The following is a 72,089-nucleotide window of genomic DNA, read 5'->3' as shown; positions in this document are numbered from 1 at the left end:
CTGTGCAAGCAGAGGCAGGGTATATGCAGCAGTTTGGGCCGCCTGGCTCGTTGCGAACTGTGTGGAGACCATTTCTTCCTAACAAAGACCGTAATTAATTTGCCAGAATTTTATGTAATTATGACATAACATTGAAAGTTGTGCAATGTAACAGCAACATTTAGACTGATGGATGCCACCCGTTAGATAAAATACGGAACGGTTCCGTATTTCACTGAAATAATAAACGTCTTGTTTTCGAAATTATAGTTTCCGGATTCGACCATATTAATGACCAAAGGCTCGTATTTCTGTGTGTTATTATGTTATAATTAAGTCTATTATTTGATATTTGATAGAGCAGTCTGACTGAGCGATGGTAGGCAGCAGCAGGCTCGTAAGCATTCATTCAAACATCACTTTCGTGCGTTTGCCAGCAGCTCTTCCTTGTGCTTCAAGCATTGCGTTGTTTATGACTTCAAGCCTATCCTCTCCTGAGATTAGGCTGGTGTAACCGACGTGAAATGGCTAGCTAGTTAGCAGGGTGCGCGCTAATAGCGTTTCAATCGGTGTTGTCACTCACTCTGAGACCTTGAATATGACAATTACAACAATGCTAAGCAGACGCTGGTTGACGCGCGCGGTGTGGTCAGCATGTAAGCCTGGTGATTGGGAGATACATGCTGACTTTACTGTGAACGTCACTTTTCCAAGAAAGTTGAGAAATCTAAAAAGGGACTAGTCATTAGATAAATAAAAAATCAATTCCTGGTAAAACCTCACTATTCCTGCCCTTATGAGTCTGTTGCTTCTGATTCAACACTAAAGTGGACGATAACTCGGAGGTGTGTGTGTGTGTGTGTGTGTGTGTGTGTGTGTGGAGAGGACAGAAGAGAGGAAAAGAGACTCATGAATCTGTGAGGGAAGCTAACTATCAAAATATGCTCTCCCACACTGAACCACTGACTGACGACGATAATGAAGTTAATGATAAATACTTTTTTACAGAAAAGTGGAGAGGCGTCTTACATGAATTTATATTCTATGACGTCTGACAGTCGACCAACAGGAGGGCTAGCAGACTAATAACATGACACAGGAAAGGTATTTTAAGAGGAATTAGTTGCTCTGATTCTGACCGAGACAGCTCCAAGGACACTATAGAGACAGCTGGACACACAAACACATACTCACAGACACACACAATAGGCCAAGATGTGGTATGATTGAACATGAATCTCTTTCACTGTTCCTTAACCATAACCCCCATTGGCACTGCTCTAAAGTAGAGACTGTACCTAGACCCTCCTCCTATTGGCTACACTATACCTAGACCCTCCTCCTATTGGCTACACTATACCTAGACCCTCCTCCTATTGGCTACACTATAACTAGACGATACCTAGACCCTCCTCCTATTGGCTACACTATACCTAGACCCTCCTCTTATTGGCTACACTATACCTAGACTAAACCTAGACTCTCCTCCTATTGGCTACACTATACCTAGACCCTCCTCCTATTGGCTACACTATACCCTCCTCCTGTTGGCTACACTATACCCTCCTCCTATTGGCTACACTATACGTAGACCCTCCTCCTGTTGGCTACACTAAACCTAGACTAAACCTAGACCCTCCTCCTGTTGGCTACACTATACCTAGACCCTCCTCCTATTGGCTACACTATACCTAGACCCTCCTCCTATTGGCTACACTATACCTAGACCCTCCTCCTATTGGCTACACTATACCTAGGCCCTCCTCCTATAGGCTACACAATACCTAGACCCTCTTCTTATTGGCTACACTATATCTAGACTAAACCTAGACCCTCCTCCTATTGGTTACACTATACCCTCCTCCTATTGGCTACACTATACCCTCCTCCTATTGGCTACACTATACCTAGACCCTCCTCCTATTGGCTACACTATACCTAGACCCTCCTCCTATTGGCTACACTATACCTAGACTAAACCTAGACTTTCCTCCTATTGGCTACACTATAACTAGACTATACCCAGACCCTCCTCCTATTGGCTACACTATACCTAGACCCTACTCTTATTGGCTACACTATACCTAGACTAAACCTAGACCCTCCTCCTATTGGCTACACTATACCTAGACTAAACCTAGACCCTCCTCCAATTGGCTACACTATACCTAGAACCTCCTTCTATTGGCTACACTATACCTAGACCCTCCTCCAATTGGCTACCCTATACCTAGAACCTCCTCCTATTGGCTACACTATACCTAGACCCTCCTCCTATTGGCTACACTATACCTAGACCCTCCTCCTATTGGCTACACTATACCTAGACCCTCCTCCTATTGGCTACACTATACCTAGACCCTCCTCCTATTGGCTACACTATACCTAGACCCTCCTCCTATTGGCTACACTATACCTAGACCCTCCTCCTATTGGCTACACTATACCCTCCTCCTATTGGCTACACTATACCTAGACCCTCCTCCTATTGGCTACGCTATACCTAGACCCTCCTCCTATTGGCTACACTATACCTAGACCGTCCAACGTATAGGTCCAGAGTCAGACCCAACCATAGGCCTGTACACCAACCAGGACACAAAACACCCTTACCAGAGGAGAGTGCTGAGCGATCCATCAGATTTCAAAAACAACTCATTGACCAACATCTGTTACTTGAGTTCCATTTAGTTATTGTTTTCTTTCTGAAAGCTCACTGCTCAGTTTCTCTAGAGATACATCAGATCCGGACGGAACTGTGTGATGTAGTAGGGAGTTGTAGTTTCTCTAGAGATAAATCAGATCCAGGCTGAACCTTGTGATGTAGTAGGGAGTTGTAGTTTCTCTAGAGATACATCAGATCCAGACGGAACTGTGTGATGTAGTAGGGAGCTGTAGTTTCCAACATACCAATATTCAACATAGCTTACTACAGAAAATGTGGTAATTACCTACAATGACCATAATTAACTGTACCTACTTCTGGTCAGTGTGTTTCTATAGACCAGCTATGGTAGCATAGTGTGGGGAACACACAGAGAGTAGAGGAAACTGAGGAGGGGAACACACAGAGAGTAGAGGAAACTGAGGAGGGAAACACAGAGAGAGTAGAGGAAACTGAGGAGCAAAACACACAGAGAGTAGATTAAACTGAGGAGGAAACACACAGAGAGTAGAGGAAACTGAGGGAAACACACAGAGAGTAGAGGAAACTGAGGAGGAAACACACAGAGAGTAGAGGAAACTGAGGAGGGAAACACACAGAGCGTAGAGGAAACTAAGGAGGGAAACACACAGAGAGTAGAGGAAACTGAGAAGGAAAACACACAGAGAGTAGAGGAAACTGAAGAGGGAAACAAACAGAGAGTAGAGGAAACTGAGGGAAACACACAGAGAGTAGAGGAAACTGAGGGAAACACACAGAGAGTAGAGGAAACTGAGGGAACACACAGAGAGTAGAGGAAACTGAGGAGGAAAACACAGAGAGTAGAGGAAACTGAGGGAACACACAGAGAGTAGAGGAAACTGAGTAGGAAAAACACACAGAGAGTAGAGGAAACTGAGGGAAACACACAGAGAGTAGAGGAAACTGAGGAGGGAAACACACAGAGAGTAAAGGAAACTGAGGGAAACACACAGAGAGTAGAGGAAACTGAGGGGGAAACACACAGAGAGTAGATATCTAATATCCATGATGACACAATCAGGGGAGGGGACTCTGATTCTCTTCTCATTGGTCAAGATGAGATGACCCTTAATACAATGCAACCTTTAATAAAGTATAAAGGTTTATGAAGGATTAATCTACAAGGCTTTATCCCTTAGAGAAGGGCTTCAGTGGTCATGTGACCTGCTGGGTAAACTTCATTACAGAGGGACAAGGAATCATTTCTGGCGATCTGAAGCGGCTGAGCGAAAGATTACAGAAAATAAAAAATAACAACAACATTGTTGTCGAGTCAAAAGTTGAAGCATCAGAAAGGAACTAAAACAGCCAGGTGGCTGGAAACTACTTTTATGGCTTTCATATCAACAACCATCTCCAGGCACAAAGACGACAACATCATGATCATTCTACCCGCAACAGAATAAATCAAACACAGAGATTATTTACATTTAGTTCTACATGTCTGTTATCTGTCTGAAACAATACCGTCTCCTCCACGTGGAATGGAAAGGTCAGCAACATTAAAATAAACATCCAACATGATGAATACCATAACGGAACTGTCTGTGAGACCGGGGCCATTTAGATCCCACTATCTGGGCCCGTGTTCTCCTCACTACCTCTGTAATCACTGCGATCTGATGACGCACGCGGTCCGGACGGCGTCACGGGTCCTCGGTCCGTAGAGGAGGCTATCCCTATTCCTCCACCGTTACGCTACGTTTTTTCACCGAATGGGAAAAGACGGAATAACCCGCGCGCCGCAACGACAGTCTACGTCCCAAAATGGCACCCTATTCCCTATACAGTGCACTACCCTTAACCAGAGTCTATAGGGAATAGGGTGCACTACTTTTAACCAGAGTCTATAGGGAATAGGGTGCACTACTTTTAACCAGGGTCTATAGGGAATAGGGTGCACTACTTTTAACCAGGGTCTATAGGGAATAGGGTACACTACCTTTAACCAGAGCCTATAGGGAATAGGGTGCACTACCTTTAACCAGAGTCTATAGTGAATAGGGTACACTACTTTTAACCAGAGCCTATAGGGAATAGGGTGCACTACCTTTAACCAGAGTCTATAGGGAATAGGGTGCACTACTTTTAACCAGAGTCTATAGGGAATAGGGTGCACTACTTTTAACCAGGGTCTATAGGGAATAGGGTGCACTACTTTTAACCAGGGTCTATAGGGAATAGGGTACACTACCTTTAACCAGGGTCTATAGGGAATAAGGTACACTACCTTTAACCAGAGTCTATAGGGCATAGGGTGCATTACCTTTAACAAGAGTCTATAGGGAATAGGGTGCACTACCTTTAACCAGAGTCTATAGGGAATAGGGTGCACTACCTTTTAACCAGAGCCTATAGGGAATAGGGTACACTACCTTTAACCAGAGCCTATAGGGAATAGGGTGCACTACCTTTAACCAGAGCCTATAGGGAATAGGGTGCACTACCTTTAACCAGAGCCTATAGGGAATAGGGTACACTACCTTTAACCAGAGCCTATAGGGAATAGGGTACACTACCTTTAACCAGAGCCTATTGGGAATAGGGTGCACTACCTTTAACCAGAGCCTATAGGGAATAGGGTGCACTACCTTTAACCAGAGCCTATAGGGAATAGGGTGCACTACCTTTAACCAGAGTCTATAGGGAATAGGGTGCACTACCTTTAACCAGAGTCTATAGGGAATAGGGTGCACTACCTTTAACCAGAGCCTATAGGGAATAGGGTGCACTACCTTTAACCAGAGCCTATAGGGAATAGGGTGCACTACCTTTAACCAGAGCCTATAGGGAATAGGGTGCACTACCTTTAACCAGAGCCTATAGGGAATAGGGTACACTACCTTTAACCAGAGCCTATAGGGAATAGAGTGCACTACCTTTAACCAGGGTCTATAGGGAATAGGGTGCACTACTTTTGAGACCAGAGCCCATAGGGAATAGGGTGCACTACCTTTAACCAGGGCCTACTGGGAATAGGGTGTCAATTTGGAAGCAGTCCCAGTTTGTATCAGAAGGATCAGTCCCAGTTTGTATCAGAAGGATCAGCCTCAGTTTGTATCAGAAGGAACAACCTCAGTTTGTATCAGAAGGATCAGCCTCAGTTTGGGGGCTGGGGGCTGTGCTTTGGCAAAGTGGGTGGGGTTATATCCTTCCTGTTTGGCCCTGTCCGGGGGTGTCCTTGGATGGGGCCACAGTGTCTCCTGACCCCTCCTGTCTCAGCCTCCAGTATTTATGCTGCAGTAGTTTATGTGTCGGGGGGCTAGGGTCAGTTTGTTATATCTGGAGTACTTCTCCTGTCCTATTCGGTGTCCTGTGTGAATCTAAGTGTGCGTTCTCTAATTCTCTCTCTTTCTCTCTTTCTTTCTCTCTCTCGGAGGACCTGAGCCTTAGGACCATGCCCCAGGACTACCTGACATGATGACTCCTTGCTGTCCCCAGTCCACCTGACCGTGCTGCTGCTCCAGTTTCAACTGTTCTGCCTTATTATTATTTGACCATGCTGGTCATTTATGAACATTTGAACATCTTGGCCATGTTCTGTTATAATCTCCACCCGGCACAGCCAGAAGAGGACTGGCCACCCCACATAGCCTGGTTCCTCTCTAGGTTTCTTCCTAGGTTTTGGCCTTTCTAGGGAGTTTTTCCTAGCCACCGTGCTTCTACACCTGCATTGCTTGCTGTTTGGGGTTTTAGGCTGGGTTTCTGTACAGCACTTTAAGATATCAGCTGATGTACGAAGGGCTTTATAAATACATTTGATTTGATTTGATTTGAGTTTGTATCAGAAGGATCAGCCTCAGTTTGTATCAGAAGGATCAGCCTCAGTTTGTATCAGAAGGATCAGATATGAGCAGGAAATGTCATGGGACTGGAAAGAGCACCTGTAGGACCATTACACAGGATGTTATTCCTGCTGACATAATGTTACGGTCATAACCAAATCACCAGGAGGGATGGAGGGGTGGAGGGATGGAGAGATAGAGGGGTAGAAAACTGGAAACACCGGAGGGAACGCTGGTGGGGGAGGGGGGGGGGGCAGGGGGGCGCTGGAAACACCGGAGGGAACGCTGGTGGGGGGGCGGGGGGGGGGGGGGGGGCGCTGGAAACACCTAAGGGAACGCTGGTGGGGGAGGGGGGGGGGGGGGGCGGGGGAACGCTGGAAACACCGGAGGGAACGCTGGTGGGGGAGGGGGGGGCGGGGCGGGGGAACGCTGGAAACACCGGAGGGAACGCTGGTGGGGGAGGGCGCTGTGGAAGTTCCGGAATGACTCATCAGAATCAGTTGACAGAGGAGACACCAGGATAGGATGACACGACAGTACAACAGTAAAACGCTGTTTCTTCATGACGTCATCGCAGGCGGCTGTAATAGAGATATTAAATACCCAGCCTGCTGCTACTGACAGCTTCAGAGGGAAAACCTTCTGAATTAACATGATCATTTCCCACGTGGATCACAACATTTCTCTTAATCCAACTATATTATATATAATATTATATATTTGATTAATAAATTATGTTTCTGCGTCTGGTCTCGATATGCTTGGGAACCATGAATACTCTCTCTGAGTGCTAGGACTTGACCCATTGATTAAGAGGGGGAAAATAGCAGATGAGAAATGATGCCCATTCGCAGCTACATTAAGCATATCGAAGATTCATTACGACCACTGTGAATTACCAGCTTCACTTAATTAGTACCCCCCCCCCCCCCCCTCCGCCCTCCACCCTCCGTCGACACGGCTCTTACCCTCCACCCTCCGTCGACACGGCTCTTACCCTCCACCCTCCACCCTCCGTCGACACGGCTCTTACCCTCCACCCTCCACCCTCTGTCGACACGGCTCTTACCCTCCACCCTCCACCCTCCGCCGACACGGCTCTTACCCTCCACCCTCCGTCGACACGGCTCTTACCCTCCACTCTCCGTCGACACGGCTCTTACCCTCCACCCTCCACCCTCTGCCGACACGGCTCTTACACTCCACCCTCCGCCCTCTGCCGACACGGCTCTTACCCTCCACCCTCCGCCGACACGGCTCTTACCCTCCACCCTCCGCCGACACGGCTCTTACCCTCCACCCTCCGTCGACACGGCTCTTACCCTCCACCCTCTGCCGACACGGCTCTTACCCTCCACCCTCCGCCGACACGGCTCTTACCCTCCACCCTCCGCCGACACGGCTCTTACCCTCCACCCTCCACCCTCCGCCGACACGGCTCTTACCCTCCACCCTCCACCCTCCGTCGACACGGCTCTTACCCTCCGCCCTCCGCCGACACGGCTCTTACACTCCACCCTCCGTCGACACGGCTCTTACCCTCCACCCTCCGTCGACACGGCTCTTACCCTCCACCCTCCACCCTCCGTCGACACGGCTCTTACCCTCCACCCTCCGCCGACACGGCTCTTACCCTCCACCCTCCGTCGACACGGCTCTTACCCTCCACCCTCCGTCGACACGGCGCTTACCCTCCACCCTCTGCCGACACGGCTCTTACCCTCCACCCTCCGTCGACACGGCTCTTACCCTCCGCCGACACGGCTCTTACCCTCCACCGTCCGTCGACACGGCTCTTACCCTCCACCCTCCGTCGACACGGCTCTTACCCTCCACCCTCCGTCGACACGGCTCTTACCCTCCACCCTCCGTCGACACGGCTCTTACCCTCCACCCTCCACCCTCCGCCGACACAGCTCTTACCCTCCACCCTCCGTCGACACGGCTCTTACCCTCCACCCTCCGTCGACACGGCTCTTACCCTCCACCCTTCGTCGACACGGCTCTTACCCTCCACCCTCCGTCGACACGGCTCTTACCCTCCGTCGACACGGCTCTTACCCTCCACCCTCCGTCGACACGGCTCTTACCCTCCACCCTCTGTCGACACGGCTCTTACCCTCCGCCCTCCGTCGACACGGCTCTTACCCTCCACCCTCCACCCTCCGTCTACACGGCTCTTACCCTCCACCCTCCGTCGACACGGCTCTTACCCTCCACCCTCCGTCGACACGGCTCTTACCCTCCACCCTCCGTCGACACGGCTCTTACCCTCCACCCTCCACCCTCCGTCGACACGGCTCTTACCCTCCACCCTCTGCCGACACGGCTCTTACCCTCCACCCTCCGCCGACGCGGCTCTTACCCTCCACCCTCCGTCGACACGGCTCTTACCCTCCACCCTCCACCCTCCGTCGACACGGCTCTTACCCTCCACCCTCCGCCGACACGGCTCTTACCCTCCACCCTCCGTCGACACGGCTCTTACCCTCCACCCTCCGTCGACACGGCTCTTACCCTCCACCCTCCACCCTCCGTCAACACGGCTCTTACCCTCCGCCGACACGGCTCTTACCCTCCACCGTCCGTCGACACGGCTCTTACCCTCCACCCTCCGTCGACACGGCTCTTACCCTCCACCCTCCGTCGACACGGCTCTTACCCTCCACCCTCCACCCTCCGCCGACACGGCTCTTACCCTCCACCCTCCGTCGACACGGCTCTTACCCTCCACCCTCCGTCGACACGACTCTTACCCTCCACCCTCCGTCGACACGGCTCTTACCCTCCACCCTCCACTCTCCGTCGACACGGCTCTTACCCTCCGTCGACACGGCTCTTACCCTCCACCCTCCGTCGACACGGCTCTTACCCTCCACCCTCTGTCGACACGGCTCTTACCCTCCGCCCTCCGTCGACACGGCTCTTACCCTCCACCCTCCATCGACACGGCTCTTACCCTCCACCCTCCGTCGACACGGCTCTTACCCTCCACCCTCCGTCGACACGGCTCTTACCCTCCACCCTCCGTCGACACGGCTCTTACCCTCCACCCTCCACCCTCCGTCGACACGGCTCTTACCCTCCACCTTCTGCCGACACGGCTCTTACCCTCCACCCTCCGTCGACACGTCGACACGGCTCTTACCCTCCACCCTCTGCCGACACGGCTCTTACCCTCCACCCTCCGCCGACACGGCTCTTACCCTCCACCCTCCGTCGACACGGCTCTTACCCTCCACCCTCTGCCGACACGGCTCTTACCCTCCACCCTCCGCCGACACGGCTCTTACCCTCCACCCTCCGTCGACACGGATTTACAGAACATCACCCCCCCCCCCCTCCCCCTGTCTGAGTCAGGACCTGTGATGCATCTGACCGTCACATTAGAATATGACTGTAGGATTTACAGAACATCACCCCCCCCCCCCCTCCCCCTGTCTGCATCAGTGACCTGTGATGCATCTGACCGTCACGTTAGAATATGACTGTAGGATTTACAGAACATCACCCCCCCCCCCCCCCCCCCCCCCCCCTGTCTGCATCAGTGACCTGTGATGCATCTGACCGTCACGTTAGTGTGTCGTCCATTAAAGGGAACTAAGTGATTCAGTGGGGGTCACTCTCGCTCTCCGTCTCTCTAACCGTCCCCCTCTCCTTCTCCTTCTCTCTCTCTCAATTCAATTCAATTTATTGGCATGGGAGGGAAACACGTGTTAACATTGCCAAAACAAGTGAAGTAGATAATATACAAAAGTGAAATAAACAATACAAATTAACAGTAAACAAATACACTCCAAAATAATAAAGACATTTCAAATGTCAAATGTCATATTAAAAATACTATAAAAATGTGCAAATGGTTAAAGTTGAAAAGGGAAGATTAATAAACATAAATATGGGTTGTTTTTACAATGGTGTTTGTTCTTCACTGGTTGCCCTTTTATCGTGGCAACAGGTCACAAATCTTGCTGCTGTGATGGCACACTGTGGAATTTCACCCAGTAGATATGGGAGTTTATCAAAATTGGGTTTGTTTTCGAATTCTTTGTGGGTCTGTGTAATCTGAGGGAAATATGTCTCTCTAATATGGTCATACATTGGGCAGGAGGTTAGGAAGTGCAGCTCAGTTTCCACCTCATTTTGTGGGAAGTGTGCACATAGCCTGTCTTCTCTTGAGAGCCTTGTCTGCCTACGGCGGCCTTTCTCAATAGCAAGGCTATGCTCACTGAGTCTGTACATAGTCAAAGCTTTCCTTAATTTTGGGTCAGTCACAGTGGTCAGGTATTCTGCCGCTGTGTACTCTCTGTATAGGGCCAAATAGCATTCTAGTTTGCTCTGTTTTTGTGTTAATTATTTCCACTGTGTCAAGTAATGATCTTTTAGTTTTCTCATGATTTGGTTGGATCTAATTGTGCTGCTGTCCTGGGGCTCTGTGGGGTGTGTTTGTGTTTGTGAACAGAGCCCCAGGACCAGCTTGCTTAGGGGACTCTTCTCCAGGTTCTAGAGGAACTAGACTTTAACGGAACACCATTATGTTTGTCTCACTGAGATTTACTGTCAGGGCCCAGGTCTGGATGAATCTGTTCAGAAGATCTAGGCGCTGCTGTAGGCCCTCCTTGGTTGGTGACAGAAGCTCCATATCATCAGCAAACAGTAGACATTTGACTTCAGATTCTAGCAGGGTGAGGCCGGGTGCTGCAGACTGTTCTAGTGCCCGCGCCAATACATTTATATATATGTTGAAGAGGGTGGGGCTTAAGCTGCATCCCTGTCTCACCCCACGGCCCTGTGAGAAGAAATGTGTGTGATTTTTTGCCAATTTTAACTTAACACTCTTGTTGTTTGTGTACATGGATTGTATAATGTTGTATGTTTTACCCCCAACACCACTTTCCATCAGTTTATACAGCAGACCCTCATGCCAAATTGGGTCAAAAGCTTTTTTTAAATCAACAAAGCATGAGAAGACTTTGCCTTTGTTTTGGTTTGTTTGGTTGTCGATTAGGGTGTGCAGGGTGAATACATGGTCTGTCGTACGGTAATTTGGTAAAAAGTCAATTTGACATTTGCTCAGTACGTTGTTTTCTCTGAGGAAATGTACGAGTCTGCTGTTAATGATAATGCAGAGGATTTTCCCAAGGTTGCTGTTGACGCTTATCCCACAGTAGTTATTGGGGTCAAATTTCTCTCCACTTTTGTGGATTGGGGTGATCATTCCCCCTGTCCTCTCTTACCATCCCCCGCTTCTTCTCTCTCTCTTATCATGCCCCATTTGGGACCCAGATTCAGAAACCTAATATAGAAAACACTGATCTTCAGGTAATATAGAATAATTACTGTTCTATAATATCACAGTATTTCTACCACAGCTTGGCCTCCTCTCTATCTCCCCTGTGTCATTGTCTCTCTCTTCCTCCCTATAGCGCCCTCTCCTGGTCTCTCTCTATTCAACGGGCTTTATTGGCATGGGAAACATGTGTTAACATATAACATATTAAATCATATATAACACATGTTGCCAAAGCAAGGGAAATGGATAATAAACTAAAGTGAAACAATCTCCCTGTATCCCCTCTCCTCCTCTCTCTCTCTCTCCCCCCTCTCCCTGTATCCCCTCTCCTCCTCTCTCTCTCTCTCTCCCCCTCTACCCTGTATCCCCTCTCCTCCTCTCTCTCTCTCTCCCTGTATCCCCTCTCCTCCTCTCTCTCTCTCTCTCTCCCCCTCTCCCTGTATCCCCTCTCCTCCTCTTCCACCCTCTATGCTGCTCTAAACCAAGACTGATGGCATCAGACAAACAGGGGAAACACTGGTTACTTTTCTTTAGACACAAACTCTCTCTCTCTCTCTCTGTCTCTCTCTCTCTCTCTCTCTCTGTCTCTCTCTCTCATCTCCCTCTAAAGCAGTATAACCAGGATAACCAGGATAACCAGTATCAGCAGGATAACCAGGATAACCAGTATCAGCAGTATAACCAGGATAACCAGTATAACCAGGATAACCAGTATCAGCAGTATAACCAGGATAACCAGTATCAGCAGTATAACCAGGATAACCAGGATAACCAGTATCAGAAGTATAACCAGGATAACCAGGATAACCAGTATCAGCAGTATAACCAGGAAAAACCGGTATCAGCAGTATAAACAGGATAACCAGTATCAGCAGTATAACCAGGATAACCAGTATCAGTAGTATAACCAGTATCAGCAGTATAACCAGGATAACCTGTATCAGCAGTATAACCAGTATCAGCAGTATAACCAGGATAACCAGTATCAGCAGTATAACCAGGATAACCAGTATCAGCAGTATAACCAGGATAACCAGGATAACCAGTATCAGCAGTATAACCAGGATAACCAGGATAACCAGTATCAGCAGTATAACCAGGATAACCAGGATAACCAGTATCAGCAGTATAACCATGACAACCAGGATAAGCAGTATAACCAGGATAACCAGTATCAGCAGTATAACCAGTATAACCAGTATCAGCAGTATAACCAGGATAACCAGTATCAGCAGGATAACCAGGATAACCAGTGTCAGCAGTATAACCAGGATAACCAGTATCAGCAGTATAACCAGGATAACCAGGATAACCAGTATCAGCAGTATATCCAGGATAACCAGTATCAGCAGTATAACCAGTATCAGCAGTATAACCATGATAACCAGGATAACCAGTATCAGCAGTATAACCAGGATAACTAGTATCATTAGCATAACCAGGATAAGCAGTATAACCAGGATACGCAGGATAAGCAGTATAACCATGATACGCAGGATAAGCAGTATAACCATGATAAGCAGGATAAGCAGGATAAGCAGTATAACCACGATAACCAGGATAAGCAGGATATCCAGGATAAGCAGGATAAGCAGTATAACCATGACAACCAGGATAAGCAGTATAACCATGACAACCAGGATAAGCAGTATAACCACGACAACCAGGATAAGCAGGATAAGCAGTATCAGCAGTATAACCAGGATAAACAGTATCCAGTATCAGTGGTTGTTCGTGTTGCGAGTTAGTTACTTTCAGGGGTTGTTCGTGTTGCGAGTTAGTTACTCACAACTGTAAGGACCAATACTTTACACGCAGTCAGACAGAAGCCAATCTGTAGCCGACCACCTGTATCACTATTCATTACAAAATGGCCGCCCAATCCCCTTCCTTACACAAGCACCATGAATGGTTTCACATTAGGCAGCACTGCCATCTAGTGTTAACATTATTGTTTCTGGGGAACAATTGTTACCACACACGGGGTGACGAGAACATCTCAACAACAATGATTGTTAGATATGTTACTTTTAAAACAATGAACAAATAGGACCCAGAAATACTGAAAAAGGCTTCGACTTCCTGTTTGATTCTCATTAAGATGATCGCTTCAACATGTCAAAAGAGGATTTCCCACTCCTCCCACACTTCCTCCACTCCTCCCACACTTCCTCCACTCCTCCCACACTTCCTCCACTCCTCCCACACTTCCTCCATTCCTCCCACACTTCCTCCACTCCTCCCACACTTCCTCCATTCCTCCCACACTTCCTCCACTCCTCCCACACTTCCTCCACTCCTCCCACACTTCCTCCATTCCTCCCACACTTCCTCCACTCCTCCCACACTTCATCCACTCCTCCCACACTTCCTCCACCCCTCCCACACTTCCTCCACTTCCTCCATTCCTCCCACACTTCCTCCACTCCTCCCACACTTCCTCCACTCCTCCCATTCCTCCCACACTTCCTCCACTCCTCCCACACTTCCTCCACACCTCCCACACTTCCTCCACTCCTCCCATTCCTCCCACACTTCCTCCACTCCTCCCACACTTCCTCCACTCCTCCCACACTTCCTCCACTCCTCCCACTCCTCCCACACTTCCTCCACTCCTCCCACACTTCCTCCACTCCTCCCACACTTCCTCCACTCCTCCCATACTTCCTCCACTCCTCCCACACTTCCTCCACTCAGATAAAAGACGAGAAAATATAAGAGGAACGATAAAAACAGAAAGACCTCCAGAGAGACGGACAGACAGAGACAGGACAGAGAGAGACAGACAGGACAGAGAGACACAGACAGGACAGAGAAACAGACAGGACAGAGACAGGACAGAGAGACAGACAGGACAGAGAGAGACAGTCTGTCTCTCTCTGTCCTGTCTGTCTCTCTCTGTCCTGTCTGTCCTGTCTGTGTCTCTCTCTCTGTCCTGTCTGTCTCTCTGTCTGTCCTGTCTGTCTCTCTGTCCTGTCTCTGTCCTGTCTGTTTCTCTGTCCTGTCTGTCTCTCTCTGTCCTGTCTGTCTCTCTCTGTCCTGTCTATCTACCTGGAAGTGACCAGGGCAGAGGGGCAGCAACATATCCTCTGTGTCTGAACTAAATAAGGTAAGACGGCCTCTCTACCCTCTCTGCATTCCAGCACGGGGAGGGGGACCATTAATCCACAACCTCTGACGCTTTTATGGTGGTTTGGAAATACTGGAGATGACTCTGCTGAAGGAGAGGAGGGAGTTGACAGAGACAGAGAGCAAGGGCCAAGCTTTAATCTGTTTAGAAAAACACCAGCTAACGTCCTGACGATATGAATACCCCGGACCGAAACACATCTGGGGCACAAGGATGAAAAGGAGAATCCTGGTTTTACCCATCAGACACACAGCAACATGGGCCTGAACAGGGACACTACAGTTACACGCTTGCACTTGTTGGAAGTGGAAGAAAATAGCCCCCCCCATAAAAACAACATGAAAGATTCAGCACCATGTTGGACAGTAAGGAGGGTAGCCTAGTGGTTAGAGTGTAGAGGTGGCAGGTAGCCTAGTGGTTAGAGTGTAGAGGAGGTAGGTAGCCTAGTGGTTAGAGTGTAGAGGAGGTAGGTAGCCTAGTGGTTAGAGTGTAGAGGAGGCAGGTAGCCTAGTGGTTAGAGTGTTGGACTAGTAACCGGAAAGTTGCAAGTTCATGACAGACAGACGGGCGGACGGACAGGACAGAGGCTAGGGTCCTACAAATCTGTCGTTCTGCCCCTGAAAAGGCAGTTCCCACTGTTCCTAGACCAGTTAACCCACTGTTCCACTGTTCCTAGACCAGTTAACCCACTGTTCCTAGACCAGTTAACCCACTGTTCCTTGGCCGTCATTGAAAATAAGAATTTGTTCTTAACTGACTTTGGGTTTGGCCTTCGAAGGAACAATGTGACCGACCGCCTTATGTAGCAAAATGGTATTTTAAAGTAGAGACTCCGAGCTAAAAAATGGTAGATCAAACCCTACTGTTGAGGAAACAATGGGCAGTATGCTGCAGTAGTTTATGTGTCGGGGGGCTAGGGTCAGTCTGTTATATCTGGAGTACTTCTCCTGTCTTATCCAGTGTCCTTTGTGAATTTAAGTGTGCTCTCTCTAATTCTCTCTCTCTGTCCCTCTCCCTCCCGGAGGACCTGAGCCCTGGGACCATGCATCAGGACTACCTGGCATGATGACTCCTTGCTGTCCCCAGTCCACCTGGCCGTGCTGCTGCTCCAGTTTCAACTGTTCTGCCTGTGGCTATGGAACCCTGACCTGTTCACCGGACGTGCTACCTGTCCCAGACCTGCTGTTTTCAACTCTCTAGAGACAGCAGGAGCGGTAGAGATACTCTGAATGATCGGATATGAAAAGCCAACTGACATTTACTCCTGAGGTGCTGACCTGTTGCACCCTCTACAACCACTGTGATTATTATTATTTGACCCTGCTGGTCATCTATGAACATTTTAACATCTTGGCCATGTTCTGTTATAATCGCCACCCGGCACAGCCAGAAGAGGACTGGCCACCCCTCATAGCCTGGTTCCTCTCTAGGTTTCTTCCTAGGTTTTGGTCTTTCTAGGGAGTTTTTCCTAGCCACCGTGCTTCTACACCTGCATTGCTTGCTGTTTGGGGGTTTTAGGCTGGGTTTCTGTACAGCACTTTGAGATATCAGCTGATGCACAAAGGGCTTTATAAATACATTAGATTTGATTGATGGAGAGCTCTTCTTTGTCCCATTCAGCATCGTTCACACCCTCTCTATCTCCACCCATTCTCTTTAAGAATTGATCCGAGCGTTCTGTCCTATCAACAGCAGTCAAGCACCCGAGCTAACTGGCTAACAGTCGTCGCAGTGACGTTCTATTGAAATGGACACTTGCATCGTGGAGTCTTTTGTTAAGAGATGTGGCTAGCTAGCTAAACAATGAACCATAATCACAACTCATAACGTTGCCACTCTGAATGAATCTGCAGGTAGCTAAAGCTAACCAACCAATGTTATATAGCTAACATTAGGCTATAGCTAGCTAACTTTAGGCTATAGCTAGCTAACATTAGGCTATAGTTAGCTAACATTAGGATATAACAAGTGGCTCTGAGATATGAATAATATTACTACACAGATCATACACGTAACATTAGCTAGCTAGGTAACAGTACACTTTAACTGGGGCGGCAGGGTAGCCTAGTGGTTAGAGCGTTGGCAAGTTCAAACCCCCGAGCTGTCGTTCTGCCCCCTGAACAAGGCAGTTAACCGTCGTTGTAAATAAGAATTTGTTCTTAACTGACTTGCCTAGTTAAATAAACTTGATAAAAATGGCACTTGTCTTTTCCTAATAACTCTGACTTTGCTTCTTTGAGGTTAAATGTACTGCTGTGGTCTAGTCATCTAAAGATGAATACACTAACTCTTAAATGTACTGCTGTGGTCTAGTCATCTAAAGATGAATACACTAACTCTTAAATGTACTGCTGTGGTCGCCTCATCTAAAGATGACTACACTAACTCTTAAATGTACTGCTGTGGTCGCCTCATCTAAAGATGACTACACTAACTCTTAAATGTACTGCTGTGGTCTAGTCATCTAAAGATGAATACACTAACTCTTAAATGTACTGCTGTGGTCGCCTCATCTAAAGATGACTACACTAACTCTTAAATGTACTGCTGTGGTCTAGTCATCTAAAGATGAATACACTAACTCTTAAATGTACTGCTGTGGTCTAGTCATCTAAAGATGAATACACTAACTCTTAAATGTACTGCTGTGGTCTAGTCATCTAAAGATGACTACACTAACTCTTAAATGTACTGCTGTGGTCTAGTCATCTAAAGATGAATACACTAACTCTTAAATGTACTGCTGTGGTCTAGTCATCTAAAGATGAATACACTAACTCTTAAATGTACTGCTGTGGTCTAGTCATCTAAAGATGACTACACTAACTCTCAAATGTACTGCTGTGGTCTAGTCATCTAAAGATGACTACACTAACTCTTAAATGTACTGCTGTGGTCGCCTAAAGATGACTACACTAACTCTTAAATGTACTGCTGTGGTCGCCTCATCTAAAGATGACTACACTAACTCTTAAATGTACTGCTGTGGTCTAGTCATCTAAAGATGACTACACTAACTCTTAAATGTACTGCTGTGGTCGCCTCATCTAAAGATGACTACACTAACTCTTAAATGTACTGCTGTGGTCGCCTCATCTAAAGATGACTACACTAACTCTTAAATGTACTGCTGTGGTCTAGTCATCTAAAGATGAATACACTAACTCTTAAATGTACTGCTGTGGTCGCCTCATCTAAAGATGACTACACTAACTCTTAAATGTACTGCTGTGGTCTAGTCATCTAAAGATGAATACACTAACTCTTAAATGTACTGCTGTGGTCTAGTCATCTAAAGATGAATACACTAACTCTTAAATGTACTGCTGTGGTCTAGTCATCTAAAGATGAATACACTAACTCTTAAATGTACTGCTGTGGTCGCCTCATCTAAAGATGACTACACTAACTCTTAAATGTACTGCTGTGGTCTAGTCATCTAAAGATGACTACACTAACTCTTAAATGTACTGCTGTGGTCTAGTCATCTAAAGATGAATACACTAACTCTTAAATGTACTGCTGTGGTCTAGTCATCTAAAGATGAATACACTAACTCTTAAATGTACTGCTGTGGTCTAGTCATCTAAAGATGAATACACTAACTCTTAAATGTACTGCTGTGGTCTAGTCATCTAAAGATGAATACACTAACTCTCAAATGTACTGCTGTGGTCTAGTCATCTAAAGATGAATACACTAACTCTTAAATGTACTGCTGTGGTCTAGTCATCTAAAGATGAATACACTAACTCTTAAATGTACTGCTGTGGTCTAGTCATCTAAAGATGACTACACTAACTCTTAACTGTACTGCTGTGGTCTAGTCATCTAAAGATGAATACACTAACTCTTAAATGTACTGCTGTGGTCTAGTCATCTAAAGATGAATACACTAACTCTTAAATGTACTGCTGTGGTCTAGTCATCTAAAGATGAATACACTAACTCTTAAATGTACTGCTGTGGTCGCCTCATCTAAAGATGAATACACTAACTCTTAAATGTACTGCTGTGGTCTAGTCATCTAAAGATGAATACACTAACTCTTAAATGTACTGCTGTGGTCGCCTCATCTAAAGATGAATACACTAACTCTTAAATGTACTGCTGTGGTCTAGTCATCTAAAGATGAATACACTAACTCTTAAATGTACTGCTGTGGTCGCCTCATCTAAAGATGAATACACTAACTCTTAAATGTACTGCTGTGGTCGCCTCATCTAAAGATGAATACACTAACTCTTAAGTCGCTCTGGCATCTGCTAAATGACTCAAATATAATGAATGAAGAAACAAACAAATGGTGTGGCCGTGCGAGGTGGTCAGACTCACCTTTGGTTGAACATGCCTCTGAAGTTATAGTTGGCTCTGTAGTTGGGCATGGGCTTGGGGTCCAGGGGACGGTAGATGGCTGGCTCACCTCTCTTCATAGCCAGACCATTCAGCTCCACCGTAGGGGTGATACTACCTACAGGAGGAGAGAGGGGGGGGGGAGAGGTAGACAGAGAGTCAGAGAGAGAGAGAGAGAGGGAGAGAGAGTTAGAGAGAGAGGTAGAGAGAGAGCGTTAGAGAGGTAGAGAGAGAGGTAGAGAGGTAGAGAGGTAGAGAGAGGTAGAGAGAGAGAGAGGTAGAGAGAGAGGTAGAGAGAGAGGTAGAGAGAGAGAGGTAGAGAGGTAGAGAGAGAGAGAGGTAGAGAGAGAGAGAGGTAGAGAGAGAGAGGTAGAGCGAGAGAGGTAGAGAGAGAGAGGTAGAGCGAGAGGTAGAGAGAGAGAGAGGTAGAGAGAGAGGTAGAGAGAGAGGTAGAGAGAGAGGTAGAGAGAGAGGGAGAGAGAGATGTAGAGAGAGAGAGGTAGAGAGAGAGGCAGAGAGAGAGGTAGAGAGAGAGAGGTAGAGAGAGAGAGAGGTAGAGAGAGAGGTAGAGAGAGAGGTAGAGAGGTAGAGAGCGAGAGAGGTAGAGAGAGAGAGAGGTAGAGAGAGAGAGGTAGAGCAAGAGAGGTAGAGAGAGAGAGAGGTAGAGAGAGAGAGGTAGAGAGAGAGGTAGAGAGAGAGGCAGAGAGAAGGGTAGAGAGAGAGAGGTAGAGAGAGAGGTAGAAAAGATAATTACTTGACACATTGGAAAGAATTAACAAAAAAACAGAGCAAACTAGAATGCTATTTGGCCCTAAACAGAGAGTACACAGCAGCAGAATACCTGACCACTGGGACTGACCCCAAATTAAGGAAAGCTTTGACTATGTACAGACTCAGTGAGCATAGCCTTGCTATTGAGAAAGGCCGCTGTAGGCAGACATGGCTCTCAAGAGAAGACAGGCTATGTGCTCACTGCCCACAAAATGAGGTGGAAACTGAGCTGCACTTCCTAACCTCCTGCCCAATGTATGACCATATTAGAGAGACATATTTCCCTCAGATTACACAGATCCACAAAGAATTTGAAAACAAATCCAATTTTGATAAACTCCTATATCTACTGGGTGAAATACCACAGTGTGCCATCACAGCAGCAAGATGTGTGACCTGTTGCCATGAGAAAAGGGCAACCAGTGAAGAACAAACACCATTGTAAATACAACCCATATTTATTGCTTATTTGTTTTATCTTGTGTCCTTTAACCATTTGTACATTGTTAAAACACTGTATAATATGACATTTGTAAAGTCTACTGTTAATTTGTATTGTTTATTTCACTTTATATATTAACTTTATATATTATCTACCTCACTTGCTACCTCACTTGCTATATTATCTACCTCACTTGCTTTGGTAATGTTAACACATGTTTCCCATGCCAATAAAGCCCTTGAATTGAATTGAATTGAATTTAATTGAGAGAGAGAGAGAGAGAGAGAGCGAGAGGTGGAGAGAGAGAGGTAGAGAGAGAGAGAGGTAGAGAGAGAGGTAGAGAGAGAGAGAGATAGGTAGAGAGAGATAGGTAGAGAGAGAGATAGAGAGAGAGGTAGAGAGAGATAGGTAGAGAGGTGTCCTCCTCTAACCCTGGTACTGTCCCTGGTACTGTCTGGACGGGCTGAGGCCCACGACTGTCCTCCTCTAACCCTGGTACTGTCCCTGGTACTGTCTGGATGGGCCGAGGCCCACGGCTATCCTCTAACCCTGGTACTGACCCTGGTACTGTCAGGACGGGCTGAGGCCCACGACTGTCCTCCTCTAACCCTGGTACTGTCGGGATGGACTGAGGCCTACGACTGTCCTCCTCTGACCCTGGTACAGTCTGGATGGACTGAGGCCTACGACTGTCCTCCTCTGACCCTGGTACTGTCTGGATGGACTGAGGCCTACGACTGTCCTACTCTGACCCTGGTACTGTCTGGATGGGCCGAGGCCTACGACTGTCCTCCTCTGACCCTGGTACTGTCTGGATGGGCCGAGGCCCACGGCTGTCCTCTGACCCTGGTACTGTCCCTGGTACTGTCTGGATGGGCCGAGGCCTACGACTGTCCTCTGACCCTGGTACTGTCTGGATGGACTGAGGCCTACGACTGTCCTCCTCTAACCCTGGTACTGTCTGGATGGACTGAGGCCTACGACTGTCCTCCTCTAACCCTGGTACTGTCTGGATGGACTGAGGCCCACGGCTGTCCTCTGACCCTGGTACTGTCTGGATGGGCCGAGGCCTACGACTGTCCTCCTCTAACTATGGTACTGTCTGGACGGGCTGAGGCCCACGACTGTCCTCTAACCCTGGTACTGTCCCTGGTACTGTCTGGACAGGCCGAGGCCCACGGCCAACCTCCTCTAACCCTGGTACTGTCCCTGGTACTGTCTGGATGGGCCGAGGCCAACGGCTGTCCTCTAACCCTGGTACTGTCCCTGGTACTGTCTGGACAGGCCGAGGCCCACGGCCAACCTCCTCTAACCCTGGTACTGTCCCTGGTACTGTCTGGATGGGCCGAGGCCCACGGCTGTCCTCTAACCCTGGTACTGTCCCTGGTACTGTCCCTGGTACTGTCCCTGGTACTGTCTGGACGGGCCTAGGTCTCGGCAACTCTCTCTGATTATACTGTAAAATGTAGAGAGTGATTGTACTGTAAAATATAGAGAGTGATTGTACTGTAAAATATAGAGAGTGATTGTACTGTAAAATATAGAGAGTGATTGTACTGTAAAATATAGAGAGTGATTGTACTGTAAAATATAGAGTGATTGTACTGTAAAATGTAGAGAGTGATTGTACTGTAAAATATAGAGAGTGATTGTACTGTAAAATATAGAGAGTGATTGTACTGTAAAATATAGAGAGTGATTGTACTGTAAAATATAGAGAGTGATTGTACTGTAAAATATAGAGAGTGAGTGTACTGTAAAATATAGAGAGTGATTGTACTGTAAAATATAGAGAGTGATTGTACTGTAAAATGTTGGTTTTAGTTTTCTCTCTCATGTGTTGCCATTGACCAGGACCCTGGTGTTGAGAGCCTGCAGATCAACTGGAGGTTCAATCTGGTGCAACGCAGAATTTCTCAGTACAACATCCCTATAATAATAAAATCACAAATAAGACATCTAAATGACCTGGGTTGCTGTTGACGTCCATTGTAGGAGAGCGAGGAGCGGGCCTGGGTAGAAGGCTCTCAGTGAGGGCAAGGCAGGCGGTGGAGTGCTGAGCCTTCTTGATGCTGGTGCCCTCCGCCTCCCACACCTGCTCCTCCAGACACAGCTGCACTGTAAAGATCTGTCCACAGCGCCACCCAGTGGACAGGAGGGAAAACACCACAATTAACATTACATCAAGTCATTTAGCTGAGCAGACACTAAGCCAGACATTTAACATTACATCAAGTCATTTAGCTGAGCAGACACTAAGCCAGACATTTAACATTACCTCAAGTCATTTAGCTGAGCAGACACTAAGCCAGACATTTAACATTACCTCAAGTCATTTAGCTGAGCAGACACTAAGCCAGACATTTAACATTACCTCAAGTAATTTAGCTGAGCAGACACTAAGCCAGACATTTAACATTACCTCAAGTAATTTAGCTGAGCAGACACTAAGCCAGACATTTAACATTACATCAAGTCATTTAGCTGAGCAGACACTAAGCCAAACATTTAACATTACCTCAAGTCATTTAGCTGAGCAGACACTAAGCCAGACATTTAACATTACATCAAGTCATTTAGCTGAGCAGACACTAAGCCAGACATTTAACATTACCTCAAGTAATTTAGCTGAGCAGACACTAAGCCAGACATTTAACATTACCTCAAGTAATTTAGCTGAGCAGACACTAAGCCAGACATTTAACATTACATCAAGTCATTTAGCTGAGCAGACACTAAGCCAGACATTTAACATTACATCAAGTCATTTAGCTGAGCAGACACTAAGCCAGACATTTAACATTACATCAAGTCATTTAGCTGAGCAGACACTAAGCCAGACATTTAACATTACATCAAGTCATTTAGCTGAGCAGACACTAAGCCAGACATTTAACATTAAATCAAGTCATTTAGCTGAGCAGACACTAAGCCAGACATTTAACATTACATCAAGTCATTTAGCTGAGCAGACACTAAGCCAGACATTTAACATTACATCAAGTAATTTAGCTGAGCAGACACTAAGCCAGACATTTAACATTACCTCAAGTCATTTAGCTGAGCAGACACTAAGCCAGACATTTAACATTACATCAAGTAATTTAGCTGAGCAGACACTAAGCCAGACATTTAACATTACCTCAAGTAATTTAGCTGAGCAGACACTAAGCCAGACATTTAACATTAAATCAAGTCATTTAGCTGAGCAGACACTAAGCCAGACATTTAACATTACATCAAGTCATTTAGCTGAGCAGACACTAAGCCAGACATTTAACATTACCTCAAGTCATTTAGCTGAGCAGACACTAAGCCAGACATTTAACATTACATCAAGTCATTTAGCTGAGCAGACACTAAGCCAGACATTTAACATTACCTCAAGTAATTTAGCTGAGCAGACACTAAGCCAGACATTTAACATTACATCAAGTAATTTAGCTGAGCAGACACTAAGCCAGACATTTAACATTACCTCAAGTAATTTAGCTGAGCAGACACTAAGCCAGACATTTAACATTACATCAAGTCATTTAGCTGAGCAGACACTAAGCCAGACATTTAACATTACATCAAGTCATTTAGCTGAGCAGACACTAAGCCAGACATTTAACATTACATCAAGTCATTTAGCAGAGTTGGCTGTGTTTTTAGGAGAAGACAGACCAACACAGAGTTGGCTGTGTTTTAGGAGAAGACAGACCAACACAGAGTTGGCTGTGTTTTTAGGAGAAGACAGACTAACACAGAGTTGGCTGTGTCGTTAGGAGAAGACAGACCAACACAGAGTTGGCTGTATCGTTAGAAGAAGACAGACCAACACAGAGTTGGCTGTGTCGTTAGGAGAAGACAGACCAACACAGAGTCGGCTGTGTCGTTAGGAGAAGACAGACCAACACAGAGTCGGCTGTGTCGTTAGGAGAAGACAGACCAACAGAGTTGGCTGTGTCGTTAGGAGAAGACAGACCAACACAGAGTCGGCTGTGTTTTAGGAGAAAACAGACCAACACAGAGTTGGCTGTGTTTTTAGGAGAAGACAGACCAACACAGAGTTAGCTGTGTTTTAGGAGAAGACAGACCAACACAGAGTTGCCTGCGTTTTAGGAGAAGACAGACCAACACAGAGTTGGCTGTGTTTTTAGGAGAAGACAGACCAACACAGAGTTGGCTGTGTTTTAGGAGAAGACAGACCAACACAGAGTTGCCTGCGTTTTAGGAGAAGACAGACCAACACAGAGTCGGCTGTGTCGTTAGGAGAAGACAGACCCACAGCTGTGCGTAGTTGATGTAAATCAGTGATGGTGTAAACCGGTGATGGTGTAAATCAGTGTCAGTGTAAATCAGTGTCAGTGTAAATCAGTGATGGTGTAAACCGGTGATGGTGTAAATCAGTGACTGTGTAAATCAGTGACAGTGTAAATCAGTGATGGTGTAAATCAGTGTCAGTGTAAATCAGTGACGGTGTAAATCAGTGATGGTGTAAATCAGTGTCAGTGTAAACCAGTGATGGTGTAAATCAGTGTCAGTGTAAATCAGTGACGGTGTAAACCAGTGTCAGTGTAAACCAGTGATGGTGTAAATCAGTGTCAGTGTAAATCAGTGACGGTGTTAATCAGTGACGGTGTAAATCAGTGATGGGGTAAATCAGTGATGGTGTAAACCAGTGACAGTGTAAATCAGTGATGGTGTAAATCAGTGATGGTGTAAACCAGTGATGGTGTAAATCAGTGATGGTGTAAATCAGTGTCAGTGTAAATCAGTGATGGTGTAAACCAGTGTCGGTGTAAATCAGTGATGGTGTAAATCAGTGTCAGTGTAAATCAGTGATGGTGTAAATCAGTGATGGTGTACATCAGTGTCAGTATAAATCAGTGTCAGTGTAAATCAGTGTCAGTGTAAATCAGTGATGGTGTAAATCAGTGTCAGTGTAAATCAGTGATGGTGTAAACCAGTGTCGGTGTAAATCAGTGATGGTGTAAATCAGTGTCAGTGTAAATCAGTGATGGTGTAAATCAGTGATGGTGTAAATCAGTGACGGTGTAAATCAGTGACTGTGTAAATCAGTGACTGTGTAAATCAGTGATGGTGTAAATCAGTGATGGTGTAAATCAGTGACGGTGTAAATCAGTGATGGTGTAAATCAGTGTCAGTGTAAATCAGTGATGGTGTAAATCAGTGACAGTGTAAATCAGTGATGGTGTAAATCAGTGATGGTGTAAATCAGTGTCAGTGTAAATCAGTGATGGTGTAAACCAGTGTCAGTGTAAACCAGTGATGGTGTAAATCAGTGTCAGTGTAAATCAGTGACGGTGTAAACCAGTGTCAGTGTAAACCAGTGATGGTGTAAATCAGTGTCAGTGTAAATCAGTGACGGTGTTAATCAGTGATGGTGTAAACCAGTGATGGTGTAAATCAGTGATGGTGTAAATCAGTGATGGTGTAAATCAGTGATGGTGTAAACCAGTGACGGTGTAAATCAGTGATGGTGTAAACCAGTGATGGTGTAAACCAGTGACGGTGTAAATCAGTGATGGTGTAAACCAGTGATGGTGTAAATCAGTGATGGTGTAAATCAGTGACGGTGTAAATCAGTGATGGTGTAAACCAGTGTCGGTGTAAATCAGTGATGGTGTAAATCAGTGACGGTGTAAATCAGTGATGGTGTAAACCAGTGTCGGTGTAAATCAGTGATGGTGTAAATCAGTGTCAGTGTAAATCAGTGATGGTGTAAATCAGTGATGGTGTAAATCAGTGTCAGTGTAAATCAGTGTCAGTGTAAATCAGTGTCAGTGTAAATCAGTGATGGTGTAAATCAGTGTCAGTGTAAATCAGTGATGGTGTAAACCAGTGTCGGTGTAAATCAGTGATGGTGTAAATCAGTGTCAGTGTAAATCAGTGATGGTGTAAATCAGTGATGGTGTAAATCAGTGACGGTGTAAATCAGTGACTGTGTAAATCAGTGATGGTGTAAATCAGTGATGGTGTAAATCAGTGTCAGTGTAAACCAGTGATGGTGTAAATCAGTGATGGTGTAAATCAGTGATGGTGTAAATCAGTGACGGTGTAAATCAGTGACTGTGTAAATCAGTGATGGTGTAAATCAGTGATGGTGTAAATCAGTGACGGTGTAAATCAGTGATGGTGTAAATCAGTGATGGTGTAAATCAGTGATGGTGTAAACCAGTGATGGTGTAAATCAGTGTCAGTGTAAATCAGTGTCAGTGTAAATCAGTGATGGTGTAAATCAGTGATGGTGTAAACCAGTGATGGTGTAAATCAGTGATGGTGTAAACCAGTGATGGTGTAAATCAGTGATGGTGTAAATCAGTGATGGTGTAAATCAGTGATGGTGTAAATCAGTGACGGTGTAAACCAGTGATGGTGTAAATCAGTGATGGTGTAAATCAGTGACGGTGTAAATCAGTGATGGTGTAAATCAGTGACGGTGTAAATCAGTGACGGTGTAAATCAGTGACGGTGTAAATCAGTGATGGTGTAAATCAGTGATGGTGTAAATCAGTGACGGTGTAAATCAGTGACGGTGTAAATCAGTGACGGTGTAAATCAGTGATGGTGTAAATCAGTGACAGTGTAAATCAGTGACGGTGTAAATCAGTGACGGTGTAAATCAGTGATGGTGTAAATCAGTGATGGTGTAAATCAGTGACGGTGTAAATCAGTGACGGTGTAAACCATTAGTCGTGTCACTTTGAACAGGGAAGTCATGCTTCGTGAGGCTGGGTACCTTAGCGTGTGCAGGGCCTCTCTCGTTGAGCAGCTTGTACTGCGGTTGGATCCTGTTGAAACGGGCTAACTCATTCACCAGACACATGGGAGTTTTCTCTTTAGGGTTTGCCATGTTCTCCTGGGGTGGGCCTGGACCAGACGAGTTATTACATTGTTATGAGGAGAGAAAAGAACAACAATAACGTGTTAATCACCAACAATCATCAATAATAGTCATTATTGTCATTGACGATAGGAAAACTGATTTTGGGCTGAGATCTGTCTGTTTATTTCAACTCCTGATCTGTGTGGAAGAACCGTACCACGACGCCAGTAACTAGTACTAAACTATACCGTAGAAGAAGGAAAGGTCACTTCGCTTTTCCCACTAACACTTTCCTTGATAGCTACTTTAGCTGAGAGAAGATTTACTCAATACGACTGTGACGTCGCTATGGACAAGAACAAAAATATAAATGACGCACCGTGTTGCGTGTCAGGTTAGGTACTGTGACAGCAACAACAACAACAGAAGGATTACTCCATGCAAATGGACCAATAAAACACGTAGTGTATAGGTCTATATAGGCAGACACAGGAGCAGTAACTAGTACTAGCCTATTGAGCTGGGGTTATTCAAATCTGACCCTACGAGGTCACGAGTGCTGCTGGTTTTGTTCTACCTGATCTTTAACTGCACCCCCCTGTTGTCCCAGGTCTAAATCAGGCCCTGATTAGAGGAGAATCACCCCCCTGGTGTCCCAGGTCTAAATCAGGCCCTGATTTGAGGGGAATCACCCACCTGGTGACCCAGGTCTAAATCAGTCCCTGACTAGAGGGGGATCACCCCACCTGGTGTTCCAGGTCTAAACCAGGCCCTGATTAGAGGGGAATCACCCACCTGGTGTCCCAGGTCTAAACCAGTCCCTGATTAGAGGGGAATCACCCACATGGTGTCCCAGGTCTAAATCAGTCCCTGATGAATTTTTTTAAAAGTAGTGGGGATGACTTGGAGGTCCAGATTAGAATTTGACCTACCTGGTGAGTTGGCAGACACAGGGGTGTCGGGCCCATACCCGGCTGAGGGAGCGAGGCAGCCGGGGGTGGGCCCAGGGCCATTGACTGAGGGCTGTAGACCCAAGGGTCCTGGACTGGGCATGGCCCCGAGGGGAGACAGGGGGGAGAAGCCAGGGCCAGCCAGGGGCGTTGAGGTCTGCACTTTCACTTGAGCCATGCTCTATACCTGGCAGAGGAGCAAATATATATTAAACACACAAAACGAATGACGGGTGTGAGATGTGACACAGTAGCATGTATCCTGTAGCCAAATAATGTATGGCTATATAACAAGAGTATGAGCATAGTACAGAAGTCCCCATGAAAGCCCTGTTCATTGTTTGTCCAGCGACCTTCCTCGCATCCCTAACGGCACCCTATTCCCCACATAATAGTGCACTACTTTTCAAGAGAAGTGCACTACACGAGGAATAGGGGAGGAGCCATTTGGGACGCAAGTCCTTTCGGCCAATGACGGCGCTGGACTGAGGTAAGTCGGCCAGGAAATGACATCACCAGAACCCAAACAGAGTAGTCTATCTAGCTCACATTCTGATCCATTGGTGGTTAGTTAATGCGACCACACAATGATCCTTTATGCTCATGTCCCTGCTGCTAAAGCTCAACATCGAGGGAGCGAGGGAACAAGTGGGTACCCTATTCCATATTATAAATCTCACTACTTTGGATGCCATTTTGGAAGCACACAGAGTCATTGCAGCCAGAGAGAGACAACGCAGGGCCGTTCAACACAGGGCCTGTTCAACGCAGGGCCGTTCAACACAGGGACTGTTCAACACAGAGCCATTCAACACAGGGCCGTTCAACACAGGGCCATTCAACACAGGGCCGTTCAACACAGGGCCGTTCAACACAGGGCCGTTCAACACAGGGACTGTTCAACACAGGGCCATTCAACACAGGGCCATTCAACACAGGGCCGTTCAACACAGGGCCGTTCAACACAGGGCCGTTCAACACAGGGCCATTCAACACAGGGCCATTCAACACAGGGCCGTTCAACACAGGGCCGTTCAACACAGGGCCCCCCCCCCAGTCACTCCAGTCACCCTAGTCATAAGAGTGTTCTCTCTGCGACCGCACGGCAAGCGGAACCGGAGCGCCAAGTCGAGGTCCAAAAGTCTCCTCAACAGCTTCTACCCCCAAGCCATAAGACTGCTGAACAACTAATCAAAATGGCCACCTGGACTATTTACATTGACCCCCCCCCCCTCCCACTTTTTCACAATGCTGCTACACGCTGTTTATTATCTATGCATAATCACTTCACCCCTACCTACATGTACAAATTATCTCGACTAACCTGTATCCCCGCACACTGACTCTGTACTGATACCCCCTATATTTAGCCTCGTTAATGTTATTTTATGAATTGTTACTTTTTATTTAATTTGTAACTTTATTTAGTAAATATTTTCTTAAACTCTATTTCTTGAACTACATTGTTGGTTAAGGGCTTGTGAAGTAAGCATTTCACCTGGCGTAGTCAGCGCATGTGACAACAACAACAAAAATGTATTTGATTACCCAATATAGTGGCCCTTATCCTTGTGTAGCCTACAGGATGAGGCCCTGGAGGTCCCTGAGGGCCACAGAGTCTTCACAGTAGAATCAGCTTTGTGGATCTATATTACAGTACTTCTATGTGTGTTTGATGCTATGACCTTAAGTGTATATGAAACCCTTTATCACATGACACCTGGTTATAAACCTTCAGATGAGACTTGGTTATAAACCTTCAGATGAGACTTGGTTATAAACCTTCAGATGAGACCTGGTTATAAACCTTCAGATGAGACCTGGTTATAAACCTTCAGATGAGACCTGGTTATATATAAACCTTCAGATGAGACCTGGTTATAAACCTTCAGATGAGACCTGGTTATATATAAACCTTCAGATGAGACCTGGTTATATATAAACCTTCAAATGAGACCTGGTTATATATAAACCTTCAGATGAGACCTGGTTATAAACCTTCAGATGAGACCTGGTTATATATAAACCTTCAAATGAGACCTGGTTATAAACCTTCAGATGAGACCTGGTTATAAACCTTCAGATGAGACCTGGTTATAAACCTTCAGATGAGACCTGGTTATAAACCTTCAGATGAGACCTGGTTATAAACCTTCAAATGAGACCTGGTTATATATAAACCTTCAGATGAGACCTGGTTATATATAAACCTTCAAATGAGACCTGGTTATATATAAACCTTCAAATGAGACCTGGTTATAAACCTTCAGATGAGACCTGGTTATAAACCTTCAGATGAGACCTGGTTATAAATAAACCTTCAAATGAGACCTGGTTATAAACCTTCAAATGAGACCTGGTTATAAACCTTCAAATGAGACCTGGTTATAAACCTTCAGATGAGACCTGGTTATAAACCTTCAGATGAGACCTGGTTATAAACCTTCAGATGAGCCCTGGTTATAAACCTTCAGATGAGACCTGGTTATAAACCTTCAGATGAGACCTGGTTATAAACCTTCAGATGAGCCCTGGGTAGAAACCATCAGATGAGACCTGGTTATAAACCTTCAGATGAGACCTGGTTATAAACCTTCAGATGAGACCTGGTTATAAACCTTCAGATGAGACCTGGTTATAAACCTTCAGATGAGACCTGGTTATAAACCTTCAGATGAGCCCTGGGTAGAAACCATCAGATGAGACCTGGTTATAAACCTTCAGATGAGACCTGGTTATAAACCTTCAGATGAGACCTGGTTATAAACCTTCAGATGAGACCTGGTTATAAACCTTCAGATGAGACCTGGTTATAAACCTTCAGATGAGCCCTGGGTAGAAACCATCAGATGAGACCTGGTTATAAACCTTCAGATGAGACCTGGTTATAAACCTTCAGATGAGACCTGGTTATAAACCTTCAGATGAGACCTGGTTATAAACCTTCAGATGAGACCTGGTTATAAACCTTCAGATGAGACCTGGTTATAAACCATCAGATAATCTTTGGATGGGAATAACACGTTTTCAAAGTGAGTTGTAATAAACAGAATAACCAGCATCAGTAGTTGGGCCTACCACATGATCCAGTAATTAGTTTTATCAGAACACATGGTTCATTTTGGCTGACCTATATTGAGCCTAACATGTCACATTACAATATAACTTGTTTTCTCCATGTATGGCTGGCTAGTAGTTAGCTGTCCGGACAAGAGGCGAAAAGATACAACTAGTAAGTTAGCATGTGTGTTATTATTAGCCAGTTGAACTAACTAGCGAGCTAACTACCTAGCTGTAATAACAGAGCCAGCTGCCAACAACAACCACTAGTCAGCTGGCCTGCTGTCTAAAACCATCGGGAATTATATTCTATCAATATAGTCTTGATATTATTGCATGACATGACATGCTAACCAGCTAAACTAACTGTAGCTGCTCCTGCTGTGCTAACAGCAATAACCATCCCATGAAAAATGGATACCAAAACGTGCCGTAAACGTTTAGCTATATATATATATTTATATATAAAAGACACGTTGCAGATGTAACCGTGCATGGGTTAAATGAATGCATATGTGTTCTGCATTAGGTTAAATGAATGCATATTTGTTCTGCATTAGGTTAGATAATTAGCCAGCTAGCTAACCGGTTCTGAACTCTTCCAGTACGCTCGGGAACATCATGGCCGAAAACAGCCCTTTAGTTTGCATTGCGCTGCAGAAACCAGCCCGGTATAATTCACCAAGACAACACACACATATTCAGAGGTGACACAGGTCGAACAACAACCCCAAGGGCTATCTGAACACGAATACGTCGCTAATAAATAGACTATTCTTTACCTTTGTCCAGGGCCAGACCCCAGTTACACCTCCAACATTGGCAAACACTAAAGAGAACTGATGGATTTAGGAACAGACCACATCACAATTCCAGGAAAAAACGGATTATATTCGACACCGAAAATGTGATTTATGCACACAGTAAGTACACCTGCATATTGTAAGTTTAATTGTCGCCATTGCAATAGGTCGTACGGGCTACATAGGCAGTGCTAGAAGTGTTGTGATATTTTCCATGACACCCGTTTCTCCGGTGAGAATGGTTCAGTCTTACCTCCAGAGGGGAACACAGCCGAGCTGAGACCACCACAATCAATGTAGTCATCAAGTTCATGGAGCCGTGAATGTTATGGAATTATCAGATTTATAGCAATGGCAGCTGAATGATTCGAATATTGAATTGTGTTGTGATTTATTCATGATTGGCCAAATGTTATTCATTTTAAAGTTAGACATTTTCAACTTTGAGTGACTAGTGATTTAGCAAGAACGCAATGTTTCGGGTTCTCATGAAACGTGTACACCTACTAGAAAGAATACTTGGAAATTTCAAATTTGGTCATTTGGATATGTCACAATAACTTGATGCAGTCTGTTGTTGTGCATAATGATTACTAAGAAATGGGATAAGCTTCCTCCTTGGAAATTGAAGACTAGAGGAGAAGATCAACTCTTCATTGGAGCCTGTGCTTGTATAGGCTATATGGAGCCTGTGCTTGTATAGGCTATATGGAGTCTGTGCTTGTATAGGCTATATGGAGTCTGTGCTTGTATAGGCTATATGGAGTCTGTGCTTGTATAGGCTATATGGAGCCTGTGCTTGTATAGGCTATATGGAGCCTGTGCTTGTATAGGCTATATGGAGCCTGTGCTTGTATAGGCTATATGGAGCCTGTGCTTGTATAGGCTATATGGAGCCTGTGCTTGTATAGGCTATATGGAGCCTGTGCTTGTATAGGCTATATGGAGCCTGTGCTTGTATAGGCTATATGGAGCCTGTGCTTGTATAGGCTATATGGAACCTGTGCTTGTATAGGCTATATGGAGCCTGTGCTTGTATAGGCTATATGGAGCCTGTGCTTGTATAGGCTATATGGAGCCTGTGCTTGTATAGGCTATATGGAGCCTGTGCTTGTATAGGCTATATGGAGCCTGTGCTTGTATAGGCTATATGGAACCTGTGCTTGTATAGGCTATATGGAGCCTGTGCTTGTATAGGCTATATGGAGCCTGTGCTTGTATAGGCTATATGGAACCTGTGCTTGTATAGGCTATATGGAGCCTGTGCTTGTATAGGCTATATGGAGCCTGTGCTTGTATAGGCTATATGGAGCCTGTATATATATATATATATACACACACACATTTGTGGATTCTGCCATTTCAGTAACACTCGTTGCTGACACGAGCACACAGCCATGCAATCTCCATAGACCCACCTTTTCAACAAGTCAGTTCGTCAAATTTCTGCCCGGCTTGAGCTGCCCCACTCAACTGTAAGTGCTGTTATTGTGAAGTGGAAACGCCTAGGAGCAACAACGGCTTAGCCACTAAGTGGTAGGCCACACAATCTCCCAGAAAAGGACCGCCAAGCGATGAAGCGCGTAAAAATCATCTGTCCTCGGCTGCAACTCACCACCGAGTTCCAAACTGCCTCTGGAAACAACGTCAGCACAAGAACTGTTTGTCGGGAGCTTCATCAAATGGGTTTCCATGGCCAAGCAGCAACACACAAGCCTAAGATCATATATGTGCAATGCCAAGCGCCAGCTGGAGTGGTGTAAAGCTCGCCGCCATTGGACTCTGGAGCAGTGGAAACGTGTTCTCTGGAGTGATGAATCACGCTTCACCATCTGGCAGTCCGAGTGTAGAATCTGGGTTTGGCGGATGCCAGGAGAAGGCTACCTGCCCCATGCATAGTGCCAACTGTAAAGTTTGGTGGAGGAGGAATAATGGTCTGGGGCTGTTTTTCATGATTCTGGCCCCTTAGTTCCAGTGAAGGGAAATCAGTTCCAGACCTCACTAATGCTCTTGTGGCTGAATGGAAGCAAATTCCTGCAGCAATGTTTTCAACATCTAGTGGAAAGCCTTCCCAAAAGAGTGGAGGATGAAATAGCAGCAAAGGGGGGACCAACTCCATATTAATGACTTTGGTCATGTAGCGTATTTAAAGAAACTTGTTTTTTATACAGTATCAGTCAAAAGTTTGGAAACACCTACTCATTTAAGGGTTTTTCTTTATTTTTACTATTTTACTCATGGTAGAATAATAGTGTAGACATCAAAACCATGAAATAACACATATAGAATCATGTAGTAACCAAAAAAGTGTTATAAAATATATTTTGATTTGTTTATTTGCAATTCTTCAAAATAGCCACCCTTTTCCTTGATGACAGCTTTGCACACTCTTGGCATTCTCTCAACCAGCTTCACCTGGAATGCTTTTCCAACAGTCTTGAAGGAGTTCCCACATATGCTGAGCACTTGTTGGCTGCTTTTCCTGCACTCTGCCATTCAACTCATCCCAAACCATCTCAATTGGGTCAGTTGATTGACTAGACCAGGTCATCTGATGCAGCACTCAATCACTCTTGATGTTGAGATGTGTCTGTTACTTGAACTCTGTGAAGCATTTATTTGAGCTGCATTCTGAGGCTGATAACTCTAATGAACTTATCCTCTGCAGCAGAGGTAACTCTGGGTCTTCCTTTCCTGTGGTGGTCCTCATGAGAGACAGTTAACATGAGAGCCAGTTAACTCTAATGAACTGATCCTCTGCAGCAGAGGAAACTCTGGGTCTTCCTTTCCTGTGGTGGTCCTCATGAAAGCCAGTTTCATCATAGGACTTGCTGGTTTTTGCAACTGCACTTAGAAACTTTCAAAGTTCTTGCCATTTTTCGTATTGACTGACCTTCATGTCTTAAAGTAATGATGGACTGTTGTTTATCTTTGCTTATTTGAGCTGTTCTTGCCACAATATGGACTTGGTCTTTTACCAAATAGTATTATCTTCTGTATACCACCCCTACCTTGTCACAGCACAACTGATTGACTCAAACGCATTAGGAAATAAATAAATTCTACAAATTAACAAGTCACACCTGTTAATTGAAATGCATTCCAGGTGACTACCTCATGAAGCTGGTTGAGAGAATGCCAAGAGTGTGCAAAGCGGTCATCAAGGCAAAGGGGTGGCTACTGTGAAGAATCTTAAATATAAAATATATTTTGATTTGTTTAACACTTTTTTTACTACACGATTCCATATGTGTTATTTCATAGTTTTGATGTCTCCACTATTATTCTACAATGTAGAAAATAGTTTGTTTTTTTAAATCCTTGAATGTGTAGGTGTTCTAAAATGTTTGACCGGTTGATTCAGTTTTAAATTGTCAGGTGGGACTTTCTAAACATGACCAGCAGATGGTGCCAAAGCGTTTCCTTCATCGGGCCTCTAGCGCCTTTATTCTCACCACTAAACATTGTTACAGCCTGAAGTTTAAAAGGAAAATGGATCAATAAAGTATTTTATTCAAATACACTGCAGACTATTTCAATAAAAAATTCTGTACGTATCTCATACTGGACTGATGGATGTAAAACATCAGCTGACAATAATGTCATGATAATGAACTGAATGGTGGGACTTTCTAAACATGACCAGCAGATGGTGCCAAAGCGTTTTCTTCATCGGGCCTCTATAGCGCCTTTATTCTCACCACTAAACATTGTTACAGGCTGAACTTTAAATGTATTAAATGGAGAGTTTGTGTCACTGTCTACACAATATTCCATAATGTCAAAGTAGAATTATGTTTTTCAAAACTTTACAAATGAATTACATTTATGCTGAAGTGTCTTGAGTCAATAAGCATTCAACCCCTTTGTTATGGCAAAGCCTAAATAAGGTCAGCAGTGAAGATGTGCTTAACAAGTTACACAATAAGTTGCATGGACTCGCTGTGTGCATTAGTCTTTAACATCGTTTTTGAATGACCACCTCGGGGTGGCAGCTAGTCTAGTGGTTAGAGAGTAGAGGAGGCAGGTAGCCTAGTGGTTAGAGTGTGGAGGTGGCAGGTAGCCTAGTGGTTAGAGTGTAGAGGTGGCAGGTAGCCTAGTGGTTAGAGTGTAGAGGAGGCAGGTAGCCTAGTGGTTAGAGTGTAGAGGAGGCAGGTAGCCTAGTGGTTAGAGTGTAGAGGAGGCAGGTAGCCTAGTGGTTAGAGTGTAGAGGAGGCAGGTATCCTAGTGGTTAGAGTGTAGAGGTGGCAGGTAGCCTAGTGGTTAGAGAGTAGAGGAGGCAGGTAGCCTAGTGGTTAGAGTGTGGAGGTGGCAGGTAGCCTAGTGGTTAGAGTGTGGAGGTGGCAGGTAGCCTAGTGGTTAGAGAGTAGAGGTGGTAACGTAGCCTAGTGGTTAGAGTGTGGAGGTGGCAGGTAGCCTAGTGGTTAGAGAGTAGAGGAGGCAGGTAGCCTAGTGGTTAGAGTGTAGAGGTGGCAGGTAGCCTAGTGGTTAGAGTGTAGAGGTGGCAGGTAGCCTAGTGGTTAGAGAGTAGAGGTGGCAGGTAGCCTAGTGGTTAGAGTGTAGAGGTGGCAGGTAGCCTAGTGGTTAGAGAGTAGAGGAGGCAGGTAGCCTAGTGGTTAGAGTGTAGAGGTGGCAGGTAGCCTAGTGGTTAGAGTGTAGAGGTGGCAGGTAGCCTAGTGGTTAGAGAGTAGAGGTGGCAGGTAGCCTAGTGGTTAGAGTGTGGAGGTGGCAGGTAGCCTAGCCTAGAGGTAAACCTGGTTCAGTCTGCTTACCACCAGACACTGGGAGATGAATTCACCTTTAAGCAGGACAATAAACTAAAACACAATGTGAAATCTACACTGGAGTTGCTCACCAAGATGACGCTGAATGTTCCTGAGTGGCCGAGTTACAGTTTGGACTTAAATCGGCTTGAGAATCTTATGTCAAGACTTGAAAATCACTGCCTAGCAATGATCAACAACCAACTTAAGAGGTTGAAGAACTTTAAAAATATATATATAATTAGCAAATATTGTACAATCCAGGTGTGCAAAAGCTCTTAAGAGAGACTTACCCAGAAAGACACACAGCTGTAAACACTGCCAAAAGGTGATTCTAACATGTATTGACTCAGGAGGTTGAATACTTATCTAATCAAGATATTTTTTTGTATTTATTAAAAATAAAAATAAATCTTCCACTTTTGAGTATTTTGTGTAAATTGTTGACACATTTTGTGAATGCTTTCTGAAGCCTCTGTATATACACTGTAAAAGTAAAAGTCTACGACTGTAGCTCACAAATGTGGCCTGCATGGCTACCACAACATTCTGTACCACTATAACTAAACAGAAACACGTCTCATCTTATTCCCTAACGGAATCCAATCAGATCAGCAAAGTGTGTGTGAGACCAAGGATGAATTAAAAACGTGAACCTCCGCATTTTATTATTATTGATTATTAAAATGAACAGGCATCTCTGACATGGAGCTTGTATATCTCAAAATATATTAGAAATATAACAATATTACCAATAATCAATATTGATCAATCACAACAATCTGCAGGCCAAGAATCCAAACCACATTAAAATGGGAAAATATATATATATAAACTAAATAAAAATCAGGAGAATAAAAGTAGAAAACAAAAAGAGAGAGAGAGATCCGAATCCTGTTGACAGATCCACTCCTGGTTTTAACATGTCTGCTGGTCTGTGGATGAAGGCTTTTTTTGTCCCTGCACCAAATGTCATAATGTGACAGACTGTGGTTTACTTTCCCAAATAGAACCCTATTCCCTATATAGTGCACTACTTTGACCAGAGCCCTATGGAACCCTATTCCCTATATAGTGCACTACTTTGACCAGAGCCCTATGGAACCCTATTCCCTATGTAGTGCACTATAGAACCCTATTCCCTATATAGTGCACTACTTTAGACCAGGGCCCATATTCTGGTTTAAAGTAGTGCACTATGTAGGAAGATGGGGTTTTGTCAACACCAGGCAGCAGATAACCCTTCTACAGTGTCATACAAAATCATTTGTTTTAAATAGATAAAGACTCCTTTATGTAGTCATAAATACGCTTCCTAGACACCAGTGTGCCACGGTCATATCTATAACAAACACATTCACTGAGTCAAGAGGTTTAATATGGTGACAGAAATACATCTTCTCTTATAGAGCCAAAAGGAAGAGAGAACCAGATTATAATACAAAAAAACAATCCCAATGATGGGAATAATTATTTCTGAATGGAAGGAGACAACTATAGGAATGGAGTGAGAGCTGCTGCAAGACACTGGCTGGGCGCATCCCAAAACGGATCCCTATTATCTTTATAGTGCACTGTTTTTGACCACCGTACATAGGGCCTCTGGTCTAAAGTAGTGCTCTATATAGGGAATAGGGTTCCATAGGGCTCTGGTCTAAAGTACTGCTCTATATAGGGAAAAGGGTGGAACCCTACAGCCTTGGGAGTCGCAGTTGAGGGCTGCTGATTCAATCTCACAGTAAGGTTGTAGTAGATACAGAAATAGCCAGTTTAAATTTACGGAGTTCATTTTGTGCCATTAAAACCAAGCAAAACTTCTGAAGTCGGAGAACCAAATCGAAAGCAAAATAAACCCAAAAGTATTGAGTGCAATAATATTCAAGGAAATAATTTCGAAATGCGTGAACAAATGAATTTAAAAAAAAATAGTTTTCAGTGAAACACTGTGTTCAAACGCCTCCCTCTTTGCCTGCTGCCCCCCGACTAACCCTCCTCCATCACCACTTCCAGCTGGTCTCCCATCCAGGGACGAACCAGGACCCTGCTTAGCTTCAGAGGAAAGCACGCAGGGTGCTTTGTTGCTGGAATGAAGGTGCCAAAAACCTGCAATTATTATGTTTTATTATAATAATGCAGGCAAAGGAGAAGGCGTTTAAACACAATAGTTATAATTGAAAATAATAATTCTGAATTAAGTGGTTCACACACTTAAAAATTATTTCCTTGCAATATATATTTTTTTTCTCTCAATACTTTATTTTTTTTTTTGCAAAACTAAGACATTTGTTTTAGATTTCATTAGTTTCGCTTGATAATATAAAATGGCACAAAAGTCCATATAAACTCAGCAAGCATTACCAACCTCGTCAGACCAACAGTAGAGGTGTTGTTGAAAACTATGTAGCTGTACACATCCTATTGACCAGAAACATTGCAGAGAAACTCAAAAACACTCCTATTAAATCACTCTAATTAGTAAAAAAAAATAATAATAATAATAATAATAATAATAATATGAACGCACCCATTTCCAACTTCCGTAATACCGTCATTTCTACAATTTAAGACTTATATATAATAGTTTCATTCGCTGTAATTTCACAACATAAGTCTCTTTTTTTGGTGAAAATATAGTTAAAATGCAAAATATCTGACAGGAGGATATCTTTTTCCAAGGTGAGCTCGTATTGAAAAAAAAGTACCTGAGCCAATCTCTGACCAGGGAATCAGTCGAGCCAATCTCTGACCAGGGAATCAGCCGAGCCAATCTCTGACCAGGGAATCAGCCGAGCCAATCTCTGACCAGGGAATCAGCCGAGCCAATCTCTGACCAGGGAATCAGTCGAGCCAATCTCTGACCAGGGAATCAGTCGAGCCAATCTCTGACCAGGGAATCAGTCGAGCCAATCTCTGACCAGGGAATCAGTCGAGCCAATCTCTGACCAGGGAATCAGTCGAGCCAATCTCTGACCAGGGAATCAGTCGAGCCAATCTCTGACCAGGGAATCAGTCGAGCCAATCTCTGACCAGGGAATCAGCCGAGCCAATCTCTGACCAGGGAATCAGCCGAGCCAATCTCTGACCAGGGAATCAGTCGAGCCAATCTCTGACCAGGGAATCAGTCGAGCCAATCTCTGACCAGGGAATCAGTCGAGCCAATCTCTGACCAGGGAATCAGCCGAGCCAATCTCTGACCAGGGAATCAGTCGAGCCAATCTCTGACCAGGGAATCAGTCGAGCCAATCTCTGACCAGGGAATCAGTCTAAACAACAGTTCTGATTCCTTTCACTGTTACTACCACTCTGGAGATCAAAATAAAATATGTTCATTAAATACACAACTCCCCCTTTAAAAAAAGTGTCAGCTATCTGAAAAACAAAAAACCAACAAGACAAACATCCTAAAATATGTTTTTAGGAGATTAAAGCACAAACCAACGTATCATACAAATGGATCACAACAACAGTTTTCACACATCGTTGGGCTTTACACGGAGGTGATGTTCACACACACACACCGTTGGGCTTTACACGGAGGTGATGTTCACACACACACACTGTTGGGCTTTACACGGAGGTGATGTTCACACACACACCGTTGGGCTTTACGCGGAGGTGATGTTTTCACACACCGTTGGGCTTTACACGGAGGTGATGTTCACACACACACACCGTTGGGCTTTACACAGAGGTGATGTTTTCACACACCGTTGGGCTTTACACAGAGGTGATGTTTTCACACACCGTTGGGCTTTACACAGAGGTGATGTTTTCACACACCGTTGGGCTTTACACGGAGGTGATGTTCACACACCTCTGGGCTTTACACAGAGGTGATATTTTCATGGAGGTGATGTTTTCACACACCTCTGGGCTTTACCGAATGGACTAGCAAACACCACTGTGTGCAGCCTATATTATTCTAGAGAGGTACGTAACAGCCTCAGCGAATTAAAGAGTTCCAACTGTCGTTCTTGTCTCAACCTGGTCAGTACCAACATTCTAGCCAACACATAGACCAGACAAATTCACAACTTCTGAAATCAAGTCTGTCCTTGGAAGATGGAAGGCAGAGAGGAAGTACTGCACTTGATTAAAGGGTTAAAAGTAAAGCAATTTAAAACCGTATTATCCCCTGAAAACAGGAAGTGGTGATGTTTGTGTTTTTACAGTAGAAGTTAACTGCATGTCTGGAATAACTAACATTGAGTTAGTTGTACCCCTAGATTTTTTCACAGTGCATTTAATTTCAGTATTGGTATAAGATGCTCAGATCCTCTTCCTGGTATAAGATGTTCAGATCCTCTTCCTGGTATTAGATGTTCAGATCCTCTTCCTGGTATTAGATGTTCAGATCCTCTTCCTGGTATAAGATGCTCAGATCCTCTTCCTGGTATTAGATGCTCAGATCCTCTTCCTGGTATAAGATGCTCAGATCCTCTTCCTGGTATAAGATGCTCAGATCCTCTTCCTGGTATAAGATGCTCAGATCCTCTTCCTGGTATTAGATGCTCAGATCCTCTTCCAAGTATGCATCCATCAATGTTATTGTTATTATTATTATTATTACACAACACATGATGACGACCTTTTAAATGTACTCAAACAAACACAAAAGGAAACAAGAATCATCTTAAAACAATAATAATATAATAATCTTCACTTCAAAACCATTTCTTTTTGCTGGCTGCATAACGACCTTTTGGCCAAAACAATCCATTGTTGGGACATATAACCTTCCTTTATTTTCTCATTTTGTATATTACAACCGGCAAAAACATGCACCCAACTGCCCTCTGGGAAATGCAGTTTAAAAAAAGAAGGGGAAAAAAAAGAGTCTCCGGCGCATCACGGTGTCCATTGTTCCAGTCAAAAGGTCAGAGTTCAGTGACTGTTTGATTCAAAAGTGCTTTATGTAGGACAGTAGGACTATTAGAAAGTGAATTAGCATGTATCATCTGGGAAAGAAACACAAGCACGTACGTGAGTGCACACACACACACACACACAATTTCACCATTAAAACACACCGACGTGATGATATGAACGCTAACGTCCATAAATATTGATTCTTCCTAATCTAATCTGTAGTCCAAGTGTTGGATTTCTGTACACATTCCCATTAACTAGAGCGGCTGACCGTTCCAGTAGGTGAACATAACGCCTGTGTGAGGATGGGAAGGTTTAACCCTTTACGTATTAACATAGTCACATCTCAGAGGACGTAACCACTCACCGTGATACCACCATTTTGTCTTCTTTGGATTCTTGTTACACGTTTTTACGTAAAAGGAGTTATCAGGGGGCCGTCTCTGCAGAGAGAGACAACCGTCATGATCAGAGAAGTGCTGGTATAAACATGGCATATAGAGGCAACCTCACTCAGAGTGGAGGTGAAGTTACCTCTAGACAGTCATTTAGATTGAGGTTCAATAGTGTAGAGGCAACCTCATTCAGAGTGGAGGTGAAGTTACCTCTAGACAGTCATTTAGATTGAGGTTCAATAGTGTAGAGACAACCTCATTCATAGTGGAGGTGAAGTTACCTCTAGACAGTCATTTAGATTGAGGTTCAATAGTGCAAAGAGCTTTATTCTGATTCCCCCTCTACCTCACGTGTCAAACTCATTCCAGAGGGCCGTGTGTATGCAGGTTCTCTCACATCCCTTGTACATGATTGATGAACTAAATGTCATTGAGTAGTTAAGACCTCCCCTCACCTGGTTCTAAAGGTCATTGAGTAGTTAAGACCTCCCCTCACCTGGTTCTAAATGTCATTGAGTAGTTAGGACCTCCCCTCACCTGGTTCTAAAGGTCATTGAGTAGTTAAGACCTCCCCTCACCTGGATCTAAAGGTCATTAGGTGGTTAGGACCTCCCCTCATCTGGATCTAAAGGTCATTAGGTGGTTAGGACCTCCCCTCACCTGGTTCTAAATGTCATTGAGTAGTTAAGACCTCCCCTCACCTGGTTCTAAAGGTCATAAACTACAGATTGAAAGGAGAAATCTAAAACCAGCAGACACTGGGTCCTCCATGGCGTGACAGTGACAAGCCTTCTGTATTATAGTGTCAATGGGGCGTGTTTAACATGTCTACTGAACAAAAATATAAAACGCAACATGCAACAATTACAAAGATTTTGACTGAGTTTACATTTCATAAGGAAATCAGTCAATTGAAATAAATTCATTAGGTCCCCCCCCATCTATGGATTTCACATGACTGGGAATACAGATATGCAGATGTATCTGTTGGTCTGTCACATATCCTGTTGAAAAAGGAAAGTAGTGGATCAGAAAACCAGTCAGTATCTGGTGGGACCATTTGCCTCATGCAGCGCGACACATCTCCTTCACATAGAGTTGATCAGGCTTGTTGATTGTGGCCTGTGGAATGTTGTCCCACTCCTCTTCAACGGCGAAGTTGCTTGATATTGGTGGGAACTGGAACACACTGTCCTATACGTCGATCCAGAGCATCCCAAACATGCTCAATGGGTGACATGTCTGGTGAGTATACAGGCCATGGAAAAACTGGGACATTTTCAGCTTCCAGGAATTGTGTACAGATCCTAGTGACATGGGGCCGTGCATTATCATGCTGAAACATGAGGTGATGGCGGCAGATGAATGACACGACAATGGGCCTCAGGATCTCATCACATACCTCTGTGCATTCAAATTGCCATCGATAAAATGCAATTGTGTTTGTTGTCCGTAGCTTATGCTTGCCGATACCATAACCCCACTGCCACCTCTGAGAAATCTGTGGCATTGTGTTGTGTGACAAAACTGCACATTTTAGAGTGGCCTTTTATTGTCCCCAGCGCAAGGTGCACCTGTGTAATGATCATGCTGTTTAAATCAGCTTCTTGATATGCCACAAGTTTCACGTGGATGGATTATCTTGGAAAAGGAGAAATGCTCACTAACAGGGATGTAAACAAATGTGTGCACAACATTAGAGAGAAATACGCTTTTTGTTCGTATGGAACATTTCTGGGATCTTTTTTATTTCAGCTCATGAAACACGGGACCAACACTTTACATGTTGTGTTTATATTTTTGTTCAGTGTATAATGAACTAACCCCTGTACCGGTAAACATTATGCCAGGCATTAAGCATTTTATTCGAATTTGGCGTTCCCCAAGGGTCTGTTGTCGCCCCCTTACCTTCTCTTTGCAGCTGGAGAGCATACTGATAATGCTGAGACAGACTGACTGCACTGAGAGGGCTGGCGACCAGTCTTCTGTTAGTATTGAAAGACAGATGTGACCGTTGCTATAAACGTGAGGATGTACAGGTATATTCTCTCCCATGAACATTACCTGAAATGGAAAACCAACAACGTGATCAGACACATCTCTCCATAATTAATTAAATAGAATACATTTTCCTTGTTTGAGTTCCATCTACTGCATTTTCCACATTTTGTTACGTTACAGCCTTATTCTAAAAATGGATTAAATAAATACAAATCCTCATCAACCTACACACAATACCCCATAATGCAAAACTTTTCCAGTGAACGGAGCAAAGTACAGAGAGATCTTTGATGAAAACCTGCCCCAGAGCACTCAGGACCTCGGACTGGTGCGGAGGTTCACCTTCCAACAGGACAACAACCCTAAGTACACAGCCAAAACAACACAGGAGTGGCCCAGCCAGACATGAACCCGATCGAACATCTCTGGAGAGACCTGAAAATAGCTGTGCAGCAACGCTCCCCATCCAACCTGACAGAGCTTGAGAGGATCTGCAGAGAAGAATGGGAAAAACTCCCCAAATACAGGTGTGCCAAGCTTGTAAAATCATACCCAAGAAGACTCAAGGCTGTAATCGCTACCAAAGGTGCTTCAACAAAGTACTGAGCAAAGGGTCTGAATACTTATGTAAATGTGATATCAGTTTTTTAAATATTTTAATACATTTGCAAAAATGTCATTATGGGCTATTGTGATGTCATTATGGGCTATTGTGATGTCATTATGGGCTATTGTGATGTCATTATGGGCTATTGTGATGTCATTATGGGCTATTGTGATGTCATTATGGGCTATTGTATGTAGATCGATGAGGGGAAAATAACAACGTATTCCATTTTTAGAATAAGTCTAAAACGTTAAAAAAAAAAATGTGGAAAAAGTCCAGGGGTCTAAATACTTTCCGAATGTATCTGGCTTACGGCCTGTTAAAGGTCATCTCCGTCACTTTTCAACCTCATATTCATTATCTCCAGCCAACACGCCAGTGTCTAAAAAAATGTGAAAACAGTGCGTTTCTTGATCTGTGTTTAAAAAGATTAGGTCCTAAAAAAATGTCAAGAGTAGGATTAAAATAAAAAAAAATAAAAACCCAGCGAACCAAACGACTTTCTAGCCAGAGGGAGGGGATTTTCTGGTTCCCCACGTCACGTTTTTTTATTTTGATGATGTCATCGGGTAGAACTTTATTTCAAATTTAGAAATGTGCAATTGTCACATATGTAGACACTGGTATTGTTCTTGAGATAATGGAAAATTAGGTTGAAAAGTGGTGAAATTGCCCTTTAAATTTGGACTCCGATTGGATTAAAATACAGTTTTCCTGCGTTTTACATGTGAGGTGGCAGATTAGGAGAGGGGTGCCAGGAAGGGGGGAGAAAGGGGAGGAGTACATAGAGGGGAGGATAGAAAAGAGGGGGAGGAGGAGGAACAGGAAGAAGAGAAGAGAGAGGAGGAGGAGCAGGAACAAGAAAGGGGGAGGAGGAAGAAGATAGGGGGAGGAGCAGGCACAAGAAAGGGGGAGGAGGAAGAAGATAGGGGGAGGGGGAGCAGGAATAGGGGGAGGGGGAGCAGGAAGAAGATAGGGGGAGCAGGAAGAAGATAGGGGGAGCAGGAAGAAGATAGGGGGAGGGGGAGCAGGAAGAAGATAGGGGGAGGGGGAGCAGGAAGAAGATAGGGGGAGGGGGAGCAGGAAGAAGATAGGGGGAGGGGGAGCAGGAAGAAGATAGGGGGAGGGGGAGCGGGAAGAAGATAGGGGAAGGGGGAGCAGGTAGAAGAGAGTAGGCTGGGGATGGCTGTAGGGATGGGGAAAGAAGAGTGGATAAGGGAGGAGGAAGAGAGATGAGGGTAAGAGGTCAAATGGGAGGAGAGAGAGAGCTGCACACTTAATTAGGGAGGATAACGTGACCTCACAGCTCTCTCTCTAAACTCAGCAGCCACCAGAGACCTCTCTCTGGTGAATAAATTTGATGACCTTCGCGTAAGATTAAACTACCAACGGGACTATCAAAATTGTAATATCTCAAGCCACACACACACACACACAGCCAACCACACATACACACACAGCCAACCACATACAGCCAACCACACACACACACACACACACACACATACAGCCAACCACACACACACACACAGCCAGCCACACATACACACACAGCCAACCACAGACACAGCCAACCACACACACAGCCAACCACACACACACAGCCAACCAGGTTAGCAGGTAATATTAACCAGATGAAATTGTGTCATTTCTCTTGCGTTTGTTGCACGCAGAGTCAGGATATATGCAAAGGTTTGGGCAGCCTGGCTCATTGTGAACTAATTTACCAGAATTTTACGTAATTATGACATAACATTCAAGGTTGTGCAATGTAACAAGAATATTTAGGCTTATGGATACCACCCGTTAGATAAAATACAGAACGGTTCCGTATTTCACTGAAACTATACACAAATAAACGTTTTGTTTTCGACTATATTAATGACCAAAGGCTCGTATTTCTGTGTGTTATTATGTTATAATTAAGTCTATGATTTGATAGAGCAGTCTGACTGATCGATGGTAGGCAGCAGCAGGCTCGTAAGCATTCATTCAAACAGCACTTTCGTGCGTTTTGCCAGCAGATCTTCGCAAGCACAGCGCTGTTTATGACTTCAAGCCTATCAGCCTAATGGCTGGTGTAACCCATGTGAAATGGCTAGCTAGTTAGCTGGGTGTGCGCTAATAGCGTTTCAAACGTCACTCGCTCTGAGACTTGGAGTAGTTATTCCCCTTGCTCTGCAAGGGCCGTGGCTTTTGTGGAGCGATAGGTAACGATGCTTCGATGGTGGCTGTTGTCGATGTGTTCCTGGTTCGAGCCCAGGTAGGGGCGAGGAGGGGGACGGAAGCTATACTGTTACACTGGCAATACTAAAGTGCCTATAAGAACATCCAATAGTCACAGGTATATGAAATACAAATGGTATAGAGAGAAATAGTCCTATAAATACTATATTAACTACAACCTACAACCTTACCTAGGAATATTGAAGATTCATGTTAAAAGGAACCACCAGCTTTCATATGTTCTCATGTTCTGAGCAAGGAACTTAAACGTTAGCTTTCTTACATAGCACATATTGCACTTTTACTTTCTTCTCCAACACTTTGTTTTTGCATTATTTCAACCAAATTGAACATGTTTCATTATTTATTTGAGGCTAAATACATTTTTATTTATGTATTATATTAAGTTAAAATAAGTGTTCATTCAGTATTGTTGTAATTGTCATTATTACAAACAAAAACAATTAATGAATTGGTATCGGCTTTTCTGGTCCTCCAATAATCAGTATCGGCGTCCTCCTCATAGAATCAGGATCCAAGTCCTCTGTTCTCCTCGAGCTCATTTAAATGATAGAACGTTCATATTTGAAGATGGCAGAAAGACCCGTCTCTTTGCCAATGACAAGGAGAATGTTAGTTTAAGAGACTGGTTACTCAGACTAGAATATCTCTGCTGTCACCGTCAAGCTTGATCTTGACATCTAGCCACTTAGCGAGCAAGTTAGCCAACCAAAATGCAAAGCTGGAGCCCTGAGCTGGACATAGTTTATTCAACACATCTTAGATTTCTTATCGTTTTCTTAACACATCTTAGATTTCTTATCGTTTTCTTAATGTCTAGTTAGAAGCAGTTGGGTAACACAAAGCTCCATGTACTTTCCAACCACTCCACAAAAAATGACCACTGCTCCACATTTACCCAACGCCCAGCTAAAACCGCCATTTACCCAACGCCCAGCTAAAACAGCCATTTACCCAACACCCAGCTAAAACCGCCATTTACCCAACGCCCAGCTAAAACCGCCATTTACCCAACGCCCAGCTAAAACAGCCATTTACCCAACACCCAGCTAAAACCGCCATTTACCCAACGCCCAGCTAAAACCGCCATTTACCCAACGCCCAGCTAAAACCGCCATTTACCCAACACCCAGCTAATACCGCCATTTACCCAACGCCCAGCTAAAACCGCCATTTACCCAACGCCCAGCTAAAACCGCCATTTACCCAACGCCCAGCTAAAACCGCCATTTACCCAACGCCCAGCTAAAACCGCCATTTACCCAACGCCCAGCTAAAACCGCCATTTACCCAACGCCCGGCTAAAACAGCCATTTACCCAACGCCCGGCTAAAACAGCCATTTACCCAACGCCCAGCTAAAACCGCCATTTACCCAACACCCAGCTAAAACCGCCATTTACCCAACGCCCAGCTAAAACCGCCATTTACCCAACACCCAGCTAAAACCGCCATTTACCCAACACCCAGCTAAAACCGCCATTTACCCAACACCCAGCTAAAACCACCATTTACCCAACGCCCAGCTAAAACCGCCATTTACCCAACACCCAGCTAAAACCGCCATTTACCCAACACCCAGCTAAAACCGCCATTTACCCAACACCCAGCTAAAACCGCCATTTTATTATTTTATTATTATTAGAAGTAATTATTTTCTTCAAAAAAAAATGTTGAAGAAGATTTGCTGGTTGTTTAAAATAGCGCAGTAGACTGGAACCATCTCTACCTTACAGAATGATATCCATCCTCTTCATCAGACCAGTAGACTGGAACCATCTCTACCTTACAGAATGATATCCACCCTCTTCATTCAGTTCGATGAATGACCCGTTACTAAGCAACATGCCCACTCAGCGTACTCACAGAGCATGGATGGATCTTGACAGTGTCCTGGCTTGCTGATTCAATAGTTACTAAGCTATACAGTACTATTCATCAATGAGGAGCCGCTAGGCTAGCTAGTAGCTATAGTACTCAATGAGGCGGCGCTAGGCTAGCTAGTAGCTATAGTACTCAATGAGGCGGCGCTAGGCTAGCTAGTAGCTATAGTACTCAATGAGGCGGCGCTAGGCTAGCTAGTAGCTATAGTACTCAATGGAGGCGGCGCTAGGCAAGTCCGTAGCACCAGTACTCAATGAGGCGGCGCTAGGCTAGCTAGTAGCTATAGTACTCAATGAGGCGGCGCTAGACTAGCTCGTAGCACCAGTACTCAATGAGGCGGCGCTAGGCTAGTCCGTAGCACCAGTACTCAATGAGGCGGCACTAGGCTAGTCCGTAGCACCAGTACTCGTCAATGAGGAGGCGTTAGGCTAGCTTGTAGCACCAGGACTCAATGAGGCAGCGCTAGGCTAGCTAGTAGCAACAGTATTCATCAACGAGGAGGTGCTAGGCAAGCTACTTACCTGAGGTGAATCGAAAGGATACCGACTACTGAATTTGAAAAGCAGCTGAAATTTCTCTCCTTCATAGAGTGTGCCCGTGGCTCCTTCCATATCTACAATCCATCTGGAAGACAAGACACAACAGATACCATATTAAATTATTATATATTACTGTATATTTGATTCTCCAATATAAACAAACAAGTGTGTGTGTGTTCATGTATGGTCTGGGTCGTAGGTCAATCAGAGATGGAGAGGATGGGATCGGTCCCTTGGCCTGGTCAACATGCCTGAGGATAATCCATTCACTTAGTGCTCATTCTGACAGAAAGAGCCAATGCTAAATCCCTGTCATGATGCGTCGTTATAGAAGACCCAGTAGGAGTTAAGACACCTGACCAGTCCAGTACAACAGATCATTCAGATGACCTCTGAGGATCAGGTCATGTCTGTCCAATACAGCAGATCGTTCAGATGACCTCTGAGGATCAGGTCATGTCTCCTCACCGTTTATTGACTCTCCCACAGGAGAAAGAGAGACACTTAGACAGAAACACGGGTTTTGAACTACCCCAGTCCTTAGCGGTCCTCCCCAGTCAAACCAGATGATTTGTGGGACCAGGGCACTAGGCAGCAAACAGTGGACAGGCACTAGGCAGCAAACAGTGGACATTCTCTAGCTGCTCCCCCTCCCCCAACTATGTCAGTGTCAAGTCTGGATGGGTGTAAAACACTATTTTTAGTGTGAACTCTGAATCAATACATTTTCAACGGGCATAACTTAAAAGACTTGGTTTATCATAGATCTGGGATGAAAAAAATGATTGTTTCTAAAATTTGTAATAATTAATTAAAAATGAAAAGCTGAAATGTCTTGAGTCAATAAGTACTCAACCCATTTGTTACGGTGAGCCTAAATACGTTCAGGAGTAAAAATGTGCTTTAATAACATACAGTATATATTTTTTAATGACTACCTCATTAGGGACGGCAGGTAGCCGATAGTGGTTAGAGCCTTGGGACTAGTAACCGAAAGGTTGCTAGATCGAATCCCCCGAGCTGACAAGGTAAAAATCTGTCGCTCTGCCCATGAACAAGGCAGATAACCCACTGTTCCCCGGTAGGCCGTCATTGTAAATAAGAATTTGTTCTTTAACTGACTTGCCTCGTTAAATAAAGGTTAAACAAAAAATATAAATACATCTCTGTACCCCACACATACAATTATCTAGAAAGGTCCCTCAGTCGAACAGTGAATTTCAAACACCGATTCAACCAAAGACCAGGGAGGTTTTTCAAGGCCTCGTAAAGAAGGGCACCAATTGGTAGATGGGTAAAAACTAAACAAAAAAAGCTAATATTGAATATCCCTTTGAGCATGGTGAAGTTAGTCACTACAAAAAAAACTGGCTCAGTGATGTCACCATGAGGCCAATGTTGACTTTAAAACAGTTACCGAGTTTAATGGCTGCGACAGGAGAAAAACTGAGAACGGATGAACAACTTTGCAGTTACTCCACAACACGAACCTAATTAACAGAGTGAAAGAAGCTTGCACAGAATGAAAATATTCCAAAACATGCATCCTGCTTGCGACAAGGCACTAAGTGTCAAAGCAATTAACCTTTTGCCCTGAATACAAAGTGCAAATCCAACACGACCCATTACTGAGTACCACTCTACATATTTTCAAGAATAGTGTCGTCTGCATCATGTTATGGGTATGCTTGTAATCGCTAAGGACTGGGGAGTTTTTCAGGATAAAAAAAAAATCAATCCTAGAGTAAAAACCTGGTTATCTGCTTTCCACACAGAGATTAATTCACCTTTCAGCAGGACAATAATCTAAAACGCGTTTCCAAGAGTCCAATGGTGGCAAGCTTTACACAACTCCAGCCGACGCTTGGCATTGGTGATTTTAGGCTTGTGTGAGGCAGCTCGGTCATGGAAACCCATTTCATGAAACTCCCGCAAAAATAATTACTGTGCTGACGTTGCTTCCAGAGGCAGTTTGGAACTCGGTAGTGAGTGTTGCAACCAAGGACAGACAATGTTTACATGCAACAAGCTGAAAGGGTGTCCACATACTTTTGTATATATATATAGAATACATTACTTCATCTGTTGTTAAACGTGTGAAATTAGTTTAGATACAGTTTAGGTTCCGTTTTGAGGCAATTATCGGGATGATAATCAACTGGGCTCCGCATATTCCACTGTCGGGAGACTGATCAGAGCAGGCCCCGCAGTCGGGAGACTGATCAGAGCAGGCCCCGCAGTCGGGAGACTGATCAGAGCAGGCCCCGCAGTCGGGAGGCTGATCAGAGCAGGCCCCGCTGTCGGGAGACTGATCAGAGCAGGCCCCGCAGTAAAGGAGTAGGGAAAATCATAAATCATAAAACTGGTAATAAGTCCAGTTCTCTTTGTGATATTAAGGATTATAACAATATGTTATAGATTTATTTAGAAAAAGTCAAGAACGGAGAGAGGGGGGGCTTGACAAAAGAAAAGGCAGAGTAATAAAGTGAATGAGCAGAAAATGAAGCAGTTCTTTCCAATATTTGATCGTTGTTTTGGTTGCTATCGAGCAAAATCGTTACGGTATGACAGCTCTTCCATCAACAACAGATACAAAAACCCTAACACGCACGCTGAGACCACGAGTATGACACGGGCCTGACATTTCACTCTATCACATGGAATGAATTGATTTGTTTTGGGGCTGTTGTTTCATTGAGAAACACACTCTAAATGTTATGATCTTACATATCAGACAAGGATTTTTAAAAAAGGACATATGGAAGAAAAAATTAAATAATATGCTGCTAGTGTCTTTCAGTCAAGTCTGTGAATAAATCAAAATCAAATCGTCATAGTAACCATTACATAACAGAGACAGACTTCGGCCAGGCACACTGGAGTATTGCCAAGCTGAAGCTCTCATAGCAAAGCCACACCCAGGGCCGTACCGCCCTAAAACAAGGTTAAGATCCAGCTCAACAGGTTCTGGAAGGTTCTCATTCCAGTGACTCATACCATTCTTGACAGACAAGAGATCTGGGGTGTATTCATTGTTGCAATATGTTTCGCAATGAAAATAAAAAGTTTCATGTTGGACAAATTCAGGTAGGTAGGAAAGAAGAGTTTGTTTCCTTATGCAATGCAGAACAGCTGAAACTACTAGTGAGCTTGTTCTGCTCAGCAGCATTCAGTCTATCCACTTCTGCATTTGTGTCATTTAGCAGACTCTCTTATCCAGAGACACTACAGTAGTGAGTCATTTAACAGACTCTCTTATCCAGACACTACAGTAGTGAGTCATTTAGCAGACTCTCTTATCCAGACACTACAGTAGTGAGTCATTTAGCAGACTCTCTTATCCAGAGACACTACAGTAGTGAGTCATTTAACAGATTCTCTTATCCAGAGACACTACAGTAGTGAGTCATTTAACAGACTCTCTGATCCAGAGCCACTACAGTAGTGAGTCATTTAGCAGACTCTCTGATCCAGACACTACAGTAGTGAGTCATTTAGCAGACTCTCTGATCCAGACACTACAGTAGTGAGTCATTTAGCAGACTCTCTGATCCAGAGCCACTACAGTAGTGAGTCATTTAACAGATTCTCTTATCCAGAGACACTACAGTAGTGAGTCATTTAGCAGACTCTCTGATCCAGACACTACAATAGTGAGTCATTTAGCAGACTCTCTTATCCAGAGCCACTACAGTAGTGAGTCATTTAGCAGACTCTCTGATCCAGAGACACTACAGTAGTGAGTCATTTAACAGACTCTCTGATCCAGACACTACAGTAGTGAGTCATTTAACAGACTCTCTTATCCAGAGACACTACAGTAGTGAGTCATTTAGCAGACTCTCTTATCCAGACACTACAGTAGTGAGTCATTTAGCAGACTCTCTGATCCAGAGACACTACAGTAGTGAGTCATTTAACATACTCTCTGATCCAGACACTACAGTAGTGAGTCATTTAACAGACTCTCTTATCCAGAGACACTACAGTAGTGAGTCATTTAGCAGACTCTCTGATCCAGAGACACTACAGTAGTGAGTCATTTAGCAGACTCTCTGATCCAGAGACACTACAGTAGTGAGTCATTTAACAGACTCTCTGATCCAGACACTACAGTAGTGAGTCATTTAACAGACTCTCTTATCCAGAGACACTACAGTAGTGAGTCATTTAGCAGACTCTCTTATCCAGACACAACAGTAGTGAGTCATTTAGCAGACTCTCTGATCCAGAGACACTACAGTAGTGAGTCATTTAACAGACTCTCTGATCCAGACACTACAGTAGTGAGTCATTTAACAGACTCTCTTATCCAGAGACACTACAGTAGTGAGTCATTTATCAGACTCTCTGATCCAGACACTACAGTAGTGAGTCATTTAACAGACTCTCTTATCCAGAGACACTACAGTAGTGAGTCATTTAGCAGACTCTCTTATCCAGACACAACAGTAGTGAGTCATTTAGCAGACTCTCTGATCCAGAGACACTACAGTAGTGAGTCATTTAACAGACTCTCTGATCCAGACACTACAGTAGTGAGTCATTTAACAGACTCTCTTATCCAGAGACACTACAGTAGTGAGTCATTTATCAGACTCTCTGATCCAGAGACACTACAATAGTGAGTCATTTAACAGACTCTCTGATCCAGAGACACTACAATAGTGAGTCATTTAACAGACTCTCTGATCCAGAGCCACTACAGTAGTGAGTCATTTAGCAGACTCTCTTATCCAGAGACACTACAATAGTGAGTCATTTAGCAGACTCTCTGATCCAGACACTACAATAGTGAGTCATTTAGCAGACTCTCTTATCCAGAGACACTACAGTAGTGAGTCATTTAGCAGACTCTCTTATCCAGACACTACAATAGTGAGTCATTTAGCAGACTCTCTTATCCAGAGACACTACAGTAGTGAGTCATTTAGCAGACTCTCTGATCCAGACACTACAATAGTGAGTCATTTAGCAGACTCTCTTATCCAGAGTCCCTACAATAGTGAGTCATTTAACAGACTCTCTTATCCAGACACTACAATAGTGAGTCATTTAGCAGACTCTCTTATCCAGAGCCACTACAGTAGTGAGTCATTTAGCAGACTCTCTTATCCAGAGTCCCTACAATAGTGAGTCATTTAACAGACTCTCTTATCCAGAGCCACTACAGTAGTGAGTCATTTAGCAGACTCTCTTATCCAGAGCCACTACAGTAGTGAGTCATTTAGCAGACTCTCTGATCCAGACACTACAGTAGTGAGTCATTTAGCAGACTCTCTTATCCAGAGTCCCTACAATAGTGAGTCATTTAACAGACTCTCTTACCCAGACACTACAATAGTGAGTCATTTAGCAGACTCTCTTATCCAGAGCCACTACAGTAGTGAGTCATTTAGCAGACTCTCTTATCCAGAGACACTACAGTAGTGAGTCATTTAGCAGACTCTCTTATCCAGAGCCACTACAGTAGTGAGTCATTTAGCAGACTCTCTTATCCAGAGTCCCTACAATAGTGAGTCATTTAACAGACTCTCTTATCCAGAGACACTACAGTAGTGAGTCATTTAACAGACTCTCTGATCCAGACACTACAGTAGTGAGTCATTTAGCAGACTCTCTTATCCAGAGACACTACAGTAGTGAGTCATTTAACAGACTCTCTGATCCAGACACTACAGTAGTGAGTCATTTAACAGACTCTCTTATCCAGAGACACTACAGTAGTGAGTCATTTATCAGACTCTCTGATCCAGAGACACTACAATAGTGAGTCATTTAACAGACTCTCTGATCCAGAGACACTACAATAGTGAGTCATTTAACAGACTCTCTGATCCAGAGCCACTACAGTAGTGAGTCATTTAGCAGACTCTCTTATCCAGAGACACTACAATAGTGAGTCATTTAACAGACTCTCTGATCCAGAGACACTACAATAGTGAGTCATTTAACAGACTCTCTGATCCAGAGACACTACAGTAGTGAGTCATTTAACAGACTCTCTTATCCAGAGACACTACAGTAGTGAGTCATTTAACAGACTCTCTGATCCAGAGACACTACAATAGTGAGTCATTTAACAGACTCTCTTATCCACTACAGTAGTGAGTCATTTAACAGACTCTCTGATCCAGAGACACTACAATAGTGAGTCATTTAACAGACTCTCTTATCCAGAGACACTACAGTATTGATGACCTTGTTTGATCCACAGCCCAGCAACATGGCCATGGCTAGAGAGACAGTCTCTTATCTCTGGGTGTATCTGAAGAGTAGACTTAGACTTAGACTTTGTCACTATTAAAAAAAACATTAATGAGCAAGCCTTCCTTCATGACCTGGCCTCTGTAAATTGGTATAGAATCAGCTTGATCCCCTCTGTCGAAGACACTTGGACCTTCTTTTTATATATTTCAGTGGTATTGTTAACAAACACGCCCCCAAAAAGAAAATGAGAATTAAAAACAGGTTGAGCTCCTGGTTCGACCGTGATCTGGCAGTTACTCCACCTCAAGAATCACATTTGGCGAAAGGCTCTGCACACGCATACTCAGGATGACTGGCTCTCGTTCAGGCAAATGAGAAATCAGTGCTCTCAGGCTACCTGGAAGGCCAAAGTTAGTTACTTTAAGGAGCAGTTCTCTCTCTGTGGGTCTCACCCCAAGAAGTTCTGGAAAACGGTTAAAGACCTGGAGAATAAACCCTCCTCCTCCCAGCTGCCCATGTCCCTTAATGTTGATGATGTGGTTGTTACTGACAAGGAGCACATGTCCCTTCATGTTGATGATGTGCTTGTTACTGACAAGGAGCCCATGTCCCTTAATGTTGATGATGTGGTTGTTACTGACAAGGAGCACATGGCTGAGCTCTTTAATCACCACTTCATTAAGTCAGGATTCCTATTTAACATAGTCATGCCTCCTCGCTGTCCAACATTTCCTCATCTCCCACCCCATCTAATGTGACTATCCCCAATGCTCATCCCTCTTTTCCCCTTCTAATGTGACTATCCCCAATGCCCCTCCCTCTTTCCCCCTTCTAATGCAACTATCCCCGATGCTCCTCCCTCTTTTTCCCTTCTAATGTGACTAGTCCCAACGCTCCTCCCTCTTTTTCCCCTGTCCTGCTACAAAGTTTCTCCCTGCAGGCAGTCACTGAGTCTGAGGTGCTAAAGGAACTCCTTAAGCTTAACAAAACATCTGGGTCAGATGGTTTAGACCCTTTCTTCTTTAAGGTTGCAGCCCCTATAATCACCAAGCATATCTCCAACCCTTTTAACCTGTCTCCCTTCTCTGGGGAGATTCCCATTGCTTGGAAGGCAGCCACGGTTCGTATTTAATTTAAAGGGGGAGATCAAGCTGACCCTAACTGTTAGAGGCCCATTTCTATTTTGCCCTGTTTCTTAAAAGTGTTGGGAAAACTTGGCAATAATCAACTGGCTTTCTTGATGTCTCTGGTATGCAATCTGGTTTCCGCTCAGGTTATGGATGTGTCACTGCAACCTTAAAGGTCCTCAATGGTGTCACCATTACCTTTGATTCTAAGCAATATTGTGTTGCTGTTTTTAATGACTTGGCTAAAGCTTTTGATACGGTAGACCATTCCATTCTTGTGGGCCGGCTAAGGAGTATTGGTGTCTCCGAGGGGCCTTTGGCCTTGTTTGCCAACTACCTCTCTCAAAGAGTGCAGTGTACAAAGTCAGAACATCTGCTGTCTCAGCCACTGCCCGTCACTAAGGGAATACCCCCAAGGCTCAATCCTAGGCCCCACGCTCTTCTCAATTTACATTTAAAAAAAATTACTCAACCAGTAGGAATCTCTCTCATCCATTTATATGCAGATGGCAGTCTTATACTCAGCTGGCCCCTCCCCAGATGTTGTGTTAAACAGTCTACAACAAAGCTTTCTTAGTGTCCTACAAGCTTTCTATGCCCTTAAACTTGTTCTGAACACCTCCAAAACAAAGGTCATGTGGTTTGGTAAGAAGAATGCCCCTCTCCCCACCGGTGTGATTACTGCCTCTGAGGGTTTAGAGCTTGAGGTGGTCACCTCATACAAGTACTTGGGAGTAAGGCTAGATGTTACACTGTCCTTCTCTCAGCACATATCAAAGCTGCAGGCTAAAATTAAATCTGGACTTGGTTTCCTCTATCGTAATCACTCTTCTTTCACCCCAGCTGCCAAACTAAGCCTGATTCAGATGACCATCCTACCCGCGCTAGATTTACGGAGACATCATTTATAGATTGGCGGTAAGGGTGCTCTCGAGCGGCTAGATGTTCTTTACCATTCGGCCATCAGATTTGTCACCAATGCTCCTTATTAGGACACATCACTGCACTCTATACTCCTCTGTAAACTGGTCATCTCTGTAGACCCGTCGCAAGACCCACTGGTTGATGCTTATTTTTAAACCCTCTTAGGCCTCACTTCCCCTTATCTGAGATATCTACTGCAGCCCTCATCCTCCACATACAACACCCGTTCTGCCAGTCACATTCTATTAAAGGTCCCCAAAGCACACACATCCCTGGGTCGCTCCTCTTTTCAGTTCTCTGCAGCTAGCGACTGGAACGAGCTGCAACGAACACATCCCTGGGTCGCTCCTCTTTTCAGTTCTCTGCAGCTAGCGACTGGAACGAGCTGCAACGAACACATCCCTGGGTCGCTCCTCTTTTCAGTTCGCTGCAGCTAGCGACTGGAACGAGCTGCAACGAACACATCCCTGGGTCGCTCCTCTTTTCAGTTCTCTGCAGATAGCGACTGGAACGAGCTGCAACGAACACATCCCTGGGTCGCTCCTCTTTTCAGTTCGCTGCAGCTAGCGACTGGAACGAGCTGCAACGAACACATCCCTGGGTCGCTCCTCTTCTCAGTTCGCTGCAGCTAGCGACTGGAACGAGCTGCAACGAACACATCCCTGGGTCGCTCCTCTTTTCAGTTCTCTGCAGCTAGCGACTGGAACGAGCTGCAACGAACACATCCCTGGGTCGCTCCTCTTTTCAGTTCTCTGCAGCTAGCGACTGGAACGAGCTGCAACGAACACATCCCTGGGTCACTCCTCTTTTCAGTTCTCTGCAGCTAGCGACTGGAACGAGCTGCAACGAACACATCCCTGGGTCCCTCTTCTTTTCAGTTCTCTGCAGCTAGCGACTGGAACGAGCTGCAACGAACACATCCCTGGGTCCCTCCTCTTTTCAGTTCTCTGCAGCTAGCGACTGGAACGAGCTGCAACCAACACTCAAACTGGACAGTTTCATCTCCATCTCTTCATTCAAAGACTCAATCATGGACACTCTTAGTGACAGTTGTGGCTGCTTCACGTGATGTATTGTTCCCAAGAGGTGCAGAGGTCTAAGGCACTGCATCTCAGTGCAAGAAGCGTCACTACAGTCCCTGGTTCGAATCCAGGCTGTACCACATCCGGCCGTGATTGGGAGTCCCATAGGGCGGCGCACAATTAGCCCAGCGGCGTCCGGGTTTGTAAATAAGAATTTGTTCTTAACTGACTTGCCTAGTTAAATAAAAAATGTGTGTGGTTGTCTGTGCCCAATAATGTTTTGCTGCTACCATGTTGTGCTGCTGCCATGTTGTGCTGCTGCCATGTTGTTGTCTTAGGTCTCTCTTTATGTAGTGTTTATGTAGTTGTCTCTCTTGTCGTGATGTCTGTTTGACCTATATTTTATTTTTAATCCCTGCCCCCATCCCTGCAGGAGGCCCTTTTGCCTTTTAGTAGGCCGTCATTGTAAATAATAATTTGTGCTTAACTGTCCTCCCTTGTTAAATACATTTTAAAAAGCTACCTAATCACCTGAACCTGGGATTTGTGCACTGTGTTTTTCTTCTATACATGATGGATAGATCCATACTGACAGCCATACCCATCAAAACCCGGCATGTTTCTACACCTGTCAAATTAAAGGCAACATTAACAAAGGCCTGATTTAATAATAACATAGACTTGTCATCTTTGAAGGATTGGGAGGACAAGGTCTTCTGATTTTAGTATGTACATGAATGCATGCTTGGACATAAGTGTGCAGTCGGGGATATGTATCTGTTGAGGTCCTGTCTTAATTGTGTTGACTGAAACTATTCTCTTCTTACAATATTCTTTTTCATGGTTAGTTGAGCTGATCAGTCTTGGCCCACCATTTTGTTAAAATGTGTCATTTTACTACCTGGTTGATCCTGCCAGTAGCATATGCTTGTCTCAAAGATTAAGCCATGCAAGTCTAAGTACACATGACACATGTGGCTTGAAGACTGAAGAAGCCAGTGAGAGAATCTACAGTCTTAACTTTTGTCTTTCTTTAAAAAAAAAAAAAAATATTGTGAGTACAGAGCGGGTTCTTGGTGTTTATCTTCTTTCACAATGAAATGAGCCAGTGGGAAATGTTATAGATCTGCGCAACAAAGCAAGACATGCATATCCACACTAGGACACATAAGAGTCAGCATGCTGATGTACACTCACTGTGTGATGGTGTTCTGTACACTTTTCTCATTGAGTGTCATTCCAGGGGGCGGATCATTTTGCAAAGCCATTAGTTCCTTTTGTAGCCTTTTCTGTAAGAGAAGAACAAACATGTTTAAACTGTAGCCAGATTAGAATATTTGGAGGTACAATTTTCAGAGTTTTGTGGAGAACAAAAAGAAATAAAGAAAGAGGTGTAAACATGAAGCGTGTAGCTAAACTGAGGTAACCCAGACGAGATTAAACAAATCCCCAGTGTTCAGAGACTAGATACAAATCAAGCCAGCTGGATGTGTCGTAATATCCTCTAGCTTGGAGAGTACTGCTAAATAAAAGCCTGTTGCATGCTTCCCAGTTCATGCATATGACGACATTTTGTGGTGTTCCTGGTTTTAAATTTTGGTGTTTGTTTTTTTCTTAGTTCTAAATTTGTTTTGAAAGGAGCATGCTTATTTAAGATAGTGAGGAAATCACTTTTAAAAGAATAACCAGGCATCCTCTACTGATGGAATGAGGTAGAAATCCTTCCAGGATACCAGGGCCAGATCGATTAGAAAGGCCTGCTCGCTGAAGTGTTTAGGGAGCGTTTGACAGTGATGAGGGGTGGTCATTTGACAGTAATGAGGGGTGGTCATTTGACAGTAATGAGGGGTGGTCGTTTGACCGCGGACCCATTACGCACGCAGGCAATGAGGCAGTGATCGTTGAGATCCTGACTGAAGACAGCAGAGGTGTATTTAGAGGGCAGGTTGGTCAGGGGATGATATGAGGGTGCCCGTGTTTACGGATTAAGGGTTGTACCTGGTAGGTTCCTTGATAATTTGTGTGAGATTGAGGGCATCTAGCTAAGATTGTAGGACGGCCGGGATGTTAAGCATATAGCAATTTAGGTGACCTAGCAGAACTAACTCTGAAGATAGATGGGGGGCAATCAATTCACATATGGTGTCCAGGACACAGCCGGGGACTGAGCGGAGTCTATAACAAGCAGCAACAGTGAGAGACTTATTTCTGGAAAGGTGGATTTAAAAAAAATAGAAGCTCGAAATGTTTGCTTGAAATGAAATGCTTTTACGGTTACCAAAGTCAACAGATGAGAGCACCTGGGGAATAGGAGTGGAACTGGGGGCTCCAGGGCCTGGGTTAACCTCTACATCAGAGGAACAGAGGAGGAGCAGGATAAGGGTACGGCTAAAAGCTATAAGAGCTGGTCGTCTAGTGCGTTGGGGACAGAGAATAAAAGGAGCAGATTTCTGGGCGTGGTAGAATAGATTCATTATGTACAGACATGGGTATGGTAGGATGTGAGTACAGTGGAGGTAAACCTAGGTGTTGAGTGATGATGAGAGATCTTGTCTCTGGAGGCACCAGTCAACGCCTAGGCATCAGCTGTGTAGCCGAATGATCATAGGGTCAAATGAGCAGCAATAGGTGAGACAGGGTGCTGTTCGGTAGTCACTACTACACTGGGTGAGTCAGGGTGCTGTTCGGTAGTCACTACTACACTGGGTGAGTCAGGGTGCTGTTCGGTAGTCACTACTACACTGGGTGAGTCAGGGTGCTGTTCGGTAGTCACTACTACACTGGGTGAGTCAGGGTGCTGTTCGGTAGTCACTACTACACTGGGTGAGTCAGGGTGCTGTTCGGTAGTCACTACTACACTAGGTGAGTCAGGGTGCTGTTCGGTAGTCACTACTACACTGGGTGAGTCAGGGTGCTGTTCGGTAGTGACTACTACGCTAGGTGAGTCAGGGTGCTGTATGGTAGTCACTACTACACTGGGAGAGTCAGGGTGCTGTTCGGTAGTCACTACTACACTGGGTGAGTCAGGGTGCTGTTCAGTAGTCACTGCTACACTGGGTGAGTCAGGGTGCTGTTCGGTAGTCACTGCTACACTGGGTGAGTCAGGGTGCTGTTCGGTAGTCACTGCTACGCTAGGTGAGTCAGGATGCCGTTCGGTAGTCACTACTACACTGGGTGAGTCAGGGTGCTGTTCGGTAGTCACTGCTACACTGGGTGAGTCAGCGTGCTGTTCGGTAGTCACTGCTACGCTAGGTGAGTCAGGATGCCGTTCGGTAGTCACTACTACACTGGGTGAGTCAGGGTGCTGTTCGGTAGTCACTGCTACACTGGGTGAGTCAGGGTGCTGTTCGGTAGTCACTGCTACGCTAGGTGAGTCAGGATGCCGTTCGGTAGTCACTACTACACTGGGTGAGTCAGGGTGCTGTTCGGTAGTCACTGCTACACTGGGTGAGTCAGGGTGCTGTTCGGTAGTCACTGCTACGCTAGGTGAGTCAGGATGCCGTTCGGTAGTCACTACTACACTGGGTGAGTCAGGGTGCTGTTCGGTAGTCACTGCTACACTGGGTGAGTCAGGCTGCCGTTCGGTAGTCACTGCTACGCTAGGTGAGTCAGGGTGCTGTTCGGTAGTCACTGCTGCACTGGGAGAGTCAGGGTGCTGTTCGGTAGTCACTGCTACACTGGGTGAGTCAGGGTGCTGTTCGGTAGTCACTGCTACGCTAGGTGAGTCAGGATGCTGTTCGGTAGTCACTACTACACTGGGTGAGTCAGGGTGCTGTTCGGTAGTCACTGCTACACTGGGTAAGTCAGGGTGCCGTTCGGTAGTCACTGCTACGCTAGGTGAGTCAGGGTGCTGTTCGGTAGTCACTGCTACACTGGGTGAGTCAGGGTGCTGTTCGGTAGTCACTGCTACACTGGGTGAGTCAGGGTGCTGTTCGGTAGTCACTGCTACGCTAGGTGAGTCAAAGGACACAGCGTTAATAAAAGCGAGCGGCCGGGGCAAAGGAGGTATTGTAGCCCTAGAATTAGCTGGTATATGGGCCTAGCTCGAGGCTAGCTGGTGCTTGCTTCGGGACAGAGGCGTTAGCTAACAGTAGCCACTCGTTTGCAGCCAGCTAGCTGCGATGATCCGGTGTAATGATCCAGAGCGGCAGGCATCCGGTGATGTGGTAGAGAGAAGCAGTCCGATATGCTCTGGGTTGATATCGCACCTGTGCAGACTGGCAGGTATTGTCCGAGTTAAGGCTGGCTGGTGACCGAGACAAACGTGAAGACCGCTAGCCGTGGCTAACAAAGGCTAGTAGCTAGTTAGCTGGCTAGCTCCTGATGGAAGTTCCAGTTATATGGAATAGAAATAGCAGATCCGTACCACATTGGGTGAGGCGGGTTGCTGGAAAGTATAATTAGTTCGTAGATAGAAAGTGAGATTAAGATATATATGTAAAAGCCCGGCTATTTACACAGGATAAGACAAAGACAAACACACACGTCCTACTGCTACGCCATCTTGTATTGCTATACTCAGCCTTGTCTCAGGATGGTAGGTTGGTGGTTGAAGATATCCCTCTAGTGGTGTGGGGGCTGTGCCTTGGCAAAGTGGGTGGGGTTATATCCTGCCTGTTTGGCCCTGTCCGGGGGTATCGTCGGACAGGGCCAGTGTCTTCCGACCCCTCCTGTCTCAGCCTCCAGTATTTACGCTGCAATAGTTTGTGTCGGGGGGCTAGGGTCAGTCTGTTATATCTGGAGTATTTCTCAGGTCTTAACCAGTGTCCTGTGTGAATTTAAGTATGCTCCCTCAGAGAGAGAGAGAGAGAGAGAGAGAGAGAGAGAGAATTAGAGGACCTGCGCCCTGGGACCATGCCTCAGGACTACCTGGCCTGATAACTCCTTGCTGTCCCCAGTCCACCTGGTCATGCTGCTGCTCCAGTTCCAACTGTTCTGCCTGCGGCATGGACTCTGACCTGTTCACTGTCTCGAACTCTGAATGAACTAACATTTACTCCTGAGGTGCTGACCTGTTGCAACCTCTACAACCACTGTGATGATGATGATGATTATTATTATTATTATTTGACCCTGCTGGTCATCTATGAACGTTTGAACATCCTGGCCATGTTCTGTTATAATGGCCACCCCTCAGAGCCTGGTTCCTCTCTAGGTTTCATCATAGTGTCATGTCTTCAGTATCATTAAAGGTGAAGACTGTTATTTTATCAAATCGATTCTCTGTATCATGTAAATTGAATTAACTAGGAAGTCGGGGCACCACGGAAAATGTTCAGGTTACAAAGTTATAATTTTCCGAATATAACTCTTCAGATATTTTAATAGTCTTCCGATATGATTGGTTTAGAAAGAACAGGGGGTGTGGACAGATAACTGAGCGGGAAAGACAAAATGGATCACTACACACAGTGGGTCATTTTTTCATTGAAATGCTAATCCTTTGCACATAAACGCTCGCTCATTCGGGAATAATTCTCTGTTGGAATCGTCGGTCCGTCTGCGGGAGAGTCAGTTCATCAGAGAGCCTCTGGTTACTCATGGTGGTTGCTCTATCGGCGGCTCCTGTTGTATTGGATACGTCAGGTGTCCATTGTTCTTAGAGTAGATGTTTTCGGCGGTTGTCGGTATTCGTATTCCAGGTTTACATCATTTCTAGCTGCAGAATTAGTAATTAGTATCTAAGATTTGCTCTTATTCTGTAGGGATCGATAGTCTTAGAGTTTAACCATTTCCAGACTAGTAGCCAATGCGCCACGTGGTTTTCTAGTCTTGGTACTCAACCATTGCAACCACTGGGTTTGCTTTGTCTGAAGAGGATTTCCTCAGGAGGGGGTTTTATCTGTAACAATAGAAAAGGGCGGTTCCATGACGCCAGATCATGTTTGTGCTCACAGGGGGGTGGCCGCTGACTAGTTAACCTTTACAGGGAATACAATTCTCTCATTCTAAAAAGGTTAAAATCACATTACATCATTTCACAAAAACGTTCATCTTTACTCATTCATTTATACAAGAATTAGATGCAAACCCCATAATTGAGAAATGTACACATTCAGAGATAGCAACGCGTTTCCTGTCTTCCATGAGATCACCAAATGAAACACACTCGTCATACCCGTCTCCTACGTGTCAACGGACCCTTCCCACATTCTTACAAGTGGACATAGTTTAATTCTCCCATTTTGGGGATTTAGGAGTTCGGCCAAGTGAAATCCCTTGTTCTCTTTCCACACGGCCCGGGGGAGAGTCTCTGCCAGGAATTTACAACCTGAGATAACAGAACCTGGGTGTAGGAGTATGAGGGGAAGCCACGATCTAAAACCAGAAAGGGCCACGTCCAGGTTCTTGCTTTTCTAAGGGAGTTTTTCCTAGCCACCGTGCTTCTACATCTGCATTGCATTCTGTTTGAGGTTTTAGGCTGGGTTTCTGTACAGCACTTTGTGACATCGGCTGATGTAAAAAGGGCTTTATAAATACATTTGATTGTAAGTTGGAAGCACAGAATCGTCTAGAATGTCATTGTATGCTGTAGCGATAAGATTTCGCTTCACTGGAACTAAGACTGCCCGAATCATGAAAAACAGCCCCAGACCATTATTCCTCATCCACCAAACTTTACAGTTGGGACAATGAAGTCGGGCAGTAGCGTTCTCTTGGCGTCCGCCAAGCCCAAGCCCGTCCGTCTGACTGCCAGATGGTGAAGCATGATTCAGAGAACGTGTTTCCACTGCTCCAATAGCGGTGAGCTTTACACCACTCCAGCCAATGCTTGGCATTGCGCATTTGTGCGGCTGCTCGGCCATGGAAACCCATATCCTGAAGCTCTCAATGAACAGTTATTGTGCTGACATTGCTTCCAGAGGTAGTTTGGAACTTGGTAGTGAGTGTTACAACCGAGGACAGACAATTTTTACGCGCTACGTAGGCTTCAGCACTCGGCGGTTCCGTTCTGTGATTTTTTTTTTTTACCCCTTTTTCTCCCCAATTTCGTAGTATCCAATTGTTGTAGTATCGCTACAACTCCCGTACGGGCTCGGGAGAGACGAAGGCTGAATGTCATGCGTCCTCCGATACACAACCCAACACAGCGCGCATCCAACCCGGAAGCCAGCCGCACCCAGCCCAGCCGCACCAATGTGCCGTGCACCTGGCAACCTTGGCTAGCGCGCACTGCGCCCGGCCCGCCACAGGAGTCGCTGGTGCGCGATGAGACAAGGAGATCCCTACCGACCAATCCCTCCCTATAACCCGGACGACGCTAGGCCAATTGTGCGTCGCCCCACGGACCTCCCGGTCGCGGCCGGTTACGACAGAGCCTGGGCGCGAACCCAGGGACTCTGATGGCACAGCTGGCGCTGCAGTACAGCGCCCGTAACCACTGCGCCACCCGGGAGGCCCGTTCTGTAAGCTTGTGTGGCCTACCACTTCGTGGCTGCGCAGTTGTTGCTCCTTAATGTTTCCACTTCACAATAATAACAACACTGGGGGCAGCTCTAGCAGTGCAGAAATTTGATGAACTGACTTGTTGGAAAGGTGGCATCCTATGAGGTGCCACGTTGAAAGTCACTGAGCTCTTCAGTAAGGCCATTCTACGGTCAATGTTAGGCTATGGAGATTGCATGGCGGTGTGCTCGATTTCATACCTGTCAGCAATGTTTGTGGCTGAAATAGCCAAATCCACTCATTTGTAAGGGTGTCCATATACTTTTGAATATATAGTGTGTTTATACGGACGCCTTAACCTTGCGTCTGCTACTCGCATTAACTCTGTCTACACTAACAGTAATATAACTAACGTTGCACAGCTATTAGCTTAGAAGTGTTTACAATCATAACAGGTAGCTAAAATTTGGACAGCCAGTTGCCTGGATAAGGTTTCAGCTAGATAGGGTTTCAGAACACAAAGCTAGCTAATCCACTTCATGAATTCAGACAAGCTGACCCAGTCAGCCACCTGACATAGCGAACAACTTTAGCTAGCTAACGTTAGCATGCTAACTAGCTGTTTATGTTGCTCGCCGCCATGTCACTGCACTCATAAACCACCGGTGACTATGTTTGTTAGTTCAGTTTGCTAGCTAGCTAACTATTTAAAACGTGAAACAGAGTCCAACAGGGGGAGGGGGAAGTAGTAGTTAGCTTGCTAACGTCGTTAGCAACTCTGTTCTTTCTAGCTGTTCATGATAACTAGATGCAGGCGTTGAAACCCGAGGTAACTTGTAAAATAACAGTTAAAACGTCAAAATAAATGTTTTAAAACCTCGCATCTTAAAACAGACCCGTGTTATTTATATACATACAAATACTGATTTATTTTTTAAAAGTGTGTTGAAATATCAGATGAAAAGATAATAGAAGGTGATGACTGTCTGTGGAGATCCTACCTGCATCGACGCCATGATGGAAACCCCCTGCGTCAGAGCGACGCAAAACGTGACGCTGCGTCAGGATATCACATGGGATGGGGGGAAGCGTTGTGAAAATGTAGTGAGACAATTCTTTCCCTTTCCCAGGATGTGCTGTGCAGGGCAACAGAAAAGCCAACCGAAGACTCTTGTATTGAATCCTCGAGCGGCGCATTTAATCGGGAAAAACGTGAATTCAATTGAGATGTCACTTGGTGGACTAGAAACTGTACTGAAAAAAAATGGTCAATGACCTCTAGTAGTTGCATCAAGATAAAAGGGCCCGTTTCAAACTGTTTCTCATATTCCACCGATTTTTTCCTGTAGATAATCATAACCACTTTAAGGTGTGGAAAAGTGAATAACATTGATCCTTGTATTACGGGCTGAATACCAGCCCAACAACACACTCATTGTCACACTGTACCTCAAGTCAGTACACACTGAGACATTTTTTGTTACTACAATTTCCACAACAAAAATCCGTTTTGGGTTACATTCACACATACCATGTATTATATTGTTTCATTTTGAACAGAATGATTGTCTGGATGAACCAGTGTGTTTAGATATTATTCCACCTATTCATGTCCCCGTGATCAAAATGGATCCATGTCAGCAGTGTTATTGCAGAGCGCCTGGTAATCTGACTCCCAAATGACCTTTTTAGGTCATAGACACAGCTTCTCCACTGTCGGGAGGGAGCCAGGAGAGCTGGCCAGATGCCCGAGAGGCTTCAGTGAAATTGGTGCAGGGATAAAACACTCTCCGAGCACTTCAACAATTAATTGCATGTTCTTCCTCTCACATAAAAGGAATTATCATGATCCATTTGACATTTTCATTGTCATCATGATATTATTTTGGCCATTGCCTCATGAATTCATAAAAGCACCTGCCATGTGAGCTATCTTATTGCAGTCGCCTGGTAACAATAAGATAAAGCACACATTGCTTCTGCTATCACTTCAGTCATATATATATATTTTTGCATTATAATGTCATAAAATGGGGCCTTTACAAAATTGTGTTCAGATTTGCAGTTTTCCTATTGGTCAACAAAAGCCGGTATTGCACCTTGTTTTTGAATTGGAGGGCCACACCCTCCCACTTTGAGCAGCGTCACTCGGGGGCGTGGTCATCTCCTTCCCGAGCGCAATCAACAATGGTGGATTTCTTTGACAAACAAGCCTAGTGTTGCACGGGTCAGGTGTTTGTTCACCAGCACCCACCCGCAATTGCTAACAACAAATCCCCAAACCGCCAGACTGTGATAAAGTGCAAATCTGAGGCTCACACCCAACCCTAATCTGCAAATATAGAAAATGTGCTATAGGCTACAGGCTGCCTTCTTTGAGTAGCTTATGTGTGTCTCGGGTACTGTCATGTCTCCCTCTCTAGTAGTCAACATGCTTGCCAGTAATAAAGATACTACTATATGCTTGGAGTATAACAGACTGTCTTTTTCTAAAGGGGGGGATGAGTTTCTGGAGGAGCCTGGAGGGGTTGAGCTAGATGGGAGGAGCCTGGAGGGGTTGAGCTAGATGGGAGGAGCCTGTAGGGGTTGAGCTAAATGGGAGTACCATGGAGGAGGTTGGAGGGGTTGAGCTAGATGGGATCACCATGGAGGAGGCTGGAGGGGTTGAGCTAGATGGGAGCTCCATGGAGGAGCCTGGAGGGGTTGAGCTAGATGGGAGTACCATGGAGGAGGCTGGAGGGGTTGAGCTAGATGGGAGGAGCCTGGAGGAGGCTGGAGGGGTTGAGCTTAGATGGGAGGAGCCTGGAGGGGTTGAGCTAGATGGGAGCACCATAGAGGAGGCTGGAGGGGTTGAGCTAGATGGGAGTACCATGGAGGAGCCTGGAGGGGTTGAGCTAGATGGGAGGAGCCTGGAGGGGTTGAGCTAGATGGGAGCACCATGGAGGAGGCTGGAGGGGTTGAGCTAGATGGGAGGAGCCTGGAGGGGTTGAGCTAGATGGGAGTACCATGGAGGAGGCTGGAGGGGTTAAGCTAGATGGGAGCACCATGGCGGAGGCTGGAGGGGTTGAGCTAGATGGGAGGAGCCTGGAGGGGTTGAGCTAGATGGGAGGAACCTGGAGGGGTTGAGCTAGATGGGAGCACCATGGAGGAGGCTGGAGGGGTTGAGCTAGATGGGAGTACCATGGAGGAGGCTGGAGGGGTTGAGCTAGATGGGAGGAGCCTGGAGGGGTTGAGCTAGATGGGAGGAGGCTGGAGGGGTTGAGCTAGATGGGAGGAGGCTGGAGGGGTTGAGCTAGATGGGAGTACCATGGAGGAGGCTGGAGGGGTTGAGCTAGATGGGAGGAGCCTGGAGGGGTTGAGCTAGATGGGAGGAGCCTGGAGGAGGCTGGAGGGGTTGAGCTAGATGGGAGCTCCACGGAGGAGCCTGGAGGGGTTGAGCTAGATGGGAGTACCATGGAGGAGCCTGGAGGGGTTGAGCTAGATGGGAGTACCATGGAGGAGCCTGGAGGGGTTGAGCTAGATGGGAGGAGCCTGGAGGGGTTGAGCTAGATGGGAGGAGCCTGGAGGAGGCTGGAGGAGTTGAGCTAAATGGGAGCTCCATGGAGGCAACACGAAGGCGAAAACAGGCAACATTATAGTTTTTTCCGTGAACTATTCCCAGACATTATCACTGTATATGTGTATTGCCAATGTTGTACGGATCACATTCAGTAAATGTACTGTTTTGTAATGTTCTATCACTTCTATTTAGCCTGATGAATATGAGCATCTCCGAAGAGACCATAGAAGGAAAGGAGGATGAGGTCAATGACCTAATGAAAAGTGTGGACTATTTTTATTAGTGTTTGTGATGTGCTAGTGTGCTTACTTTTGTTGTTTATATTTACAAAATGACCATTATATTACTATTCTGTCTTATTTGTGTTGGTGTAACCGATGTGAAATGGCTAGCTAGTTAGCGGCGATGCGCGCTAATAGTGTTTCAATCGGTGATGTCACTTGCTCTGAGACCTTGAAGTAGTTGTTCCCTCTTTGCTCTGCAAGGGCTGCGTCTTTTGTGGCGCGATGGGTAACGATGCTTCGTGAGTGGCTGTTGTTGATGTGTGCAGAGGGTCCCTGGTTCGAGCCTAGGTAGGGGCGAGGAGAGGGACGGAAGCAATTAGCATCGATTGGGATGATGGCCTGGAGTCCCTCACAGGAATCACAGGTGAATGATACTGATGAAGAGGAGTTTGAAGATCCTGGGGACAGCAGCTTGGACGAAGAATATATTCCTTCCCTTTGTGTGCGGTATGTTTATCATTCCAAGCCTTTAGCCATGTTTACATTTTGAAATGTGCATCTTATGCTTCAGCTGTACCGTTTTGGGGCAAATGATTTATTATCCACATTATTTTCTGTGTTTAAACAGAACAGGTGGATCTCTCCATCCACGGCTGCACACTGACAGACTACCGGTCGTCACTGTGGAAGAGACAGTGCATGACTCCATCCTTTTAGAAGACTCTCCATCCACAGACACGCCTCCATCCACAGACACGCCTCCATCCACTGACACGCCTCCATCCACTGACACGCCTTCATCCACAGACACGCCTCCATCCGCAGACACGCCTCCATCCACTGACACGCCTCCATCCACTGACACACCTTCATCCACAGACACGCCTCCATCCACAGACACGCCTCCATCCGCAGACACGCCTCCATCCGCAGACACGCCTCCATCCGCAGACACGCCTCCATCCGCAGACACGCCTCCATCCGCAGACACGCCTCCATCCGCAGACACGCCTCCATCCGCAGACACGCCTCCATCCACAGACACGCCTGACCCACTTCAAGTGATTTGCGAGGATGACATCATTGGCAACCATGCATCTGTCACTTATGAAGACAGTTTAATACATCTGACAAATTTTCTTGCGCTGCCTGTGGATCAGTATTGATCAGTGCCCCGTTCCACAACCGGGGGGAACATGTAAAGATACCCATTTCCTCCCACCCTTTGAGGTCCAAATCAGTTTGAGAGGCACAGCAAGCATCATTGAATGGGTAAATTAATCCAATCCTGACACGGGTTTGTTTTATTTCTCTACATGCAATGAAGGATGTCACATCTTTGAACTTCCTATGTTATTTAGACATCGGTTGGTATCTACTATAGTACGTATGCTTACGCAAATGTATTTGATCCAACAAAAAGCTGTAATTTGGTAATAGTAATTTTTTAACATCCAGGTTCATTCTGTGGACGAAGGAGAATGTCAACCACAGATTAAGGTCCATGCATAACTTGTCCTCTGGACGAAGGAGAATGTCAACCACAGATTAAGGTCCATGCATAACTTGTCCTCTGGACGAAGGAGGTTGTCAACCACAGATTAAGGTCCATGCATAACTTGTCCTCTGGACGAAGGAGGTTTTCAACCACAGATTAAGGTCCATGCATAACTTGTCCTCTGGACGAAGGAGGTTGTCAACCACAGATTAAGGTCTATGCATAACTTGTCCTGTGGACGAAAGAGGTTGTCAACCACAGATTAAGGTCCATGCATAACTTGTCCTCTGGACGAAGGAGGTTTTCAACCACAGATTAAAGGCAGAAGTCATTCTGTGGACTAAGGAGGTTTTCCACCACAGATTAAAGGCAGAAGTCATTCTGTGGATGAAGGAGATTGTCAACCACAGATTAAAGGCAGAAGTCATTCTGTGGACTAAGGAGGTTTTCAACCACAGATTAAAGGCAGAAGTCATTCTGTGGACTAAGGAGGTTTTCCACCACAGATTAAAGGCAGAAGTCATTCTGTGGACTAAGGAGGTTTTCCACCACAGATTAAAGGCAGAAGTCATTCTGTGGATGAAGGAGATTGTCAACCACAGATTAAAGGCAGAAGTCATTCTGTGGACTAAAGAGGTTGTCAACCACAGATTAAAGGCAGAAGTCATTCTGTGGACTAAGGAGGTTGTCAACCACAGATTAAAGGCAGAAGTCATCCTGTGGACGAAAGAGGTTGTCAACCACAGAT

At 45.2% G+C, this 72,089-nt stretch overlaps 2 protein-coding genes across 3 annotated transcripts in view; both read right to left on the bottom strand.

Moving 5' to 3' along the window:
• The window catches only part of LOC139420128 (staufen double-stranded RNA binding protein 2), a 349,406-nt gene extending 317,231 nt beyond the window's left edge, over positions 1-32,175 (bottom strand). For both annotated transcript variants that reach the window (XM_071169872.1, XM_071169871.1), the window contains exons 1-5: positions 32,067-32,175; positions 28,207-28,411; positions 27,188-27,318; positions 22,408-22,567; positions 19,209-19,344 (exon numbers count right to left, since the gene is read on the bottom strand). In XM_071169872.1, coding sequence (XP_071025973.1) covers positions 19,209-19,344; positions 22,408-22,567; positions 27,188-27,318; positions 28,207-28,402 — 623 coding nt within the window. In that variant the 5' untranslated portion in view covers positions 28,403-28,411; positions 32,067-32,175. The remainder of the gene's footprint in view (positions 1-19,208; positions 19,345-22,407; positions 22,568-27,187; positions 27,319-28,206; positions 28,412-32,066) is intronic.
• An 8,445-nt stretch (positions 32,176-40,620) lies between these two features.
• On the bottom strand, positions 40,621-67,094 carry LOC139420127 (probable ubiquitin-conjugating enzyme E2 W-B). The gene is made up of 7 exons (XM_071169870.1): positions 67,062-67,094; positions 59,872-59,963; positions 49,374-49,476; positions 44,023-44,178; positions 42,087-42,162; positions 40,718-41,808; positions 40,621-40,664 (listed from the first exon to the last, which is right to left on the bottom strand). Exons 1-6 carry the CDS (start codon positions 67,074-67,076, stop codon positions 41,795-41,797), a joined length of 456 nt encoding a protein of 151 aa, XP_071025971.1. The 5' UTR covers positions 67,077-67,094; the 3' UTR covers positions 40,621-40,664; positions 40,718-41,794.
• Positions 67,095-72,089: the final 4,995 nt, after the last annotated feature.

The sequence above is a fragment of the Oncorhynchus clarkii genome, chromosome 11 (genome assembly GCF_045791955.1).
Source record: "Oncorhynchus clarkii lewisi isolate Uvic-CL-2024 chromosome 11, UVic_Ocla_1.0, whole genome shotgun sequence".
In the NCBI taxonomy this organism is placed as follows: domain Eukaryota; kingdom Metazoa; phylum Chordata; class Actinopteri; order Salmoniformes; family Salmonidae; genus Oncorhynchus; species Oncorhynchus clarkii.
This window is presented reverse-complemented; position numbering and strand designations above follow the sequence as displayed.

Coding starts and splice junctions, on each gene's coding strand:
- LOC139420127 (XM_071169870.1), bottom strand. Junction 49,477..59,871: donor GTACAGAACACCATCACACA/GTGAGTGTACAT, acceptor CTTGTCTTCCAG/ATGGATTGTAGATATGGAAG. Junction 44,179..49,373: donor ATCCTTTCGATTCACCTCAG/GTAAGTAGCTTG, acceptor TTTCCATTTCAG/GTAATGTTCATGGGAGAGAA.